This window comes from Pteropus medius, unplaced genomic scaffold (assembly GCF_902729225.1).
Source record: "Pteropus medius unplaced genomic scaffold, Ma_sr-lr_union100, whole genome shotgun sequence".
Classification (NCBI taxonomy): domain Eukaryota; kingdom Metazoa; phylum Chordata; class Mammalia; order Chiroptera; family Pteropodidae; genus Pteropus; species Pteropus medius.
This window is the reverse complement of record NW_024352783.1, coordinates 5551757-5623845: the sequence shown is the minus strand read 5'-3', so window position 1 is coordinate 5623845 and position 72089 is coordinate 5551757. Positions and strand designations below refer to the sequence as shown.

The following is a 72089-nucleotide window of genomic DNA, read 5'->3' as shown; positions in this document are numbered from 1 at the left end:
AAGAAATTTCACAGGACAGAAGGATTTGGCACAAAATATTCAAAGTGATGAAAACCCAGGATCTACAACCAAGAATACTTTATCCAACAAAGCTATCATTTAGAGTTGAACGGCAGATAAAGATCTTCCCAGATAAAAATAAGCCAAAGGAATTCAACACCAAGCCAGAATTACAAAAAATGTTGGAGGGACTTCTTTAAGAAGAAAAAACAGGTATCAAAATCATGAATAAAAAATGGTAATAACTACATATCTATCAACTACTATCTCAAATGGAAAACAACTGCTCCAACCAACAAATAAGGGGACCGAATGGGTAAGATAATATCTTACATATGCTGCCTACGAGAGACTCACTTCAGAGTAAAAGATGCATACAGACTAAAAGAAAGGGGATGGACAAAGATATTGCCTTGATGGACCTAGAGGGTATTGCAGTAAATGAAGTAAGTCAGATAAAGGCAAATGCCATGTGACTTCATGTACATGCAGAATCTAAAGAACAAAATAAACAAAAATAACAACAAAAACAAAAACAAACTCATAGATACAGAGAATATTTTGATGGCTACTAGACAGGATGGATTGGGGATGATGGTGAAAAGGGACAAGGAATTAAAAAATACAAATGGATAGTTACAAAATAGTCATGGAGATATAAAGTGAGATTATTATTATTATTTTAGTTTATTAAGATGTAAACAAGAAGATAACGGAACAAAAACTGTCAACATAGAATTTTACATGCAGTGAGATGTCTTTGAAAAATGATGATGAACTAAAAATGTTTTCAGGCATACAAAAGTTGGAATCTGCATTGCCAGGAGATCTGTATTATAAGAAAAATTAAAGGAAATCCTTCAGGCAGAAGAAAAATGCTACTAGATGGAAATATTGATCTACACAAAGAAATGAAGAACTACATGAAATGATAACTACACTGATAAATATGTAAGGTATTTTCTTACAATTTAAATCTGTTTAAAAGATAATTATTTAAACAAAAACAATAACTGTGTAGTATGACGTTTATAACATATAAAAGCAAAATGTATGAAAACAATAGCACAAAGATTGGAGGGGAGAAATAGAAATGTATTATCGGAAGCTTCTTATACTACACAGAAAGTGGTACATAATCACTTGAAGCTAGACTGTGGCAAGTTAAAAAGTATAACATAAACTTGAAAGCAACCTCTAAAATAATTAATAAACCACCAAAGTTGTTAAAATAGATTTATGAAAAATATTCAACTTATCCAAAACAAAGGAGAAAAAAAGAAGAAAAAGAGAAAGAGAAAAGGTGGACAAAAAAAATATATATTCAATTCTAATGATATCAATAATAGATTAAGTGTCTTGCATGAGTACAAGCACTGTTCTTTCAAATCTTTTTAGGTGGTTCTTTCCCCAGCTTCAAGTAGTTTCTTTTTTCTTTTTCTTTTTAAATTACTTTACTCTTATTTATTTAATTTTTATTTATTTATTTTATTTTTTAATTAAATTTTTTTAATATTTATTTATTTTTTTATGGTGACATTGGTTAATGAAATCCAATAAGTTTCAAATGTACACTTTAACAATAAGACATATATATATTTACACTGTGTGTTCACCTCCCATAGTTAGATTTCTTTCTGTCACCACATATTTGACCCTCTTTACCTCGTCTACCTCCCCCTTCCCCATCCCCTACCACTAGTATACAGTCCATGTCCATGAATCTCTGTTAGTTTGTCCTGCTCATTTGTTGCTTTTAGTTTTATATCCCATATGTAAGTGAAATTGTGTGGTTTTCAAATTTTTCTGTCTGGGTTATTTTGCTTAGCATGAATATCTCAAGGTCCATCCATGTTGTCACAAATGGCTGTATTTCATCTCTTCTTATGGCTGAGTAATATCCCATTGTATATATGTACCACAGCTTCTTTAGCCAATCATCTATCGTGGGACACTTTGGTTGCTTCCATGTCCTGGCCACTGTGAATAATGCCGCCATGAACATCAGTGGGCATATATCTTTTCAGATATGAGTTTTCAAGTCTTTGGGGTAAATACCCAGTAGAAGGATTGCTGGATCATATGATAGATCAATTCTTAGTTTTTTGAGAAACCTCCATACTGTTTTCCATAGTGGCTGTATCAATTTTCAGTCCCACCAGCAGTGTATGAGGGTACCTTTTTCTCTGCAACCTCTCCAACGTTTGTTATCACTTGTCCTGTTGATTATAGCTATTTTAACAGGTGTGAGATGGTACCTCATTGCGGTTTTGATTTGCATTTTCCTAATAGCTAGCGATATTGAGCATCTTTTCAAATATTTGTTGGCCATTTCTATGTCCTCTAGGGAGAAGTGTCTGTTCAGGTCCTCTGCCCATTTTTTGATTGGATTGTTTGTTTTTTGTTGTTATTGAGTTGTATGAGTTCTCTGTATATTTTGGATATTAGGCCCTTATCGGAGGTGTTGCTTGCAAATATATTTTTCCATACAGATGGTTGTCTATATACCTTGTTAACGATTTTTTTTTTTTTTTTTTGCTGAGCAGAAGCTTTTTAGTTTGATATAGTCCCATTCATTTATTTTAGCTTTTACTTCCCTTGCTTTTGAGGTCAAATTCCTAAAGTCCTCTTTAAGTCCAAGATCTTTGAGTTTAGTTCCTATGTTTTCTTCTATGCAATTTATTGTTATAGATCTTATATTCAAATCCTTAATCCATTTTGAGTTAATTTTGGTGTATGGTGATAGACAAGTCTAGTTTCATTCTTTTGCAGGTGGCTTTCCAGTTTTCCCAGCACTATTTATTGAAGAGGCTTTCCTTTCTCCACTGTATGTTTTTGGCTTTTTTGTTGAAAATTATTTGCCCATATAAATATGGGTTTACTTCTGGACTCTTGATTCTGTTTCACTGGTCCATGTCTCTGTTTTGCTGCCAATACCATGCCGTTTTGATTACTGCCACTTTGTAGTATAATTTGAAGTCAGGCAGAGTGATGCCTCCAGCCTCGTTTTTTTTTTTCCCCTCAGGATGGCTTTGGCAATTTGGGGTTTGTGTTTCCATACAAATGTCATGACTTTTTGTTCTATTTCTTTAAAAAATACTGATGGGATTTTGATGACGATTGCATTAAATCTGTATAATGCCTAAGGTAATGTGGTGCTTTTTAATTATGTTGATTCTTCCAATCCAAGAACACGAAATATCTTTCCATTTTTTTGTATGTTCTTCAATTTCTTTTAATAGGGTCTTATAGTTTTCATTATATAGGTTCTTCACATGTTTCGTTAGATTTATTCCTAGATATTTTATTCTTTTTGTTGCAATTGCAAAAGGAATTATTTTTCCACTTCTTTTTCTGACACTTCATTATTAGAGTATAGGAACACTATGGATTTTTGAACATTCATTTTCTATCCAGAGACTTTACTGTATTTGCTTATTGTTTCTAGTAGTATCCTTGTGGAGTTTTTAGAGTTTTTATATAGAGAATCATGTCATCCACAAATAGTGACAGTTTGATTTCTTTGTTTCCTATTTGGATGCCTTTATATCTTTCTCTTGCCTGGTTGCACTTGGTAGGACCTCCAATGTTATATTGAATAACAGTGGTGATAGTGGACAGACTTGCCTTGTTCCTGATCTTAAAGGGAAGGTTTTTAGTTTTTCACCATTAAGTATAATGTTGGCTGAGGGCTTGTCATATATGGCCTTTATTATGTTAAAGTCCTTTCCTTCTAGACCAATTTTGTTAAGTGTTTTGATCATAAATGGATGCTGTATCTTGTCGAAGGCTTTTTCTGTATCTATTGATATGATCACATGATTTTTATTTTTTAATTTGTTTATGTGGTGTATCACATTAATTGATTTGCATATGTTGAACTATCCCTGTGCCCCTGGGATGATGCCCACTCGATTATGGTGTATAATCTTTTTTAATATGTTGCTGTATTTGGTTCGCTAGTATCTTATTTAGGATTTTTGCATCTGTGTTCATGAGAGATATCTGTCTATAGTTTTCTTTTTTTGTGTTATCTTTACCAAGTTTTGTATCAGGGTAATATTGGCCTCATAAAATGAGTTGGGAAGTATTGTCTCCCCTTCAATTTTTTGGAAGAGTTTGAGGAGAATAGGTATTAAATTTTCTTAGAATGTTTGGTAGAATTCACTGGTGAAGCCAGATGGTCCTGAACTTTTACTTTTGGGTAGGTTTTTAATAATTGTTTCAATTTCCATACTGCTGATCGGTCTATTTAGCTTTTCCAGTTCTTCTTGATTCAGTCTAGGAAGGTTGTATTTTTCTAAGGACTGGTCCAATTCTTCTAGGTTATTAAATTTCGTGTTCTATACTTTTTCATACTATTCTTGTATGATCCTTTGTATTTCTGTGGTGTCTGTTGTCATTTCCTCCCTTTTACGCCTGATTTTGTTTATTTGTACCCTTTCTCTTTTTTCTTTAGTGAGTCTAGCCAGAGGTTTGTCTATTTTATTACTCTTCTCAAAAAAACAGCTCTTTGTTGCATTTAGTTTTTCTATTTTTTGTTTGTTTGTTTTCAATTTCATTTATTTCTGCTCTAATTCTGATTATTTCTTTCCTTCTGCTGACTTTAGGCTGCATTTGTTCTTCCTTTTCTAGTTTTTTAAAATGAAGTGTTAGTTGTTTATTTGGGCTCATTGTAGTTTTTGGAGGTAGGCTTGTAATGATATGAACTTTCCTCTTATGACCTCTTTTGCCATGTCCCAAAAGTTTTGATATGTTGTACTATCATTATCATTTGTTTCTATATATCGCTTGATCTCTCTTTTTATTTCTTCTCTGACCCAGTTATTCTTCAGTAGCACGTTGTTTAATCTCCATTTATTTGTGGTTCTTCCCGCTTTCTTTTTGCAGTTGATCTCTAGTTTCAAAGCATTATGATCAGACAATAAGGTTGGTATGATTTTAAACCTTTTATATTTAGTGAGGCTATCTTCTGCACATGTTTAATCTCTGTTCTCCTTTGCAAATTTGGATCTTTGAATTGTCTCCTTTTCAGTCATTGTCTCAATTTGTCTCTATGTATGGTGAATGTCCATTACTATCTTGCTACGATGATAATCTAATGCATTTTCCTTTATTAGTTACCGTTTTCTTCTCCCTTGCTGCCCTGAGAATTGTTTTGTCATTGATTTTTGATAATTTTAATACAATGTGTCTTGGTGAAGGTCTTTTTGGGTTGAGATAATTGAATGTTCTGTTGACTTCTTGAATTCCAAGCTCCAGCTCTTTCCTTAGATTTGTGAAATTCTCATCAACTATTTGTCTGAAAATGCTTTCTAGTTCCTGATCCTTTTCTTCGCCTTCGATAATGCCCATTATTCTTATGTTTCCTCCCCTGATAGTGTCAGCTAGTTCTTGTATTTCTCTTTCATTATTTTTCATTCTTCGGTTTCTCTCTTCTTCCTTCTGATTTATTTCTAGATTTCTGTCTTCAATATCACTGATCTTTTCCTCCATTTGGTTGATTCTATTTCCCAAGCTTGCTATTTCATTTTTCAACTCCTGTAGTGTGTTTTTTGTCTTCAGAAGATCTATTCTGTTGTTTTTGAGGGTTTCAATCTCCTTGCTAAAGAACTCATTCTGCTAATCTAGTTGTTTTTTCAGTTTCTGATATTATTGATATGACTCGTTTTGGAACTCACTGAGTTTTTTCAGAAGTACCATCTCGAATTCTCTGTCATTTAAGTTGCATATTTCTATGTCTGTAAGTTTATTTTTCTGAAGATTTTTCTCTTTCTTTCTGAGATGCCTTGTCACCTTGGTTATTCATGGTGTTAATGGACTATTTCTTCACCTGGGCATTAGTGGAAATGTATTCGGCTTTTCTTCCAGAAAGAAGATTTATTATATAAAGGTCTCTCTTTAGCTTGTTGCTAAAAAGCAGCTTTTCTTTTGGTTTCTAGTAGGTGGCATCTAAGTCTCTTGGATTCCTGCTTTAATAAAGCCTTAATAATGCCTTTTTATTTTCTTGTAGCTATTTAATCATGCTCGCTACCCTCAGTCTCAGTCCCTGTCAGTGTTAGCAACAGTTTCGGTAGTGTTTGCTCAGATTCCCCTGAGGCTCTGCAGTGTTTGGTCTCTGAGGATATGGGAGGAGGGGCCCTTTGGGTTGGGGGTTGGGGACTGCGGCTCAGCCTTGATTTTGCAACTGGGGCTGGTAAAAATCAACTGTTGTTTTTCTGCCATCCCACTTCTCTGCTCTCTGCTCTCTGCTTTGATGATGAGCCCTGCCGCTTGCGTAGAGATCACGGCACTCCCAGGCAAGGCTGTTGAGAGAATTCGACACACCTTCTTCTTTCTTCTCTGCCTATAGGGAGCTCTGGTGGCTACAAGAGGCAGCTCCTTTATTTCTTCCAGTCCACTGCCCAACACCCAGGGTTCTAACCTGTGGTAGCTCTTATGTACAGATTCTATGCTCAGACATGCTTGTGTTCAGTTTGGGTGTTTTTGTTGAGTTTTAGATGTTCAGCTTATTATTGTTTCAAGGATAGAGATCTGGGGATGTCTCTCATTCTGCCATGTTTCTTCAAACTCCTCAAGTAGTTTCTTCACAGGCATTTCTTGATTACTGCTCACCTGAATACCAGATGAGACTCCTCTGCAGATCTCTGCAGTTCTGTCTCTTTGTAGCTCTCTTGTCTATTCTTCTGTCTTGGGAATTCTAGCCATTTTTGTTTCCCTGAATTCTCAGCTGTCTCTTCAACTGAGGGAATATTATGGGCTTCACCAGGTTTCCCTCTCCCTGTGCTGTGTCCTGGAATATCAACGCAGTAAGTTGAGACAACCATAGGGCTCACCTCATTTGTATTCTGCCTTTCAGCAATCATTGTTCTTCATTGCTTGGTATCCAGTGTCTTGCAAACTGTTACTTCATATATTTTCTGTGTGTGTGTGTGTGTGTGTGTGTGTGTGTGTGTGTGTGTGTGTGTGTGTGTTTTACTCTAGAGGATAAATCTAGTTTCTATTCTACACCTTGGTCAGAAGCAGAAATCAGTTTCTTTCTTTTTATTGCTGATAATATTCCATTGTATGAATGTTCAGCAGTTCGTTTATTCACTTATTGAAGGCCTAGGTTAGTTCCAGTTTTTTTGTTTTCCTTTTTTTTTTTTTTTTTTTGCAATTATATATAAAGCTTCTACAAGTATTTGTATGAAGCTTTTTGTAGGAATAAAAATTTTTAATTCACTTGGATAAATACCTGAGAGTTATTTAGTCACTTTGTATGGGCGTATTTACTTTTATAAGAAACTGCCAAATTGTTTATTTGACTGGCTGTACATTTGGATTTGTCACCAGAAATCTATGAGTGTTCCAGTTACTCTGCATTCTTGCCAGCACTTGATATTGTAAGTGGTTTGTTTCTTTGTTCATAAATTTGTTTTTAATCATTCTAATACATAGGTAGTGGTATCTTATTGTGGTTTTAATTTGCATTTCCCTTAAGACTAATGAGGTCTTTCTGTATACTTATTTGTCATCTGTATGTCTTCTTTGGTGAAATGTCTGTTCAGAAATTTTAAAAAAAATAGGTTGTCTGTTTTCTTATTCTCTAGTTTTTAGTGTTCTTTATATATTATGGATTTAAATCCTTTATCAGGTGTTACTTGCAAATGTTTTCTTCCAATATATGGCTTGTCTTATGTTTTATTTTAAATCTCTCTTTTTAGATTGATCTGATTAGTTGAAAAGACTGAGTTAGAATTATAACTTTATTAATGTCCCCAAGCCATTTACTGACTAATGGCAAAAGTAAATTTAAGTACAGTACAGTAGTAATTTTTACCTCATAAATTTAATGTCATTTTTATCTGTGTTACTGAGGAAATTTTGAAAGTAAATTTATTATAGCAACAAGATCAGGGCATTTATATTCTCTTTTTTATTTGGCTACTAGTTATGTGATCCTGAATATCATTGATTTCTCCAGAATCAATTTCCTCAGCAGCAAATGTTCAACTTTGAATACAAGCTTTTCAAAGTTATTAGCATGGAGTATAGTAACATACTCTGTTAACTTTCCTCAGAAGTTACAGTTTTATCTTGTTTCATTTTTTCACTTTCATGATAACATAATAGTACCTTTTATTGAGAGTAATGCTCATATGTATCTTTTCTATTTCTATGTTTTAAATGACTTGAGGACTGGAAAATGCATATGTAAATAAAGAAAAGGAAGAGAATTTAAGGAGGTAGAGATTTTACATTTTATCAAGATAAAACATCAGGACTACATTTATTTTTAAAAATAGCATACATAATATTTAGGGGCATTGGTATTATATTGATAAGTCATCTAAACTAGTTATTTTATTAAATTGGGGTATAACATCAAAATATGTTTTGAGGAAAAATTCAATCTCAGTGTCTCTTCTCTCATCATTTTATTATGAAAAATGTCCAATGTACTAAAAAATTGCAAGAATTGCACAGTGAACACCCATAAACCTACTACATAGATTCTACAATTAACATTTTACTACATTTCCTTTATCATATATCTATCTGTCCATCCTGCTACCCACGTATCAATCCACCTAACTTTATGATGCATTTCAAAACTAGCTGGTTTTTAAAATTTGAGAATTTATCATAAAGAAATCTTCTAGTTGTATGTTGAGATCATTGTTTCTAACATACACTGGTCTATCCAAACAAACAAACAAACAAATCACCCAAACCTGGGGAAGTTCTCCAAAGAAACAAAAAGATTCCTGACCCTGCCTCTGGAGATATTGAATCTGGCTCTGGTGTCAGCCTAATACCTGAATAACCCACACCTCTTCTCCACTTACCTCCATAAATGTTTGAATGTTCAGCAAAGAAACAGTTTGAGAGACTTGATTAGAAACAGCTGACATGGGAAGAGCATGACATGCCTCAGTTATGAGTGAGGAAGAAAGAATCAGAGAGAATGATATTCTACAAGTAAAATTCTATGAGGGAAGGTATGCTCAAACAGGGCTAAGATTAGACTGGTGCTCTAAAACTGCTCTTGCAAACCTAATTATCTGAAAGAGTCATTTGAGAGAACTAAAAAAAAAAATGCTTGGGTCTTAACAAATAAATTCTGATTTCAAGTTCTGGATGAGGGCCTGAATCTGAATATTTAACAAGTGATATAGGTACACTGGATGCTATTGGTTTATAGCCAGTATTTAGAAACTACTCTAGTATTAAATATGTGTAGGGAGGTACAAAAAAGCTAGCTGAGACATGATAGCTTTTAGTGCGAGCTAAGTAATATTATTGTATGAGAGACCTCAGCTTGATTCTCAGCTGTGTCTACTGCTGGAAATCACACACATTAGGTTAATTGGTAGTTGGGCCACCAGAAATTGATAGACAAGCTTGGTCAAGTACCAAAACCATGTGCCACAGAAGGGAGGGATGAGTTTGAGTTCCAGGGTGTGTTTTTCTCTCAGACATGTATCCTAACCCCAGCTGCTAGTCTGGGAAACAGCAAGAAAAGGGTCTGTGAGCAAAAGCTGAAAGATTTGGCTAATAATACTATAAGACATTGAAATACAAGCAGCATTTCTTTGTTGTTCATGAAACAGAATGAGATAGAAAAGGAGGGGAGAATTTACTAGGGATGTTTGGTGCACTGGGAATTCCAGAGGACAGCAGTCCTGGGCATTGTGTATTAGTTGTGATACATGGTAGCAGATGGTAGTTCCAAGGGAGACAGTGGCAATGCTCAGAGGGGACCTCGTTGCCTTAGGACATCATTGGAGCAAGTATCACAGGAAGAAAATGGCAGCCACCATCCAGTTGCAAAGCCAGACTTAATATTATTCTCCTGGACTATTCTGACATAATTGATGGTGGGGGTGACTTTCAGGGGATGAATATCTTCAGTTGATGGCATAGTTTAAATGAGAGTCAGCAAAATATGACTTATGTCGGTGTTGAATTTAATACCATTTGCTTGTTAGGTGAGGCTGAGAACTTCTAAGGAAGGCAAAAAGAAATATAGACCCAAAGAAATTTCTGAGGCAATGAATTAAGGGAGGGAAAGAATAGATACTTCATAAACTCACGTTTGTCCTAATAGATATTGCTTGCGTTTACTTCCCCTAATTAAAGGTTACTTCATTAGTTTTAATTTAATAAGAAATTGTTATTTAGTCTGCAGGCATCAGAGATTTTTCCTGATGACTGCCTAATGCTTGCAACATTCTGTATTAAAAATTTTTTTCTTTTGCTTTGAACTTGCTTTACTGTTTCTGTAGCCTTTCCTGGGTTTTCCTCTGATACTTAAAAAGAAATATATTTCCTTATGTTCTGTCACACAAAAGAAGTAGGATTTCAGAGTTAAATCAGCATGGGTGTTTGTTCTACCCAGGCTTGTGCTTGAAAACCCACCACGTAGGTGGCCGCTTGTCCATCTGGGCCCAGAGAGAGCTGATACAGAGAACAACATTCTTTCCAACAGAGGTCTTCACCCCTTGTTCTGACAAGAAACGTAATGAATAGCTCTTGAAAGGTGTCAGAAAGGCTTTCCTTTTCCTCCAGGAACACTTAGCATCGGTTTCGGAATACTGAAGTGCAAACTAACTCTAGGATGCTGGGCATCAAGATGCTTGTGTTTGGAGCTTGGTAAAGTTAGAACTTGGTTGAAAACAGTTTCTTCCTGATGTGTGGTTTCAGGCATTCACAGGTGGTTGAGAAAAAATTTGTATCTGTGTCATATTTTAGTCCAACAAGTGATCTCTCTGGAGAAGCTATGCAGTCATGATAAAGCGGGATGGGTGGTGAGGCAAACACCATTTTAAGATATATTTGTGGCTCAAATGAAAGCTCAATGTAGGGAGAGTTCTTGCAACATCAGAATGTAAATAATTTACTTTACTCATTCATTCAGCAGGGAGAGGGGAGAGAAGATTAATGGGCAGTTTAAAAGAAAGTCCAGTTAAAACCTTTGTCGTCCTAATGTCATGGAAGCAAGAGCCAGTTCAACCTAAACAAAGGGGGCTGCTCACCCATTTGGGCAGGGGTGGGAGACCACACAGTGGCTTAGAGTTGTCCATCAGCGGGGTCTCGCTCTTTATAGAACATTTGTTTCCATTTGTACTGAAAAAGGAGATGCTCTTGTAGAGGTTAAGTCACCCAGTTATTTGTTATAAACTTTCCGAAAGGAATGGGTTTGAAACAAGTCTTAAGTGTTTCAGTGACAAATATTTAACGTCGCCTCTGAGATTTATGGCACTTCTGTTCACCCTTTGAAAGCTTTTAGTTCAGTGGCAGAGGTTACGGAGGGCTTGTCCAGCAGAAAGGAGGTTCTTTCTGTTGTTGTTTTATCATTTTAGCACTGGCTAGAGAGTAGACCAAAGTTTCAGTCATGAATAATCACCCTTTCTGTCCACATCATCATTTGTCCTATAACCATGATTGTCTTCAGAGACTAATCGAAGGGATTTAAGAGCATCTGGTTTGTCTGAGTTTCATACCTCCACAGCTGTGATTTGGGAGGAGGGCGGGAGAGCAGATTCCAGGCCATGTCTGCAGGCACGGGACCACTGAGTAGAGAGACCTAGCAGTCATATACCTGCTGTGGGCCTCTGGTACCCTGTCTGGAGTACCCGTTGTGTCGGGATACCTGTACTAGAATAATCCAAATGTTGAAGCCTCATCATTTTGTGGCCAAAGCCTCGTTTCCTTTTAATTTCTAAATTTTGATTAAAAAAAAGAGCCTCCATTGGCTTGGTTACAGGTAATTTAGGTCTCCTGAAAGTTTCTGACAGGAAGCTGGTTAACTCATCATTGCCATATTGAGAGGTCTGCTGCTGCTGACCACTGTGTGGTAGTAGCTATCTGCTGCTAGTACCCACACTGCCACCACCTGCCCTTAGGGTGGGAGTAGGTGGGTGGTTGAGAAGGGAGATAGGGCTTCCTTCTTACTTATACAAAAACAGGACTGTAACTCCTACTGAGGCTTTGCCAAGTGACCCGATTACTACTTACAGTGACTCTAGATCCATCTAGGCCAATTCCGAGGGATTTTTACAAAACTTCTTGCTGGATCCTAGCTTGGTCCATGTCAAGAAAGCAACAGTTAACATTTGTTGGGTACTTATTATGTGGCAGGCACTTTTCTAATTATTATCCCACAAATCTTCATAATTGCTTTATTAGATATGTACTATTATCATCCCCATTTTACAGATGAGGAAATTAAAGCACAGAGAGATTTAGTAACCTGCTCAAGGGCACACAGCAAGCAAATGCAGAGTGGGATCTAAATCCAAGTTGTCAGACTCCAGAGACCCTTAATCACGCACTCTCTATACCTTCTTTCTTCATTGGGAAACTCCACACAACTCTATGCCTTTGAGTTCAGGCTCAACTGCTGAAAGGCCCCCAAAGGGACAAGGAAGTTCCCCTTTAAGCCAGTGTAAGGCCATCTGCCAACTCTTATTTTCCTGTCTTAGGATTGATCTCTTTTGAAAGATTACTGACAGCTCATCTTTGGAAAAAAAATCTGCTTCTACATATAGAGGGGTGGCTTTGCCATTTTGCTCTCCCAAAGATATCACTCCTCTGAGGATGTCATGGGAGGATGTGAGTATGTTCTCCAAGATCTGGGATATTCAATCAGGATACACCACAGTCACTTATGTTTCTTTTCCCAGGCTTCTTTTTCTTTTAAAGGGAAGCCAAGGGCCCCTGGCTCACGCCACCCTGCTGCCTCCTCCTGACTGCAAGAACTAGCAGGTATGTGCATGGAGAGGGGTGTCTGTCTAAATGCCTAAGTAAGAAAGAAACTTTTCTGTAAACCTGTGGTTCTAGACACCAAGAATGAAAACATTGCTAGAAAAAGACACAATCTAAGGCATTTGTATTATGAAAAGTAAAATATCTATAGGTGATTTCAATATACAATTCTGGTTGCAAACCACTGACCAAAGGAAAAATGTAGCAAAGACAGAAACCTACAAAAAGATGTACTCTACTTATCTCTCCAAACAGAATATTTAATTATAGACCGAAACATTTGCAGTCTAGGGAGTTCATTGGACTCAGGTTTTATACAACAATAATGTGTTTGAGTGTGACATGTGTAATGTTTTTGCTTTTTCATTTGCTAACTAAAATGTCCTGTCCAAGCGATAATCTTGCCAACTTTTAGGTGGTATAAAATTGTCCTAATGCTTTTATTTTGCAATAACAGGAATTAACTTTCATTTAAGTTAAGAAAGAGAAGATAAAGCAAATCTATAGAAATTTTTAACACGGAAACTTTAGATCTTAATAAATCTCTTTTAGGTTAGGCAAAAAGATTTTAGTATCATCTTCATTTATTTTTTTCCCCACAATGGCTCGAGAGTGGCATATTACCTGAGTTGTTTCTATAGTTGAAATTTAACGTGGCTATATATTCATGCTTATATCCCTCAGAACTTTTTAGATATCATTCCATCATCTTCTGGCATTAAATTGTGTTGTGGTGAAATCTGAGGTCAACCTGATTTTCCTCTTGCACTGAACTATTATTATTTGTTGTTAACAGCGTGAAGAATCTGTCTTTATCCTTGAAGTTTAATAATTTAATGAGGTCAATGTTTTGATGCCAATCTCTTTCTATTAGTTATCCTTTATATATGTTGTATGCATTTAATCTGTATATTCAGTTTTTCTTTTGGGGAGAATTTTTCCTGTATTACATTTCTGAATACTTTTTCTCTCCCATTTTTGGGGTTCTTAATTATACGGACACCAATTAACTTTATGTTGAATCTTCTTTGTCTACCACTTTAATCATCCACTCTATAGAAGCTTTAACTTGTCTTCCTGTTTGTTGAGTATATCCCAAGTCATTCCTCTATGCCATTAATATAATATTTAACCTTATCTACTATATTTCTTGCTTTTTCTGATATGCTGTTAGACTCAAAATACTATTATTATGGTTCTCAAGTTGATTTCTTTACCTTCCTTTTCATCTTAACTTTTTGCTTTATTATCTTGTCTCTTAATTATAGTTTTATTGAATTTGTATCCTATGGGTCAATGTAGTTGGCTTTTTCTCCAGACTGGTTTCTTTGCCTACTTTTGTGTGCTATTTTCGTTGTAATAAAAAGTGTCAATTGCTTATTCATTCATCTTTTATTCCCTGTTTGAAGTTATATAGAGAATTAACATGTCATTTTCTTTCATATTGTTCATGTTTAATCTGGGACAAATTTATTTTTCTCCCTTTTGAGAACTACATTTTGAGGACTGTATTTGTTTTCACCCACTTTTTTTTTAATGATCTGCTTGTTTGCACATGAAAGAACGGAATAAGTCATCAGAGGAGGAATTCAACCCTTAGTAGGGACTTGGATCTTTCTGTTTCCTGCCATCTAATTAAGTGATCTGCACTCTTTACCCAGTTCGTTTGACTTCATTCCATCTCAGACAGTGTCTTGGAAGATGGCAGGCTCTAATGGCCCTTCTTATTTTCAGTGTGGATTTTTACATATAAATTTAAAGTTTGCCAAGTACTATGATAAGCACATTAAATACTTTTTTTTCAGTAAATCCTCATGACAACTCATTTAAGTAGGTACCATTACATTTAATTTTTGTAGATGCAGAAACTGAGGTTCAAATAAGATTTATCCAACTATTTTCCATTGATCTGTCTATGTTATCCTGTCATACTATTTAAATTGCTGTATATTAAGTGAATAAATATATTAATGTTATGTTTTTTATCAAATGTAATGTAAAATATAATGTAACAAATTAATATATGGTATGGTTATCTCCTCATTCCCCTTTTAATTTTCTTTTCTAGAATCATTGTTTTGGCAAAAATCCTTTGCCTTTTTTTGAGGGGAGTCAATACTCAGTGTGGAAAATATGTTGATTTTTAAGTTATCTTGTGCAACTCCCCCCCAACTATATATATATATACATATATATACACATATATATGTATATAATATATATATATTATATATTATATATTATAAATATATATAAATATATATTTATATATATAAAGGGAGAAAAATATATATATATAATATATATATTATATATATATCTAATATATATATATATGTTGATTTTTAAGTTATCTTGTGCAACTCCCCCCCAACTATATATATATATACATATATATATACATATATATGTATATAATATATATATAATATATAATATATATTTTTATATATTATATATATATATAATATTATATATATATAATATATAATATATATTTTTCTCCCTTTATATATATAAATATATATTATGTATAATGTATATTTATATATATATTGGATATATGTTTTTTGGGGGGGGAGTTGCACAAGATAAGTTAAAAATCAACATATTTTCCACACTGAGTATTTAATCAAGGCCACCGTATACCTCTTCATTTTTTCAATTAACCTCATATATATTTTGCAGAATCTTGAAATTTCTATTTTATATTTGTTGTTCTGGTAAATAGTAATAGGTTAACCTTTCCCTTATTACATTCTAATTGTTTTATTGCTAGCATATAGACACACGGATATATTTTTTAATTAATATTCTCTTTTATTATTCTGATAATTATTCATTTGTTTCTCTTGAGTTTTCAAGGGGATAACCCTATTTTTTTAATAGTTCTGTCTCTTCCTTTTCAATATATGCAATTCTTACTTTGTTTTCTTTTTTTTTTGTGGTTTGGTCTGATTGCATTGGCTTGCTCTTTGTGAACAATGTTGTCATTCCATCAGTCGGCTTGTCATCTTAAATCAGTGGCTTACAACTGCTCTTACCCATCCTCGGTTGCTCATACTCCAAGCTGCTTTGCAGAGGTTGATTGCCCTAAGCTGAGCTTGGCTGCCTTGGCTCCTGTCTGCAGGTTAAATCCAGGTGCTAAATTTTGTTTACTCTTGATTTATTTTGTGTTTATATTCAGAAGGGTGCCTCTCAGCTTTTCAGAGTAAATACTAATATTTAATCCAAAACTCATGTCTTCTGTTATTTGAAAACCAAAGTATCCGAATTGACTTGTGCCAGGAAACACACCATGAAACTCATGTAAACACTGCCCAGACATCCTATGCAGACCTCTAGCGTCCACTTGCTGTCGCATCTATGGTCACTTTCTCAAGTTCTCATTGACTAACATTATGTAATCACTATTATTTCCTTTCTTCTGAGGGCTGCATCCTCTAGTCCAATGTTTCTCACACTTTAGGGTGCATTAACATCACCTGGAAGTCTTGTTAAAATGCAATTTCTGATTCAGCAGGTCCAGGGTGTTATCAGAAGTTATCGGGTGATATTGGTTTACAGACTCCACTTTGAATAGCACAGTTTTGGACCACAATAAGAGAAGTTTTATGCCACTTTTAAAAAATAATTATACACTGTTAATGGTAGTGTTAGGGGGACCTAAGAGAGAGTGAGAAGATTCTGGATCAGGTCAAGATTCTATTAGTGTTTCTGCTGTGTATCAGTTGTATGCACTCAGTTCTAATTTTTACAAAAAAAAAAAATGTTGGAAATTCAAATGTTAGAATGAGTGTGAACATACTACTCATACAGCATCCAAATGAAAAGTATCATTTTCTGGAATTAGCAAACATGATTATTAGTATTTCCCAGGTAATTTATTGTTTTCAAAACAATATCATAAGTAAGTAACTAGGAAGTTAGGACTAAAAAAAAAGACAATTGACATAAAATGCTTATCACTGTGCCCAGTGCACATGTAAATGTTAGCTATTGTCATTTTTATTCATTGGTAAAACGGGGAAGAATAAAATCGTGCTTTCCAAATGAATCTTTGTAATAATTACCACTCCATCCTCCTTATGTAGCTACCATTAGATGTTGTGAGTTGTATGTGTATGTTCTCTTAATGATTGAACTATGTATTAAAATTGGCAAAAAAAAAAAAAAAGAAAGTATGACCATCAACTTCAGTTAGTATAATTTAAGCCACAAGGAAAGAAACTCCCCAATTCAATTTGTTTTAAGCAACAGGAAAAATGTATTATGTCACTTAACAAGAAGACCTGGAATCGTGTAGCTATAAGTAGCTGTAAGTTGGTTAGTTAATTCAGTGGCTGAGTAGGTTTAACATCTCTCCTATTTCTCATTTTCCTTATGTTGGTATTATAACTTCCCTCATGATCTCATAACAACTTCAAACATTTCCAAGTGTCACACCCAGACAAGGCAATGTATAAAGGAAGAAGAGACCCCTTCCTGAATCTTTCTACTTCAGATGGAGAAAATTGTTCTCAGAAAACCCCAAAAGACTTGCTCTTCTCTCCAACTGGCCGGGACTAAATTACATGTCCCTTTCTAAGCTAACCCCACTGACGAATGGGATGAGATTGCCATGCTTGCCTGAATAGTCCACTCAAGAACTATCCCTATGCCATGTGGGGAAGGGGAGACCTGAACACAGAGTTGAGCATGAAGAAAGAATGGGCTTTGGGGCATGCAACAATATATATAGAGTTCTAAATGTAAAGGGAGCTGATAAAATCTTTATAGTGGCAAACATCTTTGGATTTTCCACCTAGGACAAGACTCCTATTCTGTTGCATCTAAAATATTTTTCTATCTTCTGTTTAAAATTTTAGTGAGAGAGAGCTTATTCTGAAAGTCTTTGACTTCTCTTTCCCTAACTGGCCCTTACTCAACCCCCCAGCAAGCAGTTGAAGGAAGTTTTTATAACAAGAATACCAAGCCCTGTAAATAGGTGTCATTCTTAGCTCCTGAGGGTGAGGATGACCCCTGGGCTTGTGCTAGGGCTGGGCTGGGAGTAGGCACATTCTGAAAGCCTCAGCTATGCTCACCTCTCTATATGTCTCCTCTTCTGACCTCTATGATTCAAATTCTTATTGAACATGCTGTCTTACCTTTTCACACTGCTTCTCCTGATGTTTTATCACCATACTTTTACAATTGTTATGCCAACATGTCACCTTAAAGTTGTCAAAAATGTAACACTTAAAAAGACTCATTTTGCTTTCCACTTCACTTCTCATCACTACCAGTGAATACTCTCCAGCCCTCATAACCACCAAATAACCCCAACCCTTTCACATGAATAGGAAAATGTCAGGGCCTTGTAAGACCAGATTTAGGAGCCACTAAGAATATGGCCCATTTACTCTGAACTCTGAGCAAATCAATTGACCCTCCATAGGTACTAACATTGAGATATGTACACGTCCAGAGAGATTTAAGTCTTAACCTTCTACTTGCTTTCTGAGTAGTTCACCTTTGTTCAGTGGCATTGGAAAATTCACACAGCATCTATTTCTTACTCCAACAGCCTTCTTGGAAGCTTCAGAGGTAGTCGATTACCTATTTCAAGACAGAGAAAAAAATAACAATGCTATTAACCTCACTGCTATGTGATCTAAACTTCGTAGGTGAACATTATTTAAATGAGCATCATTAAAAGCTCAGACTCTCAATGAAGGTAGAATTTCCCATTATCACACCATTGTTTAAAAAATGTTGCAAAAAATTTTATGACTTTAGAAAATCTCTGCTAAAAAATGTGTTGTTATGCTTTTGAAACTTCTTTTGCTTTTTTTTTTTGCATTATTGTCTCTCCATAGAGAACGTGGCCCCATGAAGATCAAGAGATGAAGTGGTATCTCTTTATTTTTGCACAGTAACTATTGGAGGTTGAACTTTATGGAAATGAGAACATTACCAATGCATGTAGCTCATATGGCCTTGTTAAAGAGAAGCTCATTGACAATCTGTGGTATGCTGGGAGAGCAAGAGCTCTTCTGTGCTTCATGCTGCCTGCCTGGCCATCCAGGAGCTGTGGCAGGTCTCCAAAGGGCTTTTCAGGTATGGAGAAGCTAGAGGTATTTTTCTTTCTAACAATGTGGATTGTGTTTCAATCTTAGACCGTGCTATTGTCATTTCCTCTAAGCAGAAGCTTCTCACCCCAACACTCAGCGAAAGCCAGGTGAAATAGTTTAATTGGGGGCAGTCTATTCTTCAAATGGACCCTAAATCTGATCCTATTCTCAAAGTTTAGTGTGCATCGAAATTCCTGGAAAGTATGCTAAAAAGGCAGACTGGAGAGGCTCATCTCTAGTTTAATTCAGCAGTTTTGCATGGAGCTCTGAATCTGCATTTTAAACTTAAAAGACCAACAGGTGAATCTGAGGTAGGTGCTTTGAAGAGCCTATTTTGAGAAAAATGGCCCTACGTCATAGGCTTGAGAAACAACATCAGGAATAAGAGCTCCTACCTATTACAATCTCTTTGTGTGGGTTCTTTGCATAGGTTGGCGTGAGTCTCTTTGCAAGTTTGGTGGCCCAGTTTACAGATGAGGAGAGTGAGGTACCCAGAGGCAAGGGCATTTACTGAAGGGCTCATTGCTAACTATTGCTAAACTAACATTGCTATCCAGTACAGGTAGTATTGGAGCAAAGTAGATGTCTGAATAAAATAAAAGACTAATAAACTTGTCAAAATCTTTGTCTAGTCTGTAGCACAAATGAATTCTTCACAATTTTTCAATAGTACTCAACATCTATCTCATTTGTTTTGCTTTATTCTGGAATACCTATAAATTAATGTGGTCCTTGTGGCAGTTACAATGATGGCTGAGGAACGTTTTGCTATATTAAACAACTCGTATTTTTCTGGTCTGGACAAAAGATGAATGATGTATGGTATTGATTCTTTAAATGAACCTGAAAATTATGAATATGCATATAAGCTCCATTTAAACTCTTATTCTGGGCTGTTATAACTTTGTTAAATTAACATTTGTTAAGTGAAACACAAGATGCCAGATAGTGAGCCAAGGTTCAACAACAGACTACAAGAAAAATTGGAATAGAGAAGTCTATTACTCACAGGTCCTAGAGGAAGTACATGGCATACCTCACATGGAGACGACAAGGCAGAGTGCAGGTAGAGAGAGACAGGACCTGAGTACATGCCTTGTTTTAGAGTTTGTAGGTAGAGTGCTTTGGGGCTCTTGGGCTAAGGAAAGTTTGTTCTCTTTAAACTCGAAGGTTTTAGTAAGCTCCATGGAGGTCTTATCTAAGGGGTATACGTGAGGAAGGCTCTGAAATATGGAGTAGACTGTTTATTGCAAGTCTGTTGGGTTGTCACATTGGGAATTTACATTTGCTTGTGACTCTGTAGGCTGCTATCTAAGGCATGCACTTACAAGGCTGCTATCTAAGGCATGCACATACTGGTCACCAGTATGCTTGGCCAAACAAAATGAATATGGAAGCAGCAATACCATGGTATAGCTTAGCTAAGTTCTCAGTGTGGGTCCTATAAATGTTTGAGTGGCCCCAGGTGAGGAAAACATCAAGAGTGTCTCTTGGGTTTCTGGTATGATCTCTTAGGTAGCAGAGATGACAGCTAGTTTGAAATGTGTTATTTTTGTAGAGCTTCTGAGAATCCAGGTAGAAAAAGTGGAGTAAATGTTTAGATACATGCTCAAAAGGGAGATCTGGGTGGGCAGAAGACATACAGCTGGTAGTCATACCTTATGGACATAGTTGAGATCTCTTGGGAAGAGGGATTAGAAGAGCAGGGGTACTGAGACTCAGCCTTAGGATACGGATCTCTTTATTGTCCAAGTAAGGGAGAATAAGCCTGCCATAAAGAATGCAAAGGAGCAATGAAAGAGGTAGAAGAAGCTGAGAAAAGTGTCTTTAGAGGGAGATTTTAGTTAATTGTGTCACATAAACTGAGGGATGGATTTAGCAACCTTGGAGTCATTGGTAATGTTGGATTAATTTTCATGAAGTTGGGAGGTGAGGATGTAGAAGCCTTGTCGGGATGATATAAGGAATGCATGAGGCATGAGACATGGAAACAATGAGTGTAGACAGGAAGTTTGAGGTTTTGAAGGGGAGGAGGAAATAGAGTAATAGCTAGAGGAGGAAATGAGACCAAGAGAGATTTTTCTTTTTTTGTTTTTATTTTTAAGGATAGGAGGGACTTGAACCTGTGTAAATGCTGATGGAAAGGTTCCACTAAAGAGAGAGATTGATGATAAGGGAGAGAAATTATATTCTAAGCTCGGATGGTCTGTTGGCAGCCTCACCACACAGAATCACTCTTTGTTAGGCTCTGGTACTTCAAGTGGGCTTAAGAAACAGCATGACCATTTTGCTGGGAGAGATGGCAGCCATGAGACTATTAGAAAGCTGCACTCTGAGTTCTTACCTCACTTACTTGACTGTCTATACAACATTTGGTCTTCTGACTCAGTTGCCTACAGAAGAGGCTTTTGTTATTTACCCTCTAGAAAATGAATTATATTTAAAATAGATCTTATTTTATATCCAAAAGCTGTAATGCTATCAGCCCTCTAGATAGAAATAGATTGTTGCTCTCTTGATTATTTGAAGTCTGAACAGCAGGATTTCATGTTTCACAAATGATTATATCCTTCATAGATAGCTAACATGTTCTTCATCACAGTTTTACTTGATTAAAAATGTTGTATTCCACAAAGAAACAACATTTAGGACACAGGGGTCTCTGAGTGGCAGAGTTTTCAAAAGAGATGTCATTGCAAAATGAAATTCAGAATCTTAGAGATGGCACCAAGCTGGGAAATTTACATACTATCAGGAAGCAGGACTAGCTGTCTGGAATAATTGAAAACCTAAGTAATAACATGAGTTGTCCTAGGGAGTAATGTTACAAAATGTAATAAACATTTTCAAAATCTAAGAGCTTTTATTTTCCCCCTATTTACTGCACAGAGATGCTGTTGACCTCACAACTAAATATCCTGCAAATGCTGATCACCATCATTATTGATGCCACTTGGAGCAATTATTGTGCTAAGTGCTTTATATACATTTATTCAGTTTACCTTTATAATGATCTTGAGAGGTCACAGTATTTCATTCAGTGGAGAAGGAAACTGAGGTTCAGAAAGGCAAATTTCTTCCTCAAATGTCATAGGCACTGTGTGTAAGTGGCAGAGTTTTGATATAAGCTCAGGCAAGATGACTCAGGTGTCCTCATGTTTAACCTCTTTATTTCTCTAAATAGAGGTAAAAAAAAATTAACTCCTGCCCCCAGGGAGCTTCAAACCTGATTGGAAGTATATGACATGTGACTTTGCAAAGGCAAAGTCAGGGCAGAGACAATGTCTGGGGAGCAATGGCAGTCCTGTGTAACTGACGCTTGTGTGCAATCACAATGAAAAGACCTGTCTGGGTCAGATCATGGAAATATCTAAATGACGGGATGACCATATAGTCTCCATACATTCTAGAAATGGTTGACTGTACTGGGTAAGCTAATTCAGCTTCTACCTGAGTTCAGTAAAAATATTAAACTCAGATGATATTACTTGGAAATAATAATATAAAAAAAAGGTTTGACTCTGCTCGGTAACAAAGTCCTTCTCTTTCTCTAGCACAGTGACTTTCAACCTTGACTATATATTAGAATCACGGAAGGAGATGTTCGATTCCATGTTTTTGGTGACACTCTAGACTATTTAAGTCAGAATCTTTTGGGGTAGGAAACAGGCATCAGTATTTTTTCACGGTTTTTGATGATTCCGATATGTGAGGCTGAGTACTACTATGTTAGCCGGTCTCTCACTTGTTAAGTTAATTAATTAATTAATTACTGTAGGGCTGGATAATTGTGTTGGTAACAGAAAATGAAAGATCAGGAACAAGTGTTGATTTGGAAAAAGGAGAAGAGACACATTTGTTGTAAAATATATTGAAATTAGAAAATCCAAGTGGCTATTGGATGCACCTCGAAGGTGGGCTCTCCTTGTCACTGTGGCCCCATCCCTAGGTTCTGTTTCCCAAACACAGTGGGTAGAAAATAAATACTGGAATCTTAAAATCCAGCAAGCATTTAGAACTAAGGTCTTACATACTTGTGAGGTGAGTCAGTATTGCTAAGACTCAGATATGTGAGCTAACTGTATTTGGCTAAAAATGTAAGTCATTTAAGTAGAGAGAAGAGAGAAAAGGGCTGATTAGGTAGTATTGGAAAATATCAATATGAAGAGGAAAAGAAAAAAGAACTAGAGAAGAGAGTTACAGATGTAGAAGAACAAAATAATGCAAAGACAAGAAGATGTAAAAGGAGTCTGGAGAGTTAACCATAAGAAATGTTGCAGAAAGTTAAAAAAAAAGTAGTCTAAGGAGAAAAAACTCTGAAAGATTTAGTGCATATGGGACAGAGAGAAATATTATTTTTCAAATATACAAAGGTTATTGTTCATTATAGAAAAAATTAAAAATACAAATAATCAAAACAAATAAAAATCAATCATCCACAATCCCACCACTCAAATTTAAGATAAACACTTAATATTTATGAATATTTTTAAAATAAGAACTGTATTTTTGTAAACAAAAATGAAACATTATTTACATAGTAATATGAATTTTTTTCATAAAACGATATGCCATGAAAATTTTTCTATGTTAATGAATATACAAAAGTAGTAATTTAAAATGGTTGCAAGATATTTTGGTTATAATACAGCTACCATAATTTATGTAGTCACTTCCTTATTAGTAGTTTTTAATTTTTAACATTTTAAACATTTTTATTAATATTTGCATGTACTTGTGTCTGATTATTTCCTTAGGTTAAATTTCTAGGTGTAGAATTCCAGGATTCAAAAATATGTACATGGTATAATCTTTGCTTTCCAGAAAGCTTATAGCAACTATTACTTTAACTAGGAAAATATGCAGTCAATTACTTCTTAATATGCTCAACAATTTTGCTTTTATATCTTTACCAACTTGTCAGGTAAAAAATGGTAATCCAATGGTGCTTTTCCTTAATTCCTAATTATGCTAAGTTTTTAAATATGTACATAAAACATTTGTACTTCCTCTTTTGTACAATTATTTTAATTTTTTTTTCAGTCTCCCTATTTAGTGTATTTTGGTCTTCTAAGAATACTGTCCACTTGTCACCCAGAACAATTCTTTTTCACATGTATGGAGCAGAGGAATGCTTGCTTGTTTCCTCATTCTAGTCCACCTTCCCTGTCTTACAGAGTTGAAATTATGTTATCCTTCGTTTTCTATTTCTTTGGACATTTAAAAGGGATCTGGGATGGAGAGATGTCTCAAGGCATGTTCTCTGAAAGGTGCTAAGAGAGAGAATGGTGTGTAAGATATTTAAATGGCTTAGCCCCTGTGAAAGAAGGAAGAAACAGAGTTGTGCAGAGGAAAAGGCAAACTGATAATGCTGGTCCAACAAAACCTTGACTACCTTTCATGGAAGTCTGGAAGGAATATTATCTTCTCTAAGGACAGAAAGTTCTTTCACCTCACTTGGTCATTGGATGGGTAGTATCTCCAGACTTAGCAAATAAAAATGAAAGATGCTCAATTAAATCTGAATTGCAAATAAACATGAATACTTTTAAAATATGAGTATGTCTACAATATTGCATGGTATATACTTATATATTTTTTAAAAAGTATCCATTGTTTATCTAGAAATCAAATTTAACTGGGTGTCTTATATTTTATCTGGAAACTCTAGATATGGGTGCCTGAAAAAGGTGTGATCTTAAACGAAGTGGATCAGCTGAGCAGCCCTGAGGTTGCTAATAGAAGAAAGTGGCCTGCTGATCACACACTGCCTCCTATCTGAAGTAAACTCTCTTTAATGAGAGATCTGGGTGGTGCATTTCTATAGCCAAGGAAGTTAAACACACGACTCCAGTCCTGAGATTGTAATGGAAGTTCTAAGAGAACAACTTTAATTAATTGTCAATTAGAAAAACCAAGATTGGAAAAAAGTCAAGGAATTTATATATTATGGAACAGAGGAAGCAGTGAGTACATACTATTTTTTAGAAATCGTTTGGGGAAAAGTATTTTTAGGAGAAATAGTGAGAACACTAACACTTGGAAATAGTAAAGCCAGGGGAGATTTGTGATGTTTGTAGCAGAAGGTGGATTTGAAGATGTTGGGGTTAAAGGATAACTCTTAAAGCAAATTCTACAAGGAATTTATCAGCTTTGCCAAAGAAAAACAATCCTTCTGAAAACACAAAGGAGGAAAATAAAACTCAGGGAGTAGAGAGAAAGGAAGTTGTGAAAACTTAATTTATGTGACCTCTATTATTTTAGAAAAAGAGGAATCAAAGACAACTTTTGAGAGTGAGGGATAGATGGTTGGGTTTGTGCTTGGGAGACATAAAAATAGATCACCCTACTGAACCTAATTAGGAATAAAGGATGTTGAGAGTAAGCTTAATTTTAACCTTTCTGTCTTCTTCCTATGTCACCTAACATTAATTATTTATAAAACATTATTCCAAGTTTTAAGGAGTTTATAATCTAGGTGGAGAGAAAATACACTAAAGGATAAACAACCATCCAGAAAGCATAAGCTTAATGCCATTTTGTGGTTCAGGTAAAACCTATTACAGTTCAAGTCAAAGACTGCCCTGAGTAGTGAAGCTGAGAAATATTCACCACAGGGGAGATTTTGGTTGGCTCTTGAGAAGGAATCAGATAATGTAGAAAAGCGGGACATATGTTCCAGAAAAGAGCATTGGCTTTTGACAAACAATGGTTTTGCTGGAGTGTTTTAGGTCTTGTCTATCCCAAGAATGAGTGCTGACAGTTACATGTGGTAAAGTCCATTTCTTTCATGTGGGAAGCCTGCAAGAACTCCAAGTCATCTTGGTATCCTTGGCTGAATTTTAACAGCTGCCTAATGACTCTTGAATGAGAGTGAACAGACTTGGGTTCCTATTCTTTTATTCCCATAAGAATGGATGAGATTTCAACTGTTCCAGAAAAGAGGACAATGAGAGGCTAACACCGCATGTGGGCTGTTGTCTAACAATGCTCATTTCCTAGGGCAATGAAATGACAGGAAAAGAAGTCTTCAAGAGGTCCCTGGGCTGCCCGGAGACTCCCTGTGTTACAGGACTAGTTTTGGCTTTCATGAATACTGAATGAGAGCAAAGAAGTAATTTAACTTAATGAACTGAAAAAGCTTTGCAAGACTCCTTGAGTACTTCCCAGTCTATACATTACTTTAACTGCCGCTAAAAGTAGAAGAGATTTAATGCCTCTCTCTCTCTTTCTCTCTAACTCATTACTTATTCTATTTTTGTTTCTATATAAGGTTGGTAAGATAGATCTTGTCCTAATACTACCAGACTAATCTTCCTTAATTATAACTTTTATTGTATTGTTTTCCTAATTAAAAACCTTCAATGGCTCCCTATTTCCTACTATAAGGTCTTCTTGATTTACAAAATTGCCGTAATATCTCTGGTTTTTGCCTTGCATGCCAACTGTATTCCTTTTTAAGCTCTAAAACACACCAAGTTCCCTTGACAAATTTACCCTAATGAGGTTTTATTTTAACAATGAGCCAAGGAGAGTATCTGTAGGGTATGTGCATTTAGTTGTCATCTGTCATATTTTCACAAGGGTCAATCTGATAACTTGGTCAGATTTTACCTCAGTGATATAACCAAAGCTATATTTTCATGACCTTGAAAACCTCTCCTACTTTTCCTAGGAGTTTATCTACATCCTGCCTACCAACTGGAAATTTCCCCAATCAAGGGGGTTTTGATTATGGATATCTAGTAAAGCCTCTGGTTTCCAGAGATTTGATCAGCCTTTGCAAAATCTAAACAGCTTGTGTTTTGTCAACATCAATTCCCAGTTTAGATTAGAATCATTAGTGTAGAGCAAGTGCTATTTGGCTGAGCAGTGATAATTAAAGCAACAATCAGGGACCTGCCTAATTCTATGTTTTGCATGGATAATGGAATGAAGGCATGTCACAAGGACTTTCAAAATAACTTGAATTCAATTGTACATCTCCACCCACACTCAGAAACTTAAGTTAAATTACCGAAGGGACATAAAAATCAGGAAAATACATCATCGGCACCTGAAATGAGGTAAGAGTTCCAGCAACATGTCATAAGGTTTAAAGTATTTCTGAGACAGTACAGAGGAAGTGACAAATGACATAAACTCACAATTCCCCTTGTTTAGAAAATGTGGGTGTTGGCAGTAGTGAGTGGTGAATGGAAAGTTGTTTACCAGCTCTCTGGATAAATAAATCTCTGATTTGCTGTGTGGTGTAAATACTCCTGCTATGGCCAGTTTCAGCCTACCAAAGCGGAATTAGGAAGAGGTGCACAGATTTGGCACTTGCAAGCCTCCCCAAGTCAGCTCCATCACCCCACTGAGTATTGTGAGAAGTCAGTGTAAGCGATGGCTTGGAATAAACCTCTAAAGTGGATTTGGGAGTGTGAGGGTATGCAGCAGGGACAGGATCCACAGCTTCCTGGAACTGTGCTGGGGGTGCGAATACATGTCAGCCAGAGAAAAACCTAGGGCAGACCTGGTTTTCTCTCTGTCACAGACTCTCAACTGCTCTCTCTTTGCAAGATAGACATATTGGCTTCCATAAAGGAAGAGCATAGAGAGATCAAGTAGAAAATAAATTAGATTTAAAAAGATGCCCTAGTACAAAGATGCTGACAAAATAGAAAATATATAATGCGATGATGAAGATATGACCAGATTCATTGGTTGTCACATTAAAATGTGAATGGGTCAAACTTCTGATCAGAAGACAGAATTCCCAGATTGGGTGACAAGGCAAATTTTAGCTATATACTGTTTATATTGAGACACCTAGAGCAAAATAATCCAGAAAAGTTAAAAACAATGAGATAGGAAATAGTTTCTCAGGAAATTTAACCAAAATAAACTCAGAGCTTACTATTAATATCAAGCAAAATGGAATTTAATACTAAAAGCCTCAAGTGGAATAAAATTATTATTTGATATTAAATGAAAAATTCAAAACTAGAAAAATTAGAAACCAAGAAACTTTATGTGCCAAAAATATATACTATTTTTGTAACTGCTGGAAGATGAACGGTTGATACAAACTTGGTGGTGTAATTTAGCAAACTGTGACTTTCAGAATCTGATCAGACACTAAAGTATGTTATAGATGAGTGTGATGGTTTCATTTGATTTAATAATCATATATAGAGATTTTTGTACTCCAAAAAATATTGACTTAGGTGATCAGTAAAGCATTGTAGCATTAATTGAATAAATGTTTATTACACATCTGCCAAATGCCAGGCCTTATGCTAGGTAGGGGGTGAAATGTGAACAAGCTAGTCATAGAACCTGCTACATGGAGCTCATGTGCCAAGCACTCTTTTAGAAGTAGCAGATGCAGCAGGGGTCAAAATGGACAAAGGTCCCTGCTCTCGTGGAGCTTATATTCCAGTGGGAGGACACGGGAAATAACAAAGACACACAGAATATGTCAGGTGGAGGATGATAAAGCAGAGTTAGAGAGTGACAAGATAGGATGCTATTTTAGAAATGGGCTTCAGGGAAAGCTGCTCTGATCAGGTGACATTCGAGCAGAAGTCACCTGAAGGAAGTGGGGGCAGAAGACAGGAAGATATTGGAAGAAGAGAGCTCCAGGCAGAGAGCATAACAAGATAGAGGCTCTTTATTCTTTGTGGCAGCTTTATTTCCCCCAGGACTTTTCTCAAATTCCTTGGATTGAGTATTTTATTATCAGTTTTCTTATTTCTAATAAATTTAAGGTAATTTTTCTTTGTGTTGTTTTGATCATATCCTTTATAATTTTTAAATTTGTTTCTAATTTCTAAATAGTATATAATTTTGGGTTTTATGTGTATTTTGGCCCAACACTAATTTTAAAAGAATATTTAAAATTTTTCATATGTAGTTAAGGTGGAGGGGGCATCTTTTTATAATATTTTTACTTATTATGGCTTTAAGCCAGAGAATATAGCCTGAACAATCTCTCCTTTTTAAAATCCATGTAGAGAAATGGTTTGTAGCCTTGTGACCTACTTTATGACAAAATCCAGTTCAGTGTCTCCACATTGCTCCAATTCATTGGCACCAGTTCGCTTATTCTGCAAGATGGTGACTGTTAGGGTTGTGAAATCGGGTAGCCCTACTGATCACCTTACTCTGCTAATTAAAATACACAGTATCTTCCTATTGGTTGAAGGAAAGTGCACACATAGCAAGGTTTTCAGAACCACACACAACTCAATTCCTTCCCATTTATCCAGTCCCATGCCTTACCTCTTCTCATGTTCTGTGCTTCAGCCTCACTGAACTTTCATTTGCTCACAACTTCTCTTTTCCTCTCATTTTGGGACTATGAGTCACATTATGAAACATGCTTTTATCTCTAATTCACTGCATTAGTCAGGGTTCTTCGAGAAACATAACTGAGAGAGAGAGAGAGAGAGAGCGCGCTGAGATATTTATTATAAGATATTGGTTCATGAGATTATAGATTCTGAGAAGTCCTAAGATATGCAGTTGGCAAGCTGGAGAACCAGAAGAGCCAACGCCTAGTTCCAGTTCCAGTCTGAAGGCTGGAAAACCAGGAGAATAAATACTGTAAGGTCCAGTGAGAAGGCCAGCAGGCTCAAGACTCAACAAACACCAATGTCTCAGTTTGTGTCCAAAGACAGGAAAAGACTGATATCCTGGCTCAAGGCAGTCAGGCAGGAGAAACAAAAGGGGTTCCCTTTTACTCAGCTTTTTAAATTCTATTTAGTCTTCAACTGATTGATGATTCCATCCACATCAGGGAGGACAATCTGCTTTACTCAGTTTACTGACTCAAATGTTCATTTAACCCAGAAACATCCTCACAAACACATTCAGAATAATGTTTGGCCAAATGTCTGGGCATTCTGTGGCCCAGGCAAGTTGACACACAAAAATTAACCATCACACTCTTGTAACTTTTCTTTAAGGTCTCAGATAAAATGTTTCTTCCTTTGAGAAAGTCTTGCTGGCCCCATCTCAAGGAGCCACACATACACAGGGGCATCTGTTGTGTATTCCCATAGCATCCTGTTTAGTCCCTACCCTGACACTTCCATTTGTTCATTTAGTTGACTAGACTGTGCCCACATTCTCTGAACCCCATTTCTGAAATAGCATCCTACCCTGTCACTCTCTAACTCTGTTTTATTATCTTTCATCTGACATATTTGTGTGTCTCAATTATCATCTGTGTCCTTCTACTGGAATATAAGCTCCACTAAAGTGGGGGCTTTGTCTACTTTATTGACTGTTGCACCTACTACTTCTGGAAGAGTGTCTGGTACATTGCGGGTATCCAATTAATATACAGTTCATAAAACCCAAGAATAAATAAAAACAATTTATTATGACTAAGTTTATCATAGGGATGTAAGAATGTTTCAATATTAGGGAATATGTAGAACATTCTAGAACATCCTAAATGCAATTAATATGTAACCTATTTTTTAAATGTGATGATCTTGATGTCAAAAAGGAAAGGAATTACCAAACCAAACCAAACCAAACCAACTAAAAATAAAAACAAAACTTTGGTAATTCATAATGGAAAGATTTATTTCTTAAAATGACAAAGAAACCAAAAACCAAAATCACAGTAATGGTGAAACATTAAAATAAAACAGAGTTTAGTAAACCATGGTCTGTGTGCTAAATCCAAATCTGCTCCTTTTATCATTTATTGTATATTGCTGCTTTTATGTTACAATGGCAGAGTTGAGTATTTGTAATAGTGATGGAATGGCTCCAAGGCTAAAGTATTTAATATCTTTCTCTTTACAGAAAAAGCTTACTGACCTCTGACAGCAAGAGAAAAAAAAACCACATGCATAAATATTATCAATCTTATCTGGAATTTCCATCCAATGCAATAAGATATAAAATATAAATATGAGATATTAATTAGTATAAAGAAATAGAGAAAATTGCCATTACTTGGTATTATCAATTTTCTGCATGGGAAACCTAAGAGGTTCATTTTAAAAAACTACTAGAACTATTTTAAAAATATGCCAAGGTGGCTAGTTACAAGGTAAATAAGAATCCTTACATAATAATAATAATCATAAATAATTGGGAAATAGCAACACATGCCTAGTTATTCTTTTAATTGTTTTTCTGGCTTTATTGAAATGTAATAGACAATTAGTTGCTCATATTTATACAATTGTACAAATACATTGTACAACTCAATGAGTTTTTTTCAATTATAGTTGGCATACAATAATATATTAGTTTCAGTTGTATAGAGTAGTGATTAGAAATCTACATAACTCACAAAGTGATAACTCTACTAAATCTAGTACCCTTATTTCCCCTTACATATTTATTACAACATTATTAACTATTTTACTTATGGTACACTTATATGTCCATGTCTATTTTGTAACTATCCATTTGTACTTCTTAATCCCTTTGCCTTTTTTCACCTCCCTCTCAACTCCCTCCTATCTAGTAGCCTAGTTCTTAGTTTATATTTTTTTTTTCATGAAATCTATACAACTTTATTCAGAATAACAAAGACTTGAGTAAGTGAACACTCATACCACAGTCTTGGACAGGAAGATTCAATATTATAAAGGTATCAATTTTTTCAAAATGAATCTTCAAGTTTAATGTGATTCCAACCAAAATCTCAATGAGGAAGTGTATCGTGGCAGTTCTTTAAAATATCAGTTATTTTAGTATATATCAGTCAGAATAAACTAGGTTATGATATAGTAACAAACACTCCCCCATCTTAGTGGCTTAAAACAGCAAAGCTCTATTTCTGATGTTACATGTCCTTTAAAGTTTGACTTCTTTTTGTTTCCTTATACTGAGATTCAAGTTGAAGTAGCAGCCTTCATCTCAGATTTTGCCAGGCATAAGAGATTTCTAGAGGGTCTCAAAATGACAATTTAATATACTGGCCTGGAAATAACATAGACCACTGTGCTCACAAGCACCACCTAACTAGATCACATGACCTCATCCAATGGCTGGTTGTGAATTCTACTCCTCCTCCAAAGAGAGGAGAATCAAATACAGTGGCAACAGTGACTGGCCATTAGAGTAGGGATGGAACACTGGAAAGAAGTGGCATCTGCTTTATTGGATATAAATATTTGTTTTAAGTTGCAATAATTTAAAGAGTGTGGTATTATTTTATAGAGGGACAGACCTATTAATGCAAAAGAACAGAAAAGCCAGAGACGAAACAACTTAAGTAGAATTTAGTCCATGATAAAAGTGCCATTAATGAAAAAATAAATCAACTAAAGTCAACATAGTTATGAAGAAAGATACTTGGGTTTAATTGAAGATTTAATATAATGTTAAAAATCATAACCATTAAATAGGTGTTTATAATAACATAACATTTTCTAAAACCTTTTCTAGTTTCTAACCAGGAAGAGAAAGGTTATTTTGCAGGTTGAGAGAGGAAAATAGAATATCAAAGTATTCCTTTCTCTGAAAATAGGCAGTAATAAGAGCAATGTAGTGGTATTGTGAGACCTCTACAAAACTTCAGAAGTCAAAGTGGCCTGAGTTAGAACAGCCAAGAGGTTTCTACAGCCAACCAGTAGGGTTTCATTAGATGTAGCTCGTCAGTGGCTGATAAATAAAGAATGGTTAATGAAGTAAAAATTGAACACTAATCGTATTAAACAGAAAAGACATCAATTTATCTCTAGGTGTTATGCTTCTTTTACATATTGTTTTAGATTATTCTAAAATTTAGGTAATTAATGCTGAATCCACATTTTATACTTAATTTTAGATTAGTTATGGTAAATCTTATCTGACTTTAAAAACTTTTAAATTGAGGTATATCATACATACAGAAAAATGCACAAATTACACAAAGTACAGCTTAATGAATCACCACTAAGTGAGAACACATGAATGACCACCACTCAAGGTCTTATCAACACTCCATAAGACCTCTCAGTTCCCTCCCAACTACTGTTTATTCCCTTCTCCCCCTCTCAGATTAGTTCAGCCTGTTTTTAAACCTTATGTTCATGGAATCATCCTGTACATATTTTTTTTCATGTTTTCTGTTTTTTGCTCAACATTTTTTCTCAACGTTTTTTTTTTATTTATCCCTATTGTTCCATTTAGAAGTAGAGTACTTATTTTCACTGTTGCATGGTTTTCCAAGAAATAATGAATTATGATTTATTTATTTAGATTACTATTGATAGACTATGATGAATTAAGTTTGTTTGTATTTTTTACTATTTACAATAATGATGTTATTCTTGAGCATGGTAGGTACATAACTAGGAGCAGAATTGTTTAGTCATGGATCATACATATATTCAACTTTATTAGCTAATACCAAATGTCCTTCTAAAATGGTTGTGCCAGTGACTTGTATTTCCACTGCCTGTGTATGAAAGTTTGTTACTTCACATTATTGTGAAAACTTGGTAATATTAGTCTTTATGGTGGGTGTGATATAATGTCTCATTGTAGTTTTAATTTTCATTTATTTGATGAAAAATGGCATTGAGCATCTTTATTTGTGTTTATTGGCTATTTGCATGTTCTTTGTGCAAAATAAGACTCAATATTCTAAAAATATCAATCATCTCCAAATTGATCTACACATTTAGTACAACTTCTTTGTGCAAAATGATAAGCCAATCCCTAATTCATTTGGAAATGCATAAAACCAAAAATATTCAAGACATGCTTCAAGAAAAACAATGTAAGGAGACAAACAGACCTGTGGAATAAAAAGAAAGTTCAGAATTAGACACACATACATGGTCACTCAATTTAGGATGAAGGTGATATTGCAGAGCAGTAGAGAAGGAACAGTCTTTAAAAGTACTTTAATTTTAAGTGTAGTAATTGATATTAGAAAAATAATGTTATACTTATATATTTCAGGTGTATGCCATTTTAAAGTGTTCTATCCTTTCAAATGCTTTGTTCTATAATTTCAAGTGGTTTTAATAGTTACAGAGTTAAGGGAAAAGTCTGAGATATTTAAGGTTCAAATAAATGTAGTAGATTAAAGCATGATGTTCTCAACATCTGCCATGTGCTTGAGGTTCTACTGTCTCTATAGAAGCTTATCTTGATTGCAGACAAAATGCCTGCCCAGCCAAGCAAGTACTTGAAAACTTACTTGAGACTAATACTGTCCAAATATTGTGGGGCTACTAAAGATATAAAATATGGTTTACCTTTCTAAGGATTTTAGAATTTACATGTGATGATCAAATCAGCATACATGAAAAGAAAAGGAAAAAATGGTATGAGAACATGATCGAATAGCTATGCAGTCAAAGGTACAGAACGTTGGAGAAAGACGCATCAGATTAGACTTGTGAGTTAGTAAAGCACTTTCCAGAGAAGCGGGATTTGTGTTGAGATTGAAAAGCTGGGCAGGATTTAGAGATGTGAATAGAAGTAGACTTATCACTAGTGCAGGCAGACATGAGAACATGAAGACATAGGGAAATGAAGATTATGTTTATCTACGTGTATGTGCTCTGTGTGTGTGTGTGTGTGTGTGTGTGTGTGTGTGAGAGAGAGAGAGAGAGAGAGAGCATGAGAGAGAGAGAGAGAGAGAGAGAGGAGAGAGAGAGAGAGAGAGAGAGAGAGAGAGAGAAACAGTGGAGCTGCACAGAATACTTACATTGATGAATAAAAGAAAATAATGTGGGTTGATAGATTGGAGCCATGTTACAGGACAACTTACAAAATAGGTAATTCAAACTTACATAAAAAGGAAGAGAGAGCTGAGATTTGTCTGTTCTGTTTATTACTTTATCCCCAGTGCATAGCAGAATAGATAGCACATAATTAATATTCAATAGATTTTTTAAATAAATGAATAAAAAATAGTAGGATTCAAGAAGGACTAGCCAGTCCACGCCCAGGTTTACAATATAAAACTCCTAATAGAACTAGCATCTCTTACCTAAAACACTTCTAGGACACTGGTCATTACTGACACTGTTAATAATAATTACAGAACTCATAGTGAGAAATATTTCATTGAGCAAATTCTGGTGATTAATTTTCATTTAAAAACACCAAAAGGAAAAGTTCCCTTTATGAATCCTATTCTCCAGCTCCAGCTATGTTATCACTCAGGGAAATAACATAAGACCTACCTTTTATTTAAATGAAAAGGATCAATAAAAATTATATTTTTGGGTACAAGGGTTTAAACTTCTGCCTTTCTACACATTCAAGGTTAATAAAATGTTTGTGCAGGTCTAGGGCTCCATCTGTTCATTCTCCTATTACAGAGAAGGACAAAGTAAATACCTCACCCTGCAGGTGCCACCCAACCATGCTTTACTAATCACCACTCCCCTCTAGCTGCCACCTGCCCTGGCTCCCGCTCAAAGACCCTGGTGGAAACCTTTAGGGAAAGGTGAAATCCCTCATTAGTACCTCTGTAAGCCTCAGTCCCTGCTCCTTCACTCCTTCTTGCCTGAGATTTCTTCATCAGGGCATAAGTGGGATGTCAAGTCTAGCAATAGGGCTAAATGATTCTATTCTCTTGTCCTGTGTCTATAGACTCAATGAAGACCCACTACTGCTCACAAACTCTCCAAGCTAGAAGACCTGAGAGATTATGGTCCAATTTCAGCAGTTTATAGATGAGGAGACTGAATCCCACAGAATGAATTTCCCAAGGACATACACCTAGTTAGTGGCAGTGTTGGGAAAAAACCTAAGCCCTCTGCTCCTGGCCACTGTTCTTACCCTTCACTGTCCTGCCTTATTACTGTATTATTGACAGTCACTTTGTAGCTGTGGTTTTTGCATTAGTTTCAAATCAAAGCCACACGTTTGTTAAAAAATACGTTTACAAGGCTGATTGCCACTGTGTTACTCATAGTACAATCTTTTGTATGGCTGCTCCACTGTGTCGGGCACATTGGGCAGTGTCCTCTGCAAGACATGTATCTCCCAGACAAAATTTATATTGAGAGCTGATTCTGAAACAGGAAGAGTTTTTTCTTTTCTCCAAAATTCATTGTCAATTTAGAGAAGTTTACAGAAAGAGTTCTTAAGCTGAGAGACCATCAAAAGGATGGTCTGGGAAATCAAAAACCACAGAATGCAAATGATTGACTTTCATTACCTCGATTAGTGTGAAAAAGTTTATCTCACTCTGGCCAATATTTTTGATGAACCATGAAACTTGGAAAGGACATGGTGCCCAACTGCTCTTTTTTTCTAGGTAAACCAACGAAAGCCCAGAGAAAGCAGGTGACTTTCAGTAATTGAGTGGGATTGACGTCTTTTCTAAGACTCCTAGTCCAGTCTTTATATTTTTCATTGTGTTAGTGCTAAAAGAAAAAAACTCACATAAAAGTGGCATTGAGTTGTTCAGGCTTTATCACTTGTTGTAACAAAAATTAAAAGCCTTGTAAACTACTTTTTAGAGATAAATTTAGATTTTTCCTAAACAGAGTGTGACTCTGACATCACCAAATCTCTACATGAAGGCAAGTACTAGGTGTTCTGTGTAGTTCTGAGAATTTTTATACTTGCCTCAAATCTAAAAAAAAAAAAACCAAAAACGACCAAAAAAAATGTAATTAAACAGGATTCCTGGGAATCAAAGAAGCATGTTGCTTGCCACTATTTTTCTACTATAAGAAAAATGGTGGGGATAGGGTTGGGATCGTATCATAGCATCAAAGAGGACTCTCACCAGAATAAAGTGACCCCAATTCTTAAATAACAGATGGCATTGCTAGAGGTGAACTCATTCATTTCCTTTCACTTAAATAGCTCTACACATCATCATTCCAGATAAATTAGTTTCTTCTGGTCTTAAAACTCTTTGGAGAGGGAATATATTTTATTGAACTACACAGAATTCTGGAATTCAAGATATGCCTCCCTCATTGTAAAAACAAAAGAAAACACCATAAGCTCCAGTGTCTCCCGGCCTGTTTTTCTCAATAAATGGCATCACAATTTCCAGCTGTTCAAGGTAAAACCTTAGGACTCATCCTTGATTCCTCCCTTGTCTCTAAAACCTTTCCTTTCCCTCTGTTTCTCTCTCTAAAATTCACCTTGACTGTATCTGCTCCTCTCTCTTCATCCATTCTAGTCCATGCCACCATCCATCCATCTCTCACCTTCACATCTCTACTAGCTTTCTAACTGGTCTCTCTGCCTTTGTTCTTGCCCCAGTAAAATGCATTCTCTATGCAGCAGCCAGAGGGAACTTTTTTTTTTCTCTTTCAATTCAGTAGTGAGTTTTTTGTTTTGTTTCATTTATAGAGCAGTTTTGTGTTCATAGTAAAATCGAGTGGAAGATACAGAGAGTTCTCATACACCCACTGGATCTCCCACATCACCCACAGCATCCCGCATTAGTGCAGATTTGTTATAATCGATGAACCTACACAGACACATTATTATCATCCAAAGTCCATAGTTTACATTATGGTTCATTCTTGGTATTGTACATTGGATGGGTTTGGACGGAGGGATCTTTTTAAAATATAACTCAAATCCTGTCTCACTCTTGCTGAAAAACTTCCACTGACTTCTCATAGGACTGAGAATAAGGACATTCCTATCTCAAGGCCTTTCTTTTTTGTTTCCAATACTTCCTGGGCTAAAACACTCTTTCCTCAGATCTTTGTGTGGCTGGATCCTTCATTCGAATGTCATATCCTCAAAAAGGCTCTCCTGATTTAACCTGTCTACAAGTGGTCAACTCCTTATTCCTGTTCCAGTTCTTCTGCAATATTTTCTTCAAAGCTCTGAGCCAAATCTGTAAATCTTCTATTTCTTAAATTTGTCTTTCTTCCCTCATTATAATGTAAATTCACCCCCACTACCTAGCATCATCCCATGTAGGCACATGATAAGCACTCATACATATCTATTGAATGTTGAATAATACAGGTCATACCAAGCATTTCCTATATGACATGCATAGGAACTTTGCAAGTCATATTATATTTTATCTTCGCAAGAACACTAAGCTGGGTTCAAATTTTATCACATAAGTAAGAAAACTGAGACACATAGAGGTTAAGCAACTTGACCAAAGTCACATAGTTGGTGCTATTTACACTCAGGAGCCTGTTCCAGAACCCACACCCTAAGCAATTTGGCTATACTGAAAGAATAAGTGATACTCGGGTAGCTTCTTCTACCTAACCTCCTTTGTCTTTACAGATTAGAGAATAAAAGAGTTCATTACAAAGCAGATGGCAATCTTTCCTTTGGGAACTTCCTAGTGAAGCTCTCAGTATTAGATCTAGAAGGAATGGGAAAAATGCATTTATTTCTTTAAGTATAGCCCTCAGGAATCCTATAATTTAAGATTTGATTTCATCACTCTGTTCCTCTCCTATGGTCTTCCCTGCCTAGGAACTTCAGCTCCTGTTAAATTCTGCACCCCACCCTCAATTCATTTTTTCATCTCTGTTAAAGGCTGTCTCTTTATGGGAGCAGTGGATCAGGAATAGATGAGAAGTTAGAAGGGGTGGGGTCTGCCACTAATTGTGGTGGAAACTTAGGCCTCATTTTCCTCATCTGTAAAATCCCAGACACAATCTCCAAGGTCCATTTCTAGGTTTACAATATTATGATTCAGGAGCTGTTTTACAAAGAATTAAATTGAGGGTTTTTTTTTGAGGTCCTTTCTGGACCAATCCGCTCTATCCACTTTCTCATTTCACTGGTCTTATCTATTAAGGTTAGAATGATATAATGAAACAGACCAGACAAATTCTTCTGATACTCGGCAAAAGCCAAGGCATTTGACAATGTTGGCTTACAGTCTATGACTTCCTTTTGGAACTTGCTAAAGTGAATTTATTCATTCATCCATCTGTCTAATACAGAACTACTGAACACTTATTATGTGTGAGAGCCAATGTCAGATATTAGGAGTATACATGGTCTGGATCCTCATGGAGCTAGGAATAAAGTTACTAATACAAGAAGTTAATAAAGCTAAGGTAAGAATAAAGTTACTAATACAAGAAAAATCACAGAAGTAAGTGTAAGATTACAGCAGTGATAGGTAACATCAAAGGGAAATATATGATGGTATGAAGCAGACATTGGTGGGAAGCTGACCCAATTAGGAAAGTTAGTGAGGGCTTCCTTTTAAAGAAGTTATGAACTAAGACTTAAATGATGAATAGAAGTTCACTAGAAAAAGAGAGATGCCTAGAGTTCTAGGCAAAGGGAATGCTGTGTGCAAAGGTCCTGTGGCAGGAGGAAAGATCAAATAGTCCAGGACTAAAAGATAAGTGTTATTATTGTGCAGAGAGCATAGAGACCTACACAAAGAAAGCAAAGATGACTTCCCTGAAAAGGGTGGAGTGGAGCTGAGATTTACTGAATAAAAGAAGTCAGTGGGCCCAAGCATCTTAACCTACTGCAAAAGACTGTTCCCACCCAGCTGAAGCTCCTCCTTAAGCAACTTGTAAAAGCTTTAGCTTGGAGAAGTGGCAATTAAAATTGATTAGGTTTTTTTTTTTAATCCATTCTATTTGACTGTGCTGAGAGACCCTTTGGAATCACGAAGAAAGTCTACATCAGTTGTCAATTGGCACCAAGGCCTGTACGTGAAGAATCCAACAAAGCATTCATTGTTTTCCTGCCCTTGCTAGCCATGCCACTGAGGGTAGCTGTGTGTGTTCTGGCAGACTTCCTGATCCCAATCAACCAAATGGAGATATACAGAATGAATGAAGGAAGCATTTGCTAGGAAAAAAAAAGAACCAAAGAACCAGAGACATGAACAAAAGCCAAAAGGCATTGCCTTCCAATTGTTCTGGGAGATAAATCTAAGGTTATTTTCCTCTGTAGAAATAATACAATCAACAGAGGCTGTAATTTCCAAAATAAAGTTTAGAAACAATAAATGGAGGTGATTCAAAATAATGGTAATTACCCATTCTTCCCCTATTCTATATGACTCACACTGGATCAATAATCCAAATGGCTTTCTTTTCATTAGTCCCTAAATGGAAAACTTTGCCAGGGTCGTAAGAAGAGTTAATGTGTATTAAGTGAATTCAGCTTCATAGATGCTAAGCGGCACCACAAGCTTAAAACAAAATACCTGCTTTACAGACTCTCTGGGATCCTCCATGGCAGAGGAGATAATTGAGAAAATTATTGAGAATTTATAAACAAAAAGAGCACCTCTGACTCCATCATGTGGAAATTAAGATGTGAGCAGGTCAGTCATCTTGTGAAGTGTGAATGCTAGTGTGTTAAGTAAACATTTAAAAAAGGAACCTGCTTGACAGTTATTTTTAAGAGTCTGGCATATATATTTTTCCTTCATTCAAAGAGCTCAAAATTGGCTTAAGTGGAGTTTAATTGAAAAAGTTCACCTCAAGAGTGTGATTAAGCCTGGAAAATTTTAGCCAATAGGGGTATTTTTCATAAAATTATGACCGAGTGGAAATAGTGTTATAATGGAAGTCTGTGTGTAATGGGCACTATTAAAAGTATATACGTATATATTCGAGCATCAGCAGGTAACTGACTTACAAGGTTACAATTCTGTGAAGGGTTTCTGGTGATATTATAAGCTACAGGCACAAAGCTCAAGTCATCCAAATTCCTAAATACAATTACAGTTAGATTAAAAAATATCCCTGCTAAAATTATACACCAGGCATGGTTTAGAATCTTATAATTAACTTCTCTATGCACAGACTTTGCCTATGTAATAATGGGTAATCTGATTCACATGTAATAGAATCACAGGATATTCAAACAGGAAGAGGCCTCTGATTTTCTAGTTCATCAGCAGCACTAAATTCATAAAGAAAACAAATAAACATAAAAAAACAGAAATCTTGTAAACACCGACTGCCAGAAATTTAGGTGATTTGCAGATACAGAGGTTCAGAATGAAGGCCAAAACTCTGGTCTTTTAGTCCAGTACTTCTCCTAGTTTATAATTATGATTCTCTTCTGGTATGCTTCTTGCCTGCAGTTTACAGGGAATTCAAGAATTTTTATGTAAGAGTATTGTAGGGATGTCAATTTGCTTAGAGGAAAGAGTAAGTAGCAACAGAAGTGCTTCTCAAACTAGAATGTGGTTTTGGGTACCTTGTGGGTACAGTTTCAAATCCCTCAGATTTTTGATGTGGTTCCAAGAAGCTCCCAGGTGATGCTAGTGTGCTGGTCCTTGAAAATCGCTTTGAGGGCTAAGGAGCTAGAGGACTTGTCTTACAGCTGGGTTTGTATGCAGCCACTAATCATAACATGGATTGTATGTTTACATGGAGTGTCTTTGGGCTGACTAATGGAGATTAGGTTTACCCCCTTCCCACCAACTCTTGGCTTGGCTCCTGATTAAGTTCAACTACACAAGCTTGTTAAATGTAATCGTAAGGTCCGTTACTATTTTATAAATTCTATCTATCTGGAAAGGTCACCTGCACATTTTTAGGAAGTTCACCCTTCTTCTTTAATTACATAGTTATATCTTTTGCCATTTGAGAAGTTTTCAGTCATTACTTTTTTCAAGTATTTTTCTACTGTCCATTTAAAATACCAATGCCATGAATGTGAGATCTTTTGTTTTAATCTCACAAGTACCTGAGGCACTGTTATTTTTTTTCCATTCTGCTATTTATTGTTCAAATTGGATAATTTCTATTGTTCTATCTTCCAGTTCACTGATACTTTCCTCTGTCCCTTCAATTTTGTTGTTGAGCTCCTCCAATAAAGTTTATATTTCTAAGTTTCTATATTTTCTTTCTTTGCTTTTTTTTATTGACTATCCTTTAGTTTTAAAATTTCCATATGGTTCTATTTCTTTGATCTCTTTTAGGCATGTTTTTAATTACTAATTGAAGCATTTTTATCAAGTTGCTTTAAAAATCTTTGATTATTTTAACACAACTCTTATCTCAGTGTTGTCTTTTATTTCACTCAGTTTGAGATCTTTTTGATTCTTAGTATGATAAATGATTTTTTATTGAAACGACATTTTTGCATTATGTGATGAGACTCTGGATTTTAAACTTTCATTTTAATTTAGTTTTTCTGACATTTCTCTGAGAAGAGGATCAGCCCCTTGTTTCTGCCAGATGTAGGTGAAAGCCCAGGTACCCCACTTGGCCTCCATTGACTCCTAGGGAGGGGGTAGACTCCTCTTTATTGTTGGGTAGAGTAGGATTTCTAGCTCCTGGTGTGGTATCCAGACATGATGAGGGGCTGAGGGGCCCTTAACTGACCCATGGGGATTAAAGTCCCTGCTGCTTACTGCCCTTCTGTGGAATCACTCTGGGGGAGGTACAGTAGTGAGAGGCCTTGGGGCACTTCATTAAAGCCTTACAGGTGGGAGTCTAAGTTCTCTACTCAATCTTTGCTGATGAGGTTGAGGTGGGGCTGCAGTTTTTACTATTCAGTTTGGCTGGAGTAGAGTGGCTATTTTCTAAAAATTTTCTGTCTTGTTAAGTTGCCCCCCTTTCCTGGGCTTTGACTGGAGAGAGTAGGCTTTTTTTGCAGTGTTTTGTCTGAGTCTGTTTATATCTCCTCTTTGCTAGCTTCTTTAGCTCTTAGTCTATATTATATGAGGTGAAAAAATCAGAGTACCTACTACTGTGTCATTTCCAATTCTGAGGTCCCTAGCAGTCTTCCTTCTTCTCTTCTCCTTTTAGTTTAGTTATACTTAATGGGAAAAATAAGAAAAATACATTTACTTAATTTTCCCAGAAGCAGAATTTATTATTGTTGTTGTTGTTGTTGTTGTTGTTGTTATTATTATTATTATTATTATTATTGTTATCTTATTTCATATAAGGGGCCATATGAAGTATACAATATATATCAGGTTACAACTTGCCTTTTTCACTTAGCATTATGATTTTGAGAACTATCCATATTGATATGTGAAAACCTAGGTCCTAATTTATTTTTAATAGTTACAGGCCCAGATATAGGATAAATGACCTAGTTTCATGTAACACGCATACAAATATGAATTAAACAGGCTCCATAATTTGGCATTCAGATGATTCACAGGGGCTATAAGTATGTGACTTAACTGAGGTGCTTTCTTTGCCACAGAAGATACATATTAATGATCTATTAGGTTATAAATTGAAATACTTGGAAATGGGGTGAGAACGGGGGAAGGTTGTAAGCTATGCTAAATAATAGCACTGGGCTAGTAACAACAACAACAACAAAATGACAATTAACATTACTATCACCATTTAGTCACTCCCTATTATGTACCAAATTTTATTTCTCACAAAATCTATGTGAGGTGCCATTGCCCATATTTTATAAATAAGAAATAAGCTCATAGAAACCAAATAACACTTTTAAAGTCATCTAGTCATAATTGTCAATTGAATATATTCTGTGAAATTTTTACATAAAAGAAAAATCCATCTTAAATGATAAAAACAAAAAAGATTTATTATCTCGCATGACAAGAAACCCCAAAGATTATTTACTCAGTAGCTCAATGGCATCATCAAGATCCAGGTTCTTTCCATCTTTCTTCTCTATCAAATTTAACTTCCAGCAAAAGTACAATATGGCTGCAGTAGCTCCAGGCATCGCACACATACACATCTTTGTGTATATGTATGTTTTCTATTAACGACGAAAATATTTATTAGAAGTCCTCCAACAAACTTTCCTTATGTCATGTTCACCAGAATTGTATCATATGCTCAGGACCAGTAATATAATTTATGGGGCTCAATGTAAAATGAAAGTGTGAGATCTCTTGTTCAATAATTATTAAGAATTTCAAGATGATAGCAAAGCATTCAACCAAGCATGGGTCCTTCTGAGTGCAGGGCCCTGTGCAGCTATACAGGTTGTATGCTCATAAAACTACCCTTGCCCATGCCCATGGCTAAACTAATTTCAGACAAAGGGAAGAAAGCCACTATCACTGGCTTAGCTCAATTAGGACTTATTCCTGAAACTTGAGATAAGAACCTCTTCTTTGAACCATAGGTAGAGGGGTAAAAACCAGAATAAAATCAAGACCCTGCCATTGCAGAGAGAATGTGGAGGGCTGTTGGTTGGTAATTACATTGTATAGTTTGAGTGAGTGTATCTCCAAGTTTTCTGCTTGCTTTCTTATATTTAGCTGCCTCCCAAGAATTCTTTTTTTTTTTTCTTCTGAGATCAAGCTACGTTCTGTCACTATGTAAATTTGAGCAATTTTCTTTTCTCTTGAACTTCAATTTTCCTCTCTGTAAAATTAGAATATATAGGTATTTCCTCACTTCAGGGTGCAGCCCTCATGGCCAGCACCAGAGAGTGGGATCTTGAGCTCTCCGCTCAGATGATAATTGCAGTAAACTTATGGTAATGCCTACCCTTTCCTGATTACCTGGTCAGGGATCTCCTTGGGCTGACAAATCCTTGGGAGATGTTAGCAGCTCCTTTCCTGCATTTGGGGCTGAGGGAGGAGGAGGTAGGGAAAGTGCTCTGTTTCTTATTTTATTTATTTATTTGTTTTGTTTATTTATTTTAGGTGAGGCAACCCTTGGTTGACCTCACAGATTGCAAGGAACTTGTCAGCTTCCAATCCCTTATTTATTTTATTTTATTTTTTAAGCCTACAGCACCTGCTCTTCCTAGGTGATCTTCCATCCAAGTACTAACCAGACCTGACGCTGCTTAGCTTCTGAGATCAGATAGGATAGGGCTTGTTCAGGGTAGCATGGCTGTAGACATCTGTTTTTTATTTTAATCACAGAAGAAAGAGCAGTGGAGCACTGGTGTAAAGCAGAGACTTAGTCCTCCATTCCATCATGGTCTTAGGCATTGGGATGTGCCCTTCTACAGCAGTTTTTTGACTCACACACTGGTCTACTTATTAGAGCATATGGTAGGTTCTAAAATGGCAACAAATACTTCTCTCACGCCAGCCTTTTCATGTTACATTGCAGCTTCACTCATCATGAGGTGGAGTCTATTTCTCCACTCTTGAATCTAGTCTGGCCCTGTGACTTACTTTGAGCAATGGAATAGCAATAAACATGGCTCAAGAAAAGACTCAAAAGTGTGCATTGGAACTTGTCCTCTTTCCTGATTTTGGAGCCTTAAGACCATTGTGTCTCTAGCCTGCTGGAGTTGGAGGACCAGTAGAGCTGGGGTCCCCCAGAACAACTAGCCTGCCAACTGCCACATATGTGAGTGAGGTCTTCTGTATTAGTTATCTATTGCTGCCATTAAAAAAAGTTATTGCAAATTGACCAAACTATACAACATAAACTTATTATCTTATAGTTCTGGAAGTCAGAAGTTTAACATAGATTTCACCAGGCTTAAATCAAGGGGTCAAACTGCATTCCTTCAGGATGTTCTGGGGAAGAATTAATTTTCCTGCCCTTTTCTAGCTTCTTGAGGCTGCATGCATTACTTGGTTCAGGCTTTTTCCTCCATCTTCAAAGCCAGCAATGTCTGGTCAAGTCTTTCTCATGCTGCTTCATTCTGAGACTGACTCTTCTTCTCTCTCCCACTCCCACTTTTAAAGACTCTTCTGATCTTATCCACAAAGTTGTTTTTGCCATGTAAGGTAACTTATTTATAAGTTCTGAGGAATAGGGTGTGGACATTTTTGGAGGCCATTGTTTTGCTTACTACACCATTCTAGATTATTTAGCCTCCATCTCACCTGCTAGCTGACCACAGATGCCTGAGTGAGGCTAGCAGATCAAACCAGATCAAAAGGACCACTCAGCTGACCCAAGAAATCATGAGCTATAGAAATGTTGGTTGTTCTAAGCCACTACATTCTAGGGTGGTTTGTTATGAAGCGATAGATAGTGCTTATATTCATGAGCTGATTCATGGTTGAATCAGTGTGTACCACATCATGAACGCAGAGTCACTGTCCTATATTCCTTATCCAGTTTCCTCTTGGGGGATGGACAGTATTTCCTTTATATCCTCTAAAAACAAAAGATATTCTTGTCCTGAATATTCAGGCCATTCTCTCTGAACTCCATATTTTTAAACTAAAAATTCCATGAGGGATTATTGCAAGCTGCTTTTACATTTTTCTTACTCTTTTTTTCTTTTAATTTTAAATTACTGTTGATGTTCAATATTATATTAGTTTCAGGTGTACAGCATAGTGGTTAGACATTTATATAATTTATGAAGTGATCTCTCATATAAATCTAGTACCCACCTGGCACCATATGTAGTTATTAAAATATTATTGACTATATTCCCTATGCTATACTTTATATCCCTGTGACTATTTTGTAACTACCAATTTGTACTTCTTAATCCCTTCATCTTTTTCACCCAATCTCCCAATCCCACTCCCATCTGGCAACCATCAGTTTGTTCTCTGTATCTATAAGTCTGTTTCTGTTTTGTTTGTTTATTTTGTTCTTTAGACCCAACATATAAGTGAAATCACATGGAATTTGTCTTTCTCTTAGTTATTTCACTTAGCATAATACCCTCTAGATCCATCCATGTCATCACATGTAGTAAGATTTCATTTATTTTTATGGTTGAGTAATATCCCACATATATATGCAGTATATCTTCTTTATCTAATTATTTATTGATGGGCACTTAGGTTGCTTCTACATCTTGACTATTGTGAATAATACTTAAATGAACATAGGGGTGCATATATCTTTTCAAATTAGTTTGGATAAATACAGAGAAGTGGAATTGCTGGATAATAAGTAGTTTTATTTTTAATTTAAAACTCCATACTGTTTTGCATAGTGGCTGCACCAATTTGTAATCCCACCAATAGTGAACAAGAGTTCCCTTTTCTCCACATCTTTGCCAACGCTTGTTTGCTGATTTATTGATGACAGCCATTCTCACAGGTGTGAGGTGATATCTCATTGTGGTTTTAATTTGTGTTTCTGTAATGATTAGTGACATTGAATAACTTTTTATATGTCTCTTGGCCATCTGTATGTCCTATCGAAGAATGTCTATTCAGGTCCTTTGCCCATTTTTTAATTGTATTGTTTGTTTTTTTGGTGTTAAGTGGTGTGAAATTTTTATAAATTTTGAATATTAACCCCTTATCAGATGCATTATTGGTGAATACCTTCTCTCATTAAGTAGGTTGTCTTTTGTTTTGTGATGGTTTCCTTTGCTGTGGTAAAAACTTTTTGGTATGATAAAATCCCATTTGTTTATTTTTTCTTTTGTCTCCCTTGTTCAAGGAGATATATAATAAAAATATATTACTAAGATCAATGTCAAAGAGTTCGCTGCCTATGTTTTCTTCTAGTTTTATGGTTTCAGACTTATATTTAATCTATTTTGATCTATTTTGAGTTTATTCTTATATACGAAGAAGAGGGTCCAGTTTTATTTTATTTTTTGCATATATCTATCCAGTTTTCTCAACACCATCTATTGAATAGACTGTCTTTACCACATTGTATAATCTTGTCTCTTTTGTCATAGATTAATTAACTATATAGGCATGGGTTTATTTCTGGGTCTCTATTTTGTTTCTTTGACCTATATGTCTGTTTTTATGCCAGTACAATTCTGTTTTGATTACTATAGTCTTGTAGTAGACTTTAATATCAGATAACATGATACCTCCAACTTTGTTCTTTTTTCTTAAGATTTCTGTGGCTATTTAGGGTCTTATGTGGTTCTATATAAATTTTAGAATTATTTGTTCTAGTTCTGTGAAAAATTCCATTGATATTTTGATAGGGATTGCATTAAATCTGTAGATTGCTTTGTGTAGTATGGCCATTAACAATGTTAATTCTTTCTATCCATGAGCATGTGGTATATACTTCCATTTATTTGTATTTTCTTCAATGTCTTCTAATTTTTTGAGTACAAGTTTATTACCTCATTGGTTAAATTTATTCCTAGGTATTCTATTTTAATTTTTTAGATGCAATTGTAAGTAGGACCATTTTCTTAATTTCTGATAGTTCATTATTTGTGTATAAAATGCAACTAATTTCTGAATATTAATTTTGTATCATGCTACTTTACTGAATTCACTTACCAGTTCTAACATTTTTTTTTTTTTTAGTGAAATCTTTAGGGTTCTCTCTATATAGTATCATGTCATCTGCAAATAATGATAGTTTTACTTCTTCCTTTCCAATTTGGATGCCTTTTATTTCTTTTTCTTATCTAATTGATGTGGTTAGGACTTCAATACTATGTAGAATAGAAATGGTGAAAGTGGACATCCTTGTCTTGTTCCTAATCTTAAGGAAAACACTTTTAGCTTCTCTTCTTTAAGTATGATGTTAGCTGTGGATTTGTCATATATAGCCTTAATTATTTTGTGATATGTTTCCTCTAGTCCCATTTTGATGAGAATTTTTATCATAAATGGATGCTGAATTTTGGCAACCACTTTTTCTGCATCTATTGATATAATCGTATGATTTTTATCTTTTATTTTTTAATGTAGTGTATCATGTTAATTGATTTGCAGATATTGAACCAACCTTTCATTCCAGGAATAAATCTCATATGATCATGGCGTATGATCTTTTTTATGTATTGCTCAATTTGCTTTGCTACTATTTTGTCGAGGATTTTTGCATGTATGGTCATCAGGGATATTGGCCTATAATTTTCTTTTCTTGTAACGTTTCTGTTTGGCTTTGGAATCAGGGTAATGGTGGCCTCGTAAAATTAGGTTGGGAACTTTCCATCGTCCTGAATTTTTTGGAACAGTTTGAGAAGTATAGGTGTTAATTCTTTTTTAAATGTTTGGTAAATCCACCTGTAAAGCTATGTAGTCCAGTACATTTGTTTGTGGGAGTTTTTTGCTTACTGATTTGATTTCGTTAGCAGTAGTCGGTCTGTTCAGATTTTCTGTTTCTTCTTGATTCATTCTTGGAAGATTGTATGTTTCTAAGAATTTATCCATTTCTTCCAGATTGTTTAATTTATTGGCATATAACTGTGTGTAGTATTTTTTTAAAATAATCTTTGTATTTCCATGGTGTCAGTTGTCATTTCTCTTTTATTTCCAATTTTATTTACTTGGATCCTGTTTCATTGTTTTCTTAATGAGTCTAGGTTTATTGATTTTGTTTATCTTTTCAAAGAACCACCTCTTGGTTTCCTTGGCCTTTTGTATTTTTTTAGACTCTATTTCATTTAATCCCACTCTGATCTTTATTATTTCCTTCCTTTTACTAACTTTGGGTTTTGTTTGTTGTTATTTTTCTAGTTCCTTTAGATATAAGGTTAGGTTGTTTAACTGAGGTTTTTCTTGTTTTTTGAGGTAGGCTTTTATTACTACAAATTTCTCTCAGAAGACTTTATGCTGTGTCTCATAAATTTTTGGTTGTTGGTGTTTTTGTTTCACTTGTCTCAAGGTATCTTTTGATTTCTTCCTTGATCTCATTTTTACCCCATTCATTATTTAGTGGCATATAATTTAGTCTCCACGTATTTGTGTGTGTTTAGCTTTTTTTTTTTTTTTTTTTGCAATCGATTATGAGTTTCATATCACTGTGGTTGCAGAAGATGCTTGGTATGATTTAAATCTTAAATTCATTGAGATTTGTTTTGTGATCTGATGTGATCTATCTTGGAAAATGTTTCATGTACACTTGAGAAGAATGTATATTCTCCTGTTTTAAGGTGAAATGCTCTAAAAATATCCATTAAATCTGTCTTGTCTAATGTATTATTTAAGGCCACTGTTTCCATGCTGATTTTCTATCTGGAAGATCTATCTCTGGGTGTCAGTTTGGTGTTTAAGTCCCCTACAATGACTGTATTACTGTTGATCTCTTCCTTTATGTCCATCAATATTTGTTTTATATATTTAAGTGATTCTTTGTTGGGTGATAAATGTTTACTAGTGTTATATCCTCTTGTTGAATTGACCCCTTTATCATTATGTAATGTCCTTCTTTGTCTCTTATTATAATCTTTGTTTTTTTATGTTTGATATTTTAATTTAATTTTATTTTACTGTAGAAAGAACACTTAACATGAGTTCTACCCTCTTAACACATTTTTAAGTGTACAAATAGATTATTGTCAACCATAATGTTGTACTGCAAATCTTTAAAACCTATTCATCTCGCTTAACTGAAACTTTATACACATTGAAAAATAACTACCATCCCCCCATTCCTGATCCTGGCAACCATCATTCCACTATGATTATATGAATTTGACTATTTTAGAAAGCTCGAATAAGTGAAATCATGTGATATTTGTCTTTTTGTGACTGCCTTATTTCACTTAGCATAATGTCCTCAAGGTTCATTCATGTTACCATGTATCATAGAATTATTTATTTATTTATTTATTTATTTATTTATTAATTAATTATTTGGTGACATTGGTTAATTCACTGCCCATAGTTAGATTTCTTTCTGTCACCACTTATTTGACTTTCTTTATTCCATCTATCTCCTTCCTCCCCCATCTCTTCTACCCTCTGGTAACCACTAGTCTATAGCCCATGTCCATGAGTCTCTGTTTGTTTGTCCTATTCATCTGTTGCTTTTAGGCTTATATCCCACATATAAGTGATATCATGTGGTTTTCAATGTTTTCTGTCTGGCTTATTTTGCTTAGCATGATTATCTTGAGGTTTATCCATGTTGTTGCAAAAAGCAGTATTTCATCTCTTCTTATGGCTGAGTAATATTCCATTGTACCACAGCTTCTTTAGCCAGTCATCTATCACAGGACACTTTGGTTTCTTCCATGTCCTGGCCACTGTGAATAATGCTGCTATGAACATTGGTGTGCAAATATCTTTTCAATTATACATTTTTAACTCTTTAGGGTAAATACCCTATAGTCTTTGTTTTAAAGCCTATTTCATCTGATATACGTATTGCTACCCTAGCTTTTTTTTTTTCTATTTGCATAAGATAACATTTAGCATCTCTTTACTTTTAGTCTGTGTGTATCTTTCAATCTGAAGTAGGTCCCTTGCAGACAGTTATATGTTTGGGTCCTGTTTTATTATTTATATACCTTATGTCTTAATTGGTGCATTCAATTTATTTAAATGTAAAGTCATTATTGGAAGATATGTAGTTATTACTATTTTATTATCCATATTTATGTTTCTTCCTTTCTTCTTAAAGAAGTCTCTAAAATTTCTTATAATACTAGTTTCGTGGAGATGAGCTCCTTTAGCTTTTCTGTTTTGTCTGAGAAGATCTTTATCTTTCTTTCGATATTAAGTGATAGCCTTTCTGAATAGAGTAGTTTGGGGTGTAGGTCCTTGCTTTTCATCACTTTGAATAGTTTGTGCCAATCCCTTCTGGTCTGCAAAATTTCTCTTGAGAAATCAGTTGACAGTCTTGTGGGAGTTCCCTTGAAGGTAACTGACTATCTTTCTCTTATTGTTTTTAAGATCCTCTCTTTGTCTTTAACCTTTGGCATTTTAATTATGATGTGTCTTGGTTTGGGCCTCTTTGAGTTCATTTTGTTTGGGACTCTCTGTGCTTCCTGGGCTTGTATATCTATTTCCTTTACTAGGTTAGGGAAATTTTCAGTTATCATTTCTTCAAATAGGTTATCAATCTCTTATTCTCTCTCTTCTCCTTTTGGTACCACTATGTTGCAAATGTTATGCTTGATGTTGTCCCAGAGGTTTCTTAAACTTTTTTCATTTTTTCTTTTTTATTTTTATTTATTTATTTATTTATTTATTTATTTATTTATTTATTTATTTATTTATTTATTTTTACTATTCCAATAGTGTTTTCTGTTTCTTGTTTTCTAAATAGCTGATATAGTCTTCCATTTCATTTAATCTTCTGTTTGTTTCTTCTGGTGTATTCTTCATTTCAGTTATTGTTTTCTTCATTTCTCACTGTATTTTTTTATGGTTTCTATGACCTTTTTATTCTTACTATCTTTTTGTTAAAGTTCTCACTAAGTTCCTTGAGTATCTTTATGACTAGTGTTTTGAACTCTGTATCTAGTAGATTGCTTGCTTCCATTTCATTTAATTATTTTTCTAAAGCTTTGATCTGTTCTTTCATTTGGGACATGCCTCTCTCTCTTTATTTTGGCTGCCTCTCTGTGTTTAATTCTGTGTATTAGGTAGATCTGCTACATCTCCCAGTCTTGGCAGGTGGCCTTATGTAGTAGGTGTTCTGTGGGGCCCAGTAGTGCAGCCTCTCTGATCACCAGAGCGGGGTACTCCAGGAGTGTCCTTTATTTGGGTTGTGTGTGTTCTCCTATTGTAGTTGAGCCTTGATTGCTCTGGCATATCAGGGGAAAGGATTAACGCTCAGGCTGACTGTCTGTGAGAACTGGCCACCTCCACTGCATATGAGCTATTGTAGAGAAGTTGACCCCATGGAGTGAGATTTGCCCCAGCAAACTCTGGTACCTGCTAAGAACACCCTATGGGTGTGCTGCTTGTGGGGCTAATTGAGCTGTGCTTTGTTGTGGCCTGAAGCTGGCTACCTGGTGTGTTGATTCTGAGGCCTCCTGGAAGGCCAAGATCAGATGCTGCTTGTGATTGGCCTGAGGCTATCTGGTAGAAGCTACAAAGTGATCTGCAGTTGGTCACTTTCTGTGCTGGACCTGGCGATGCATGGAAGAGGACACACTATGAACCCAGGGTGTCTGCCACCACTACCTGGCCTGGGACAGCTCAGCAAAAGGCCAGGGACACCTCAAAGCCTTCCACCTCCTGCAGGCTATGAGTATTGTTCACCAGGTTAATGCAGATTCTGACTTGGCACCAGTGCGGAACCTGGTACTATTCACCACAGGATACAGGGTACGCTGAGGCTAGCTACTTCTTACCTGGGGCCTGCAGACCTTTGAGAATCTTTTTAAGAAAAATTGCAGCAGGGACCATGGCCGGTTGCCTGCTGCCAAAAGAGCCTTTTGTGGTGTGAGAATTAGGTGGGGTAGAGTCTCAAGAAGTCATCACGGTAGAGTGTGTGAGTTCACCAGGCTAATGCAGATTCAGATTTGGCTGTATGGGAGGAGGGCTCAACACAGAGACAATGGCAGTGGTTTCCTTAGCCTTTGCCTTGAAGGCACACAACTCAGTTTCTCCCTGTGTCTCTGGCACTTCCTGAGCCACTGTGCCTCTACCAGAATCCAAGGTGAGTGCCTGTGAGCAAGTGAGTCTGTGCATGAATCCTTTAAGAGGACACCTGAGTCTTTCGCAGCATTCCATTTCACCTGGATGGACTGAATCCCCACTGATTTTCACAGCCAAATGTTGTAGGGACTCCTCTTCCCAGCACTAGTGCTCCGGGCTAGGGAACTCAATATGAGGCTGAGACCCCTTGCTCCTCAGGGAGGACCTCTGCAGCTGAGATATCCCTTCTGATTCTCAACTGCTCCATGTGGGTCTGGGGCCAGCTCATTTTGTGTCTCTGCCTCTCCTACCAGTCTCAGTGTGGCTTCTTTATATACTTAGTCATTGGAGTTCTGTTCAGCTAGTCTTTTACTGGGTCTCCAGGTTGATGACTCTATAATTTAGTTGTAATTTTAATGTGATCAAGGGAAGTGACACAGCGTTTACGTACTTTACCATCTTGACTGGAACTTATTTTCGCATTTTGCAAAAAAGATAGTTTTACTACCTTTGCCTGGAAAATGGAACTATTAGCCATGCACACACCCTCCTAAGTGACATTACCTCCAAGCTTTTAACATGTACCAATCCACCAATATGTCCTCCCAGCCCCCACTTTTTAAGAGATTGTTTTATTAGTAAATTTTAGACCTTCGGACAACTTTCTTGTTGCAAAAAAAAAAAAAAAAAAAGAGGGAGAGAAATTAATCTTTAGAGGGTACTATGGTGTAGAACAAAACAATGTGTACCTTAACAAACTGTTAAGTGTTACTAAGAACATAGGTGAAGTATTTATTGCAGTGCTTTGAGGATTACGGGCCCTCTATAGATGTAAATTCCATTTTCGATGGGAAGTATTACAATTTGTTTTTTTGGCTTGTGTTTTTGTTCCCGTTTGTCACTAACTTTGTCTAATAATATGCTTAACACATTATTAATTTTTGTTGTAGTGCTTCTCTCACTTATAAAATAAGAAAATTATAATAAAGAGCTCCTGGAATACTTACCTTCTCTAAATTACTACAATGTGATTCAACTTTTGTTTCTAGATGATTTAATTTGGGGGGGAATGAGGTTGTAGATATGTTAATGTGTTGCAAAAATATCAAGTAATTGAACTAAAATGACTGTTTTTTGGCGGTTGGAAAGCTGAGATGAAGTGACAAATGAAACAACAAAATACAATCATAAATAAAAACATGGAAGATATAGTAGGTATTAATTATACATTGTGGTTTAGAGTAATGGTCATACTAAGGTAGGAAATATAAAGAATCATTTTGGAAATATTAAGATTGGATAAAAAAGTATCATGAGAAACCCCTGCTTTTCCTCTACATGTCAGAGATGTCTTCATGGCAGACAAAGGTAGGTGCTTGAGAGTGTATCGTTACCTAGCAGAGGGCCCTGTATTAGTTTTCTATTGCTGTGTAACATATTACTATAAACCGAGTGACTTAAGAACACATTTATTATCGCATAGTTTCTGTGGGTAGGAGTCCAGATACAATTAGTTCTTTCCTTTGTTTAGTGTATCAAAAGATGTAATCAAAGTATCAGCCAGTCTGCATTCTTAACTGAAGGCCTGACTAAAAAAGCATATGTTTCTGAACTCTCTCAGGTTCTTGGTAGAACCCATTTCCTTGTTGTTGGGGCACTGAGGGATCTTGCTTCTTGCTTGGCTGAAGACTGCCTTCAGCTCCTAGTGCTACCTGTGGTCTCTAATGGCTACCTGTGGTTCTCGGGGACCACCTACAGTTCTATACTGTTTCCTAACATGGCTGCTTCCTTCATCAAGCCAGCGAAGATAGCTTCTAGAGTAAATCTGCTAATAATATGGAATATTAGACAACATATCATACTAATGGCAGTAACATCCTATCACCTTTGCTATATTCTATTGATAAGAAAAAAGTCATAGATTCTACCTACATTCAAGGAGAAGGGATTACACAAAAGTGTGAACTCCAGGAGGCAGGGATCAATTGGGGGCCACCTTGAAACCTGCCTGTCACAATCTCCAAAGAGGTAAAAAAAAAGTAGTATCTGCCCTGTTTGCACCCCTATCATCTATAGAGGTGACCTTTAGCAAGTAACTTCCTTTCTTTCTCAAGGCTTTTATTATTATTATTTTTTTCAAAAAGATTCCAGGACAGATGACTATTTTCAGGTTATTTGGAGCCAAATGGAGAGGTAACTTGGCAATTAATAAAGATAGTACTGAGTTTAATAAGAATAACTGTAGTCAAAATTTCCCTCATTTCACTTTATTAGGAGGTGTAATTCTTTTGTTTCAACCTCTCTTAGAATGAGGCTTCTCCAGGGTCCCTCATAGAAGTTTGAAGATATGTTGAATTGTTGTAAAGCATGAGGGTAGCACTGAAACAAAGAAACAGAATAAGAACTTATACTCTTCTTGCTTGATATTTTGCCTAATTGGGCAAAATAAAAATTTATTAGGAAAAGAAAAGTCTATCAATACTAGCTAAAAGGTAAGGTGCTTAAACATACCTTGGAAAGGAACAGAACTGAGTCATGAGCTTCCATTTTGATCACAAGTTTTCTTAAGACAAATTTAATACATATATATAATTTAATACATGTATTAAATTAAATTCATATATTTTCTCTTGCACACTCTTCTGCCCACAATATGAAGTGGGTTAAATTTTTTTTTTTTTTTTTAGTCTCAATTTCTTTCACCCTTCCTCAAATTGCCTTCACATTGGAGCATCTGTATGTCCAAACAAACAGACAAGTGAGAAGATTAATGAACTGAACTTTAACCTTCTAAGTATTTATTCCAGGACTCAGGGGGAAAGCATGCTTGTGCCAATGAAAATCTCAAAACTGTCTCTGATAATTTGGTATTAAAGATAGCTCTGTCAAATGCCTCTTGAGGCATAGTGAGCATCGCCCTTCCCCTGACCCCAAGCTTCTTAGCCTTTACATTCCTCTCTCCCCATTTAAATGGATTGCATCCTATCCCTTTGCCATTCTCCTTCTTTAATAATGATATTAACTGTCATTTATTAAGCACGTACTACATCAGACACTGTGGTGAGCTATTTTAATCATCATCATCTAACATTTTCGAGCATTCACTACTTGAAAGGCAACCTTATATTCTCTCATTTAATGTTTGTCTTAGTCATACAAAGTGTGTGTTTTTAAAAATAGAGTCAACTATTTACTCATGCTTTAAGTAAATGTGAGAATATGGAGTTGAACTTAGATTTGTTAAAAACTTGATTAGATAAAAGAAATAGCTCTTGGACATTTTCTATATATGGCCTTGTCAAGGCAGCATGGGAAATAATTGGTGTTCAAAACCAAAAACTAGTATAAAGAGAGTTATTCTTTCTGCCTCTCTGATCACTCCTTAAATTCATATAGGCATATATAGTCAGCACATGCACATACATGTAATTACAGGAGGGCAAATCCTCTCTTTCTCATCCATGCTTTTACACTATGATAATGCTTTGAAGGAAGAAAGGCACAGATATGGCTCAGGAGCATAGAAATACACCATAGTGATGGGGCATAGAGTTAAATGACAAATTTATTATGGTTACTAGTGTCCAAAGATGACTTACCCCAGTATCCTCTGTCATCATGTGGCCATCTTCTCCCAGTATATCTCCCTGTCTCCTGCACATTTTTAAAAATAATGATACCCATCACCTTGGATTAATCAGGTGGAGCACATGGGGATTTGAAAGACAGTTAAGACATGTGAGTCATAGTGTTAGATCAATGGATCACCTTTAAAGGTTTATTGCTGTGAAATGACACGATACAATTTCATGTGGGTATCATAGGCAAACTAGATGGGAGTGGGGTTCCTCATATCAAGAGATAGAGCTTATTTTCTCTACCCTTGAATGTAGGCTGACTTAGTGACTATTTTGATGAATATAATATAAAGTAACATTCTAGTACTTTCAGGCTCAAGCCTTAAGAGAGCTGCCCTCTGCAGTTTCCTTTTGAGTGCTCCATCTTGGTAAAAAGCTGCCGTGTTGTGAGGAAGATCAAGCAGCTATGTGGAAAGGCCCCCATAGGGGAGAACTGAGAACCTCCACCAGTAACTCCTGCTGAGCTCTAAGTGACTGAGTATCAATTGCCAGCTATGTGAGTGTGGCATTTTGGACTTTGCAGTCATTGTAATACCCCTGCCATCACCAAAAGAAGCAGAATTCCCCATTTAACATACAATGAGAAATAATAAACTGTTTCTTAAGGCATTATATTTTGGGGTGGTTTGTTGTGCTGTCACTGATAACCAGAACACTATTACTTCTTTATACAAACTTATTTTCTGCAAGCTCTTTGTTAAGAATGTCTGTTTTTTCCTTTCCGATACTTCTTTATCTTTGAATTCATGACACAGAAGCATCAGAGCTAATTCAAGACTCCTTTCTGCATGAGAAGCAGACAAGCTACTATTTTTACCTATCTATCAGGACCTGGATGGAGTTCAGGGGAAAGAAGATATATGTAAAATCCTAGTGGCCCAGGTGTGTGTGTGTGTGTGTGTGTGTGTGTGTGTGTGTGTGTGTGTTTTGTTTTTGTTTTTGTTTTGCTTTGTTTTTTAGAGAGAGAGAAAAGGATTTTCTTTCACCTTGGTTTAAATTTTCTATATCTCTACTTGACAACAAAAGTGATTCAATTTGGGGTTTATGACTGGGTGTGGACTCAGAGAAAGGCTTCCAAGGGGACTGCTTTGGCAAATATGCATTATCTGTTATGCCCCTCGGACTGACTGCTAGTGGCTTCCAGGAATTCAATGTTAGCAAAGCTTCTGAGGCTCTATTGGGACCTAGCAGGAAAGATTGCTATGTTCACCATGCTGCAAGCAAGCCCCATATTTATACTCAATCTTTAGGATTTCAGGAGTTGTGATACACCCTAAGGACAGCTACATATCATTTGATTTCATGCCGTTTCAATCTGATTATGCTAACATTTTATTAATTGGTAGAATCTAGATTACATTTTAATGGTCTGGTTTGCATTCCCCCCTTCTATTTTTCTGGTTGATAAAATTTTAAAAGGACATCTGTTGTGCTAAAGATGACTTTTTGCTTAGGGTGCAAAGTCATTGGAATGTGTGGCAGCAATTTTTCTTAGGTAATGACCTTCCCTATCTTATCAAACCAGGCTTTGGTCACAAAAGAGCTTTTTTAATTCAATTATTATTTAATTTTGCCGTTTGTTGCCTGGCTGAATGAATACTCTCTCACATTCATTCTGACTTCTCATGTATTTATCTTCAATTCTGAAGAAGGAGTCTGGAGGCCTCACCAGAAACTAATGAGAAATTCTGATGCTATTTTACAAGGTTCTTAATAAAGAATCTATTTCCTTTAGTGAGGAGAAGAAGGTAGAAAGAAGCTGTGTGCCAAGATATAATTGTTGTCACTATCAATGGCAAATATTTAATGAGTGTCTCCGGTATATAGAGACTTATAAAATGTCCATGGCAGTAGTTCTTAACTAGGGGTCATTTTGCCCCCTCCACCACATCCCAGAGAACATTTGTCAATGTCTGGAGACATGTTTAATTGTCACGACTCAGGGATGCTACTGGCACCTAGTATGTGGAGGCCAGGGATACTATTGAACATTTTGTAATACATAAGACAGTCCTCCACAGCAAAGAATTATCCAGCCCAAAATGTCAATAGTTTTTAGGTTGAGAAACTCTGGTTTGTGAATACGAAGACATATTGAACATGGACCCTTTCTTCATGTAGAGGAGCCGAGACAAAGGGAAATAGGGATGAAATATGAATAAAATGAGGCATGAAACAGAGAGGGGTCCACCAAACCCAGACTCATCGCCACACACAGTGGTTCAAAGAGCAAATATTTTTAATAAGGAAGAGCACTTATGCATGAGACATTATGACCCCTAGCAAAGGCATAGACAGAAGAAGAAAAAAGAGCCATAGGGTTTCTCTGGCTTTGGGGCAAGCCTCCCCATATTTTTTGTTTGTTTGTTTGTTTGTTTTGTTTTGTTTTGTTTTTTCCCTATATTCCTTTCTCTGCAGAGAAAGCTCTTATCCAGCACCATGGACTTTAAATAATCTCTTGAAGCTGATGACTCCTAAATTTCTATCTCAAATCAGGTTTCTTCTCTGACATTTAGCCTCATACACCCAAATGGGTAATTTTATATTCCTATGTGTTGTCTTATAGATGACTCTAACTTAACATGTCCAAAATGGAACACTTGATTTTCTTTGAAACTTGTTCCCTGCCCCCGAAATATTACATCTTCCAGCAAATATTGCACCATCCTTCTAACTGTTCAGGATGAAAATGTGATTCCTTTCATTTTCCAAATGCCTATATCCAATAAGGTAGGTTAATGGTTACCTTCATTGTTCCCTCTTGTCCTGCCTCCATCCAATCTACCTATGACATTCACATGGGAATTAAATCATGTCATTTCATTGTAATTAGTCTTTAAAGGTCATCCATTGTTCTTACAATATGACTTACATGCCTTATCTGGCTTTTAAATCACCATGTGCTCCAGCTGGTTAATCCAATATGACTGGTGTCATTATAAGAAGAGAAGAAACATACAGACACACAGGGAGAAGGTAGGCATGTAATGACAAAGGCAGAGATTGGAGTGATATCTCTACAAGGCAAGGAACACCAAAGATTGCCAACTACACCAGAATATTGGAGAGGAAGGAAATATTTTCCCCTACGATTTTCAGGGCCATGATGAAACTTTGATTTTTTGACATCTAGCCTCTAGAATCGTAGACCATAAATTTCTGTTGTTTTAAGCCACTCAGTCTTTGGTGCTTTAGTACTCCAGTTCGAGGTAGGAAACTAAGACATACTCACCACTCTTACCATTTCACTCACTTCTGTCCAGTCATCTTTCTCTTTCTCAACACATCAAGCTCACTTTCTTTGGAAAACCATGTTTTCCCCTGATGTCACCAGCTGATTTCTCATCATCCAGATAGCAGCTTAAATCTCACCTCCTTAAAGAAGACTTCTTGGACCACAAAATCTAATGTAGTCATCAAACACTATCTTTTCCACACCACCTCGCACCCAGTTTTGAATCTCTCCTTAGAAAATAAAACTACATAGACTTTTTCTTGTTTCTTGCTATAATACACCACTGCAAGCAAAACCCATAAAACAAAAACCTTTCCTCTCCTGTTAACTACTGTTTCTTTTCTACATGGAATAGTGCCTGAACTTTGTACATACTCCATAAATACTTTTTGAATAAGTGGGCCAGTTTTTCAAAAAGGTCTTTACTAAAGTTAAGCCGGTTTTAGCAACTGGACAATAGGGAACAGAACATGAGTAATTCGATTATATCATTGAGACAGAATAGGTGAGGCTTTTTGTTGAAAGAAGCAGGAGTTGTCAAAAGAAGATTGTCCTGCAGTGGTGAGAGTAATTTCAGCCTATGTTCAATGCTGAGCCTCTAGTAGAAGGGGACATGGTCGGTTGTGTTCCATCAAGCCCACTCCTTTTCCTCTGCAAATATTTATGCTCTGAGATCCCCCTCTCTCAGGCCTAACAGAGGCCCAGGAGAGGCTGTACACTAGCACAGGGCCTAATGGAGACATTGCAGTGCTATTAGCACAGATGGTTGTCATATGTATGCAAATGAGAAACAAATTGAATTTGGTGTCCCCTCTCACCAGCTGTCCTATCAAGGAAGGCTCCCACAGCAGCAAAAGAGCTGCTGGTACACTGCTAATCTGTCACCACAGATTAATTACAACAAGCACATTAATCACCATTTGTTTCTAGTACAAAGGAAAATATCTTGTTTTTCAAGTACGTCCTGTTAAAAGAAGGTGTCCAGCCTTGTAGAAACAAGGCCCAACAAGGGCATGAGGCTTCATTAGTTAGGAACAAGAAGCAAATGGAGGATGAAAAGCTCTAGGCTGCATGTTGCCTTCAGAGCTATCTACTAGTGAGGATGCAAGGAGAGGCAAAGAGGCAGGATGACAAAGGACAGCTAGCCAGCACTCACTTTAGCTGACCCTTGGACAGCCTACAATTTCAAAGAGTTAATTTTATTTAGCAGATATTCAAAGAATCAGGAGTCAACTGAAATAGATGTTTATAATTAATAATAATAATAATAATGATGATGATGATGATGATGATGATGTTTGGTAAAAGGGCAATGGACAGAACACTAGCTGGGAATTCAAGGAACCAGATTTTAGTCCTGACCATGTATCTAGTTCCTGTTTAGAAACTGGATGAAACAAATCGTTTTTCATCTTGTGGAGACCCAGGATTCATTTGAATATTTAATGAATGCCATAGACTCTGTCACCACAAAATATATGTATAAGCCAAATTTTCTGTACAGTTGCTATAGATTGAAGCCTTTCTATGCACCCATGTGAAGAAGGCTTTTACTAGATGACCTCTGCTCCCTGCTTTCCTTACACCTCCATCATGAGGCCAGTTTCTCGACCACTCAGCTCTTATAGGCTATAACTCTTAAGTTTTAGCCATTCATTCATTCATTCATTCATTCAACAAATATTTCTTGGACACTGTACTTGATGACAGACACGTAATGGTGAAGGAAACAGATATTATCCTGGTTTTAATGAAACTTACACTCTGGTGGGGGAGACAGACATTAACTAAACAAGCACAGAAATACATATGACATTTCAGTTGCAAGTAAGGACTACAATAGAGAATCATATGGTGTAATGGGAACATATATTGGGGAGTTAGACTTATCTAAGGTAAAAGAGCCTTCCTTGAAGAAGAGATAATTATGTAAACATCTGAAAGATGAAGCATAGCTAACCGGGCAAGGAAGGATATCAACAGTTCCTCTGCAAAGGAAACAAACCTTTGAGGTAGAAGAGCACACATAGATTGCTTATGACCAATGTACATGGTTTTCTGAGACTGAAGGGTAGCAAGGAGAGATTTGCGATCACAGAGTGGGAGGGTTGCCGTAGGTACTCTTAAGGAGGACTACCTTTATCTCAAGAGCAATGGGTAATCAGTGCAGGGCTGTAAGCGATAAGAGAAACTGATCAGATTTGCATTTTAAAAAGCTCATTCATCTTTGACATTAGAAACAGATATTAGGTCATGTGGTTTCCCTGAGTACTAAGAGCTTTGGTCCAAGAGTCAGTTTGGCCTGTGCTTCTATACTAGACAATGTAAGGAATTCAAAAGAAATTGCAATGTCATTCTACAGAGTAGCTTTCAAGTATAATAAGGGTGAGAGGAGAATTCAAGGATTCAGTGTAATGTCAAGAACTGAGAAATGCTTTTGTGTGGAGGGGAATCGAGAACATTTGAGCCAAGTTTAGAAGATAGGATCCTTGTCTTCAGAAAACTTAGAGTCAGTTTTTGAGTGTCAAGAATTTCATATGCAAGATTAATAAAATGAATAGAGAAATGAATAGAACAAGAGATGTGTGTGTTGTGGGCACATGTGAAAGAGAAGAGAAATTATTCTTGCGAATTTAAACTGAAATGCCTTTTAACTTACAGAAGCAGTTTTGTCAAGATTGGCCAGTCAGCTTCTTGTTTATAGTTTGTTGGCAGGAAAATGAGAAGCTATTTTTTTAAAGTAAACATCTAATATGAAATTTCACATGAAGTTCAACCAACTTGTAAATGAGAGCACAACATATTAAAAGAGGCCTGTCTTTCCCATCTTGCAAGATGGCAGATGAAAAATCTGAGAAGCTGAACACTAAGAAGAAACCTGAAGCCAAGAAGGCTGATGCTGGTGGTAAGGTTAAAGAAGGTAACCTCAAGGCCAAAATGCCTAAGAAATGGAAGCCCCACTTCAGCTAAAAGCCTGTCCAGATCACAGGAATCGGCAGATATTCCCAATTAGCTATGTATTCCAGAAAGGCCATGTATAAGAGAAAGTATTCAGCAGCTAAATCCAGGATTGAAAAAAAAAGAAGATTCTCTCTACTGTCACAAAACCAGTTGATGGCAACAAGATGGTGGCACCTGAGAGGTTAAACTTAGCAAAGTGCCTGGATATTCCTACTGAAGATATGCCTTGAAAGCTGTTGAGCCATGGCCAGACAGCATGTGAGAAAACTTTGGGTTAGCATCACCCCTAGGACCATTCTGATCATACTCACTGAGAGTAGCAGAAGCAAGAGGGTGATTTTCCTGAAGCAACTGAGCAGTGGCTTACTACTTGTGACTGGACCTCTGTCTGTTCCTCAATCAAATTCCTCTGTGTAGAACATGCCAGAAATTTGCCATCGCCACCTCCACCAAAATTGACATCAGTGATGTGAAAATCCCCAAATATTTCACTAACACTTACTTCAAGAAGAAGCTGTGCAAGCCCAGACACCAGGAGGGTAGATCTTTGACACAGAAAAAGGGAAATACTAGATAACAGAGCAGCATAAGGTTGACCAGAAAGCTGTAGACTCGTATATTCTGCCCAAATCAAAACTGTTCTTCAGTTCTAGGTCTACGTCCTCTCTGTATTTGCTCTCGCAAATGGTGTTTATCCTCACAAACTGGTGTTCTAAATTTATTATGAAGAACTTAATTAAATGCCTGATCTGCTTAAAAAAAAAAAGACCTGTAGAAATAGTCAACCTGAAGGAAAACAGTTTTACCTAGCATAGAAAGTTTAAAGAAAGTGGTGACTATATCCTTTGTGTTGTATAAAGTGGAATTCTGGTTGCCCAAAGGAGTAATGTAAATATTGGAGAAAAGAAAGTTGATAAATAGCAAAGAATACTTTTTACAGAAATCTCATTCTTAGACATATATCCTGAGGAAAATAATTAAAAATTACTTATAAGGATATTTATCATCGATACATGGGAAAAATTAACTTGCCCCCACAAGAGTATCAATTAAATAAATAATGGTTGACTATATGAAGGAATACTATGCAGAAATTTTAGAAAGATGATTGAAATGCATATCTATTGACACAAAAATATGTTCATAGTATAATCAATGCAGTGACCAAAACAGACTTCAAAATATTATTATGATCCAACTGATATAAATACATCTTTATAGATACCATCAGATGGGCTTCCTCATACATCCCCATCACCAAATTCACAGCCCTGCCTTGATTAGTTCATATATTCCCAGTCTTCCACTGTGTTCCAAGGAAGAGGAATCTGGGCTCCTGTTGAAGGCCGATCACTCATCATATGGACTCCAACTCCTCTTTCTGTCTCAGAGACATAACTGCTGCAGTTATCATGCTTTTCTCCTTCATTACAAAATTCTCCTTTTATATTAGGCCATTTACATCATTGTAGAAAAAAGCTCTCCATTTTCCTCACATTATACAGCAGCTGCCATATCATTTAGACTCATCTATTCAGAGCAGAACTCAAAAATGTTGCTACAATGTCTGTTTCCACTTCAGCTCACTCCAATCTGGTTTCTGTCCCAATCACTCTTGTCAAGGTTACAGACTGCCAAATGCTTTGGTTGCCTCTCCAGCCTTATCTGATTTCACTCAGCAGCACACATTACCACTGACCTCCCCTCCTCTCAAAACTCTTTCCTCTGGCTTTCCTTTTTTTTTTTTGATAGTCTTTAATTCTCAAACTCATGCTGATTGCCTCAAAGTTCACTTGAGGTTCCTCTTTTCTTTGTTCTATTGGCTGTTCTCAACTCTGCCTGCATGTTAGCATCATCTAGGAAAGTTTCCAAACGCAGTGATGACTGGGCAGATGAAGGGAGTTTGAATCTCTGGATGTGGAGCTCTGGTCTTTACAATTTTCCCAGGTGACCTTATCATCTTATGTGCACTCAGGGCTGAGAACTGCAGCTTGAGGTGGTCTCATTCAGTTTCATGGTTTATCCTCACTAGGCCAGCTTATTAGTAAATTTATATCTTCAGCCCCTTGGCAGAACTCCCTGAAATAACTAGACTTGCCAAGTCTGAAAGAAACTTTGTATCCCTCAATGGCACTGCTCTAGTCTGGTACTGGGGTGGGGTGACCAGCACTAACAGAGCAAGAGAACTGTCCTGGGTCCTTTGATATCCTGTGTACGTGTATATCACATACTTGGCCTTCAAAGGAGCAGACTTCTTGCTCAGGAACTTTTACACAGATTTCGCCAGTCTCAACATCATTCTCTCAATAGTGATGTCTGGTTTGGCTTGGACAAAAGATGAATAAAAATGATTGTGCTTTCATTCTAAATTCTAATTAGCTGTAGAAGCACTTCTCACGCTACATTAAGTTTATAAAGGCTTGTATATTCTGATCGTCCTAGTGCTCTCCTGCATACCACTCCCAGCTCCCTATTAATAATATTAGGTAAATTCTCCTTTGGTTGCTTTGCAGTTTCATAAAGTTAAGATCTGTGTTAATCTATATCTAGGAGTTCTTTTTCATCTCATATCAGACTCTCAGGGAGGCTTGCTAATTGTTTTTCTATTTACTCCTTGTTTTCTCTTACATCTTTGTGTGATGGTTAATTTATGTGTCAACTTCGCTGGGCCATGGGGTGCCCAGGTATTTGATGAAACATTATTCTGGGTGATTCTGTGAGGTGTTTTTGGAGGAGATTCACATTTGAGTTGGTAAAGCAGATTGCCCTCTCCAGCATGGGCCTCATCCAATCAGCCAAAGACTTGAGTAGAAAAAAATGCTGACCCTCACCTGAGTAAGAGAGAGTTTCTCCTACTTTACTGCCTTCAAACTGGGACAACAGCTCTCCCCTGCCCTCACACTTGAAGTGAAGCATTGGCTTTTCCTAGGTGTTCAGTCTGCTGGCTTATGAACTGGAACTATACCATCAGTCCTCCTGGTTCTGACGGCAAAGCTGGGCTATGTGGTAAGGACGATGTCAGTGCGCAAAGGGAAGGAGAGAGCTGAGACCAGAAAAGGACCCACTGGAAGAGACAAGGAAAATATATCCCATGAAGTCCTGCTATACTTGCCAGCTACACATCCTGTGCTTGGTGTCTCTGTGTCCGTCAGCTAACCTCCAAACTCTGTCCCATTCCACACAACTTTTTAAATTGAAAATACTTATTTTGAATAGAATATACATCCAAATATTTTAAACCCGGAATGTGCAAAAGGGTATATCAGTAATATTATATCCTTCTTTCTACCCCTCATGCCTAAATGCAAAAAGCTATCAATTTCCTTCTCCATTGTGAGCACTACATAAGCTTATCTGTATATATGTATATCTCTACGCACAAATATTACTTTGGTGGATGTAAATGTTGCCATAATAGACCTATTTTTTCTTTTTTGCACTTAGCTTTTTACTTTCAATTATAAATTGCAAAGTTGGTTCCATATTAGCATAGATCCCTTTCATTTTTAAATACATTGTATTCATTGTATGGATATTTAATATATTTAGTGTACATTCTCCTTATGAATATTTGTTTTAATCATTTTGCTACTATAAACAATGCTATTAAAAACTATATGTTTTATTTCATAAGGTTATGAGTCTGTTTCATGTCTACACTCCTAAAGGTAGAATTTCTGAGTCAAGGGCAAATGTACTTTAATTTTTTGGTTATTGCCAAGTTTCAATTAATAGAGGCAAAATATTCGCTTTCTCAATGATGCAGGAAACTACCTCCTTCCCAACAACTTTAAAGATGTGCGTTATTTATTATTTCATCTTCGCCTGTTTGTTAGTTTTTAAAAAACATGGCCATATTAGAGTTACATTTTGATTTCTCTAATTGTCAGTAAAGCTGAACATGTTTTTACAGTTTAAAGCACCATTTGTATTTTTTTCTGAAATGTTGTTCATAAACTTGGCCCATTTTTCTCTTAGGTACTTCATTTTTATCTTATTGATTTGGGAGGCTTTTGTATATTAAAAAAAATTACTTTGTGGTAGAGAGAGCACTTTCTCTCTTTTTTTGTTTTGTTTTGGCTTTGTGAATTTTTTCAATGTAGAATTTTTTAAAAACATATTCTTTAGTGATTAGTGTTTTAGTTTTTACTTTTATGAAAAGTTCTTCCTTACAACAAGAATATATAGATTTTTAATCATTTAATTTTAATGTTTGCTTTGATTAACATGAAATTTATTTCAGTGGCAGTCTGGCTTTCTTATTCTTTTTGTTGGATGGTTGATTTTCTTTTATGATTTACAAGATGTCAGGTTAGCTGTAAAAGTTATTTATTTTTTTGGTTTATATATGTACATATTGAAAAATTTCCTCTGAATTCTACTTTAGCTGTATCCCATAGTACGTGTATCTCATGTATTATTTTCTTATCTCTATTTTTGTAGCTATTTGCCATTAACACAAAATTTATTTAAAAGTTTTAAATTTTCCAGATAGTTGGGTGTTTTTCTCTACTAGTTTTATAATTACTTTTTATTTCATTGTGAGCAGTGAAGAATTTCTAAACTATTTCTTTTTTCAAGAATTTGCTGAGGTTACTTTCTGGACTAATAAATGACCAGTGATTCATGGGCATTTAAAGTGATCTTTTTTTTCTCTGTTTTTAGGGTAGAAAGATAAATATATTTAAAGGATATCCATATTATTATGTTCTTTCAACCTTTTAAAATCCTTTTTTCAAAATTTACTTGCTCTTTTGTGGTCTGAGAGAGGTGAAATGAAATTTTCTACAATTGTGCCTGTCTATCCAGGTATTTCCTGTGTATTCTCTTTATGAATGATAAAGCTGTCATTTGGTATGCAGTCACCAATAACTATTAGTTTTTCTTTGTAAATTGAATCTATTATTTTAAAATGTTCTTTTTTGATTCTTTAAAGTTTTGTTTTGTTTTGTTTTACCTGGAATGTAATTTTGTCTGTTATTAAGATCATGACCAGTTTGCCTTGTATTTTTAAACTTTCTGAGTTAGTTTGTTTTAGATTTGTCTATTTACACAGCAAAATTGGTTTTTGCTTTGTGATCTGACTCTTTTTTTAAATTACGTTGCCCATCTATATCATGACAAATTTGTTTATTCTATAATCTATTTTCTGTTAAGTTTTGTGTTTTTCTTGATTTCTTGATTTTATAAAACGATTTCTATGATTGAATTTTCTTGAGATTTTTTTTGGATGTGGTGTGTGTGTTCTGCTAATTTGGAAAATTTATATTTTAGTTTGAGTGACTTTTATAAATGTAAAGATGACATTTAAATAGCTATGTAGATATTTAAATGTCTACAAAACAGAACAAAATTGGTATATTATGCTTTCTTTATGTTTTTCTCCCAACTTCCACCAATTTTAGTTGACATTATTTTCTCAATGTTTAACTTAGAGTTACTAAATATACTCATAACTCAATTACTTGATATATCATGTTTAAATGCTATTTTCTCTTTTCTTCCACAGCTGCAATGCTATGCCTCTTCTTTCTGCCTTTCTCTTCAAATTTTTGTTAGGGATTTTATTTCAATATTGTTAGAGTTTTAATTTACATTCTATTCTGAATGATTATTTGCTTTTCTTTTCATCTTAGTCCTATAATCCTATCATTCATTTTGTCATATTTTTTCTTTCCCATTTATCTCTAGTTGGCTAAAGTTTATCCTCTGGTAATTTTTTTTTCCTCCCATTGGAGGTACCAATTAGTTGTAAATTGTATTATGTATGTCTTTCATATCTATTGTTTTCTCTTTTAATCTTTAAAACTCTGATTATTGCATTTCATTTTCTTTGTTTTCCTCATTTGCATTCTTCATATCCCTTACTATGTTTACAACAGTGTTAATTCTATGTGCTACTCCTAAGAATGGATTTTTTCCCCAATTGTTTCCAAGTCATGTTTCATTCCCTTATATCATCTCACTTATCTGTCCTGAGCCCTTGTGTCTCTGCTTTGTGCTTTTATATAATAAAAGTAATTGCTTCTTAAGGTTTCTGTTGAATGATTATGTGCTTGGTTAATTTTCCTCAGCCCCATGACAACATTTTGTTGGTGAGTATTCTTCATTTTCCATTTGTTTTTCCTATGCTTGTTCTTTTTTGAATACTACTTATTGTTGAACAAGTGAATCCTTCTGGGCCTCCTATTTGCCAGTGTTTCATGGTTGGGTTGGGGAAGAAGTGTAATACTCCAGGCTTGCAGGAATTCTCCTCATAAGATATTTTAAAGTGCGAATAATCTCTTCTAGTATGGACTTCTCCCCAGTTAACCAGGATTGGCAGCGAAAGGGCTGCTGGTTATTCAGAAGTCTTTCCTCTACCCTGCAAAATGGCTTGTCTGTATGATTCCTCCTTCTGGCCCATCTTCCTTTTTTCTACTTAGTAGCAGACCAAGTTGAGAAAAGCTTCTTCTTGCAGTCTGCTCTCATATTCCCATTGTTCCAAACAAAGAACTCTTGATTTGGTTCCCACCACTCCTGCTTCTATTGGATGCTTGTGCTCTCCTAGCTTTATCTGAGATCCACAGCTTTGGGAGCCCTCTCTGATCTTTCTCCAAGTCTGTTTGAACTTCATTTCCTTTCTTATACATATTCGATGCTCATTATTCACAGATTCTGTAGTTGCAAGTTTGCCTCTCGCTAAAATTTATTTGTAATCCTGAAATCAATACTTATGGCACTTTTGTTGTCTTTTGTGGATATGCTCAGAGTGGTGAAAATTTTGAATTACCTAACACACTCACTCTCAGATAAGGTTGAACAAAGCAATGTTCTGTGTTCCCATTTCAGCATCCATACTGCAAGCAAGTGTCCTTTTTATTGGTCTATTTAGTGTCATGTTTTTACATTTTTGCACTTGCTGTTGGTAACTTTACTGTTTAAAATGGCCCCTAAGCATAGTGCTAAAGTGTTGTCTACTGTTCTAAGTTCAAGAAGGCTATGATGTGCCTTATAGAGAAATTATATGTATTAGGTGAACTTTGATCAGGCATGAGTTATGGTGCTGTTGGCCATAAGTTCAATGTTGATGAATCAACACTACATATTAAATAAGGAATTTTTAAACAGAAACATGCATAAAACAAGGTTATTTATTGATTGATTGATGAAAGTGCTGTGAGCAGATACTTGCAGGACTCTAACCTGTATCTCCTCTGGAAACATGGTTCAGTATTCACTAATTCAGTGTTCACAGCAACTTTAGAGAACATTACCACAAATAGCAAGAACCAACTGTAAATTTAGGTTACCTATGTGTCCCAGTTACATCAAGGACAGAGTTTATGACTGTCTTTCTTGTATTTTTTATTGCTTCTTGCTTTGGAGTGATTTCTGAGGTAGAAGTGATTGCCAGATCTTACCATTTTAACACTGAGAATGTTCTCTTTTCATTAGTGCTTGTTTGAAGGTTTTATTTTGTTGAGCAAAGTCACCTTGATTCCATATTTTTAGGAAGTGGAATGTGCTGGGTAGGAAGCTGAAGTTCAGAGAGGAGACTGATGAAGACAATGAGGAGAAAAAGGGGGCAGCTGACTCAGGAGTTGAGTCACAAGTTCCAGCTGAATGCAAAGCCCACTGGGAAAGTCCCAGACCATGAGTATTTGCAGTCAGGTAGCTTAAATTCTGATCCTGATTCTGCCATTCATTACCTCTTTGAGACTGAATGGGTTACTGCTCTGGATGTCTGTTTCTTCTTTTGAAAATGTTGACCATATAGTGTAATTGTGAGATTATATATTAAAGATTATAGATATAAAGCATCCGGTACACAGTAGGCACTCAGCATTTATTAGTTCATACATCATTCACTCAGAAAGGAAGCTCATATTTGGGAAAGCTCATATGCCTGAATTTCTGATTTCTCTCAAAATCGGTTTATGATCTGTGCCAAGAAAAATCAGTCTGAAAGTCACACTTGCTTATTACCCAAGCTGCCATTATCCTGCTCGATCAGCCTCCTTTCACCAGGCTTGGCAATGAATAGCTCTTAGCTATTTTCCCAAATCAAATTCACTCTGAGTGAATGAAGATGTGACACCAACAACAATATTGTGGAAGACATGCTGAGACTTTGGGAGCATAGAGAAATTTCAGAGACCTCTATACCAAGACAAAATCACATGTACAGCTTCACATGCTCCTGCTTAAAAGAGGATAGCATACATCAGGAAGCCACAATTATGGCACGTATATTCTTTAAAAATCAACCTAATTACCTTAGCATTATACCTGGTAGGTCTCAGATGGTGTGGCCCAGCCAGTTAGGCTCAAGGGTCTTCCCACGATGGTGAGAAAGTTGGTGAAAGGAAACAAGGGTCTCCTGACTGGATACCTGCTGCTATTTGCTCACCACACTGAATAGCAGAGCTGGTAAACCAGCCATACCCCAGAGGTGTCTGTGTCAGGGAACTGACGAGGGGAACCAAGACATGACAGAGCTGTCTCTGGAGGTGACTTGATTGTGTCCAGGCTGAGAGATTTTTGGTTACTCTTCTCTAACCAAAAATTGGGGTCACTGAATGGACAGAAAGAAACAGATAAAATATGAGGATTCAGTGGTATAATAAGAATTATAAGGGCTGGGGTCTGCCCTTGCCTCTCCCCACAGTAGAACCTGATGTGGTTGAGAGGGTGAGGGAACATTAAAAAAATAAGTCAGAACAACCCTTTGGCCTTATCACCCCAACAAACAACTGTAGCTGTTTGGTTTTCTATGTAACCTCATACTCAACATTCATCTTGCTGGCCTCCTCCCCACTGCCTCCTTGATAATAATGATTACTCTTCTGCACCTTCCATGAATGCTCCAGGAATTACATAGGGCACTTTCCATAACTAGTCAGTCAGGAAGGTTGCAAACCTGTAAAGCGGCACTGTATTCAATTCACTTACAGATGATGTAACTGAAGCTAGGAAATGATAACTTCCCCAAGGTCACATAGCTGGCAATGGCAAAGCTGGAGCTCAAATCTAAGTCTGTCTTCCTGTCTATTCCACAAGCCAGGCTGCAGTGAGACTCTGCAAACATGAGCCTTGGCCAGGAAGTGTTTTAAGAGCCTTTATTCCTGATGGGCTAGAGTGGTGGTCCTCACCCTGGCTGCATATGGATTCACATGGACATCACATTGCTCAATGATGATGTCTTCCTGGAGGGAGATCTGAATGGTTTCACTTTAAAGCCTTCATCTTATTTTGAAGATTAGGCTCCTCCTTGTCTGTACAGAGTGTAGGTATAGATACTATCTGGAAATTTGAAGCAAAATGAAGTATTTCAATTTTGAAATAAAATATGAAGTATTTCAAATTTTAAAGTA

The 72089-nt window shown here is 36.1% G+C and overlaps 2 pseudogenes; one reads left to right on the top strand and one right to left on the bottom strand.

The window, feature by feature from the left end:
* Nucleotides 1–44446: 44446 nt before the first annotated feature.
* LOC120589951 (uncharacterized) lies at nt 44447–44565 on the bottom strand (annotated as a pseudogene).
* An 18042-nt stretch (nt 44566–62607) lies between these two features.
* LOC120589921 (60S ribosomal protein L6-like) lies at nt 62608–63449 on the top strand (annotated as a pseudogene).
* The last annotated feature ends 8640 nt before the right edge of the window (nt 63450–72089 follow it).